We start from the raw sequence: 72,089 nt of genomic DNA, 5'->3' as shown, positions 1-72,089 counted from the left end.
AATCACTCAATATGGTGGTCCGCACACATGCTTGAATGAACTCCTCTCGCAAGACCATAGCCAAATCACGTCGTCCCTTATTGCTAAGGAGAGTATGAATATGATAAGGCGTGATGCGTCGACCTCAATCGCTACATTGAAAGAATTCATAGATCATCGTTTCGGCTATTCCATCTCATATAAGAAAATTTGGTTAGGAAAACAGAAGGAAATTGCCCAAGTATTCGGCGATTAGGAGAAGTCTTATCAGACGTTGCCTAGGTGGATGGAAGCAATGTGCACTTATAATCCTAGTACTGTCGTCAAGTGGAGGTGCAACCCTATACTAGGCAGCGATCAGACCGTAACATTTGTATCAGTCTTTTGGGCATTCGCAGCATCTATTCAAGGTTTTCCCCACTGTCCTCCTGTGATATGTATAGATGGGACACACTTGTACGGTAAGTACAAGGGAAAACTCCTTATTGCGACGTAACCGGATGCAAATAGGCAAATATTTCCCCTTGCATTCGCTATTGTGTAAGAGGAAAGTTTGGACACATGGAATTGGTTTCTGTGTTGTCTTCGTTCCATTACCGATAGGGATGACATTTGCCTTATATCAAATAGGCATCCAGGGATCATTGCTGCAGTGTCTCACAATCCCAATTGGCAGCCACCGCATGTGCACCACCGATTCTGCCTTCGACACGTTGTAAGCAACTTCAGCACGAAAGTGCACAATGTCAATCTGAAGCAAATGGCTGAGCGCGTGGGAAGGGAACATCAGGTCAGAAAGTTTAATATGTGGATGGAGAAGATCTTCGATGAGGGTGGGGAACCCGCGAAGACGTTCTTTGATCAAATCGCTCCTCATATGTGGACTCAATGCCACGACGGGGGCAGAAGGTATGGGACCATGACGACAAACCTCGTCGAATGTTTCAACGCCATCCTTAAGGGCGCTCGTTACCTCCCAATCACTGCCCTTGTGCAACTGATATTTTATCGCGTTGCACATTATTTCAACAGCCGACGGGAGGTTGCTCGTGATGCAATATCAAGAGGAAATGCATTAACTCCTCATATATTGCTTGCGATGGAAAGAAGGAAGTTGAAGGCGACCGGACATCGCATGACGACGTTCAACTGGTCTAGAGGTACTTTTAGCATCACGACTGCGCAGTTGGGACCTCATAAAGGAAAACAACGTGCAAACGCTGCGCATTCAGGATTTGCACGTCTGCTCGTGTGGGAAGTGGGAAGCCTTGCACTTTCCATGCTCCCACCTTCTCACTGCATGTGCGGAGACACGACTGAACGCCATGCAGTATGTTGAGCCTTGTTGGAGCACCGTCGAACATTATGCGACATATGCGGCGGATTTTCAGCCGATTATGCACGAGGCGTATTGGCCAGCATCGTTGTTGCCGACTATAGAGGCAAATCCAGCGTATGCTCGACATAAAGGTCGTCCAAGGAGCTCCCATTTACACAATGAGATAGACGCTAGGGAAGGTAGGAAAAGGAGCACGTGCAGTATATGTTATCAAGAAGGGCATAATCGCACAAGGTGTCCGAGAAGGACCCACTCGGGCGATGCAGCTGGTCACGTTGATGTCGTATGCAGTTTTAGACTATTTCAGACCGTTTTTTTTTGTATATACCTATTCTGGTGCAATGATGCATTTCCAGGATTAATCCAGGGCCGTCCGATCCGAGCGTCTTGACGATAGGCAATCATCACAGGGTCAGACGAGGGTGGGCTGAGGGGCATGCGGAGCCCCTGTGCTGCCGAGGGGGCACGCAGTTTGCGGAGCGTTGGTTAGAGGTAGACCCCCGCATTGTCCAGCTGATACGCGATGCGGGGTTTTATGGTATTTATCGGATTGCTCATATCCAGCTTGATTGGCATCTTGTCACATCATTGGTGGAGCGATGGAGACCCGAGGAGCACACGTTCCACCGACCTCATGGCGAGGCCACCGTCACATTACAGGACGTAGCTGTTTTGTTCGGGTTGCCGATTGATGGGCGAGCCGTCACTGGTCGCACTGCCGGACTATGGAGGGACCTACAAACCGTTAGGGTTGACTTGCCCTGCGTACTATGTGTGAGCGTTTGTTAGGCATCGTTCCGCCTGACAGCAAGTTGGTTGGTGCATGCATCCGTATGCGGTTCCTCGAGGGGGATGCATTTCGGGAGCTCCCGGCACATGCAGATTTTTAGACGATAGCATGCCACACACGAGCCCACTTGTTGCGTTTGATTTGTGGGGTGATCTTCTCGGATGTTTCCGATAGTTATGCGCATCTAATGTTCCTTCCACTCCTTGAGGACTTCGGAGCGTGTCACTCGTACAGTTGGGGGTCCGCCACTTTGGCATGGTTGTAAAGGGAGATGTGTCGCGCCGCGCACCACTTGAAGACACAGATTGCGGGCCCCGTTCACTTACTCTAGGTTTGGGCTTGGGAGATATTTCCTTCATTCGCGCCTACGAGGCGAGGTTTCCTGCAGATTGAGAGGGGTCAGGACGGTCGTCCGGTTGATCCTCTCCCACTCGCATACCGATTAGTACAAATTTTATCTATCCCTTCTTGTTCACTTAATAACTATTACGAATACTAATTCGTAATACGTAGTAGTCTTGCATTTGGGAACTTACGTTTCATCTTATACAAATGGAGGGACGACTTGAGGGCATCGATGGTTGCGCTTCACACATTGCCCTGGTACAGGTTCGAGTTGGACATGCACCGAGAGCATGAGGTATAAATCAGTTAAGGTATAACACATGATATTATTTCTTTCTTTCTTTCAATTGTGTATAGTCCGCTTAACTTTTTGTTTTGTCTAAATGCAGTTTTTATGGATGCCTTACACGGAAGAGATTTTAGCCGACATGCCGCCTGTCTATGCAGACGGGAGGGACCTGTGGGTAGCGTGAGTGCCACTTATATGCTTTCATATTATTGAGTGGTATCTCCCCGATCGAGTCATGCGACAGTTCGGGTTTCGACAGGTCATTCCCGCCCCATTTATGACTTCGGGGGTAGATATTGTTGGGGACGATCTTCACGGCATGGATGGGCGCGGTCGAGGGGTCACAGACTGGTCCACTACGCATGCGATATTCGTCACTGCGTGGGAGCATTGGCGAGACTACATCGTACGAGGAGTGGGGGAGCACAGTCCGATGCGTTTAGATGACCCATACTTCACTTGGTATAGGTCTATCACACGTCGCTTCGTCGACAGGACCGCAGATGTATATTTGAGCCTCGTAAAAAAATTAATGCCACAACTCATTTTATTATATATATGTTCCGATTTAAATGCGTTAATAATATATGTTCATATCCTGCAGGCTGACATAGTCATTGAGGCAGACTAGATCTCGTCGGATCCTGCGATCCACCGATTGATGAGTGCGGCACTGGACCTCGTCCACGAGGACGGTCGACGGATCCCAGAACGAGGAGATCGACCTGATGTACCAGCACGAGGAGGTCGACCAGCTCCAGTACGAGGAGGACGACATGCCTCCTTTAGTCGTCCAGGGACTCCCATGTCCTCCCCACCAGTCGTACAGGCCGAGTACTTGTTCAGCCCGTCAGCGCCTTATGCGCCTTCCACTGCAGCTGATATTGCCGGACCGTCGAGCAGACCGACTGATGCCCAATTCGACTCTACTGCTACCCCATCCATGTCATTTTTATTGGACGATCTTTTCGATGGGGTGGAGGTCAATGCACCCCCTATGCCACCTCGTTCTCGTCCCGAGATATCGTATCATTTCTCACCGCGTGCGCTCCGCATGGTTGATGATGATGATGCAACACCTCTTGGGGGAGAGGATCCACATCCAGCACGACGGGACAGGACACTTGATGATGCTGACGAGCAGGGAGAGGGTAGACGCAGATGACAGCCACCACGACCCCGGAGACGACCTCGCTGCGGCACGGAGTAGTTTAGCATTATTTTAATTGCATTTTATTTGTATGTATATCATTGATTGTTTTTATTTCATTTGTATATAATTGATTATTTTTTTTATTGTTTTGTATATATCATTTAATAATTCGTATCTCTAAAGAATTCAATACTGCCAAATCTAAAAAATGACACATAATTCGTATCTTCTAAATTTGCATGTTTAGTTAAGTTAATTCCTTAAATTGAATTGTCTTTTACTGCAAAATTCGTATTGCTAAAATTTGTTTGTCTGCATGCATTTACGTGCGTCGTCAGATCCAAACGTGTTTCAGCGCTCTAAATATTTACACGTTAACCTGCCCTCACCGCCATATACTACATGCACCGAAAATCTTAGGGAGCACTTAATATATGTTCTCTCCATTAAACTCCTAGCAAATTTGTCTTAAAGTATATTAATTAATTACGTATATTAATTTTAATAAAAAAATATTATTGATTAAGTGATATATTAATTTTGAGAGTATGTATATCCTTAATTAAAGTTTATTTCATGATTTCTCTAAACTTATACTTTAATTTACTATCCAAATTTAAAGTTCAAATTGCATGTAGTTACAACATGTAATAATCGTTAATTTTGCATTTGAATTTTAACAATGCTGTATGCAGTTTTCTCATGTTCTCTATACATGCGTTTGGAGTGCAGCCAACACCACCAGACTCCAGTAGAGCAGGATTTCCACTTATGGATGCAATGCATTTGGGAATCCGGCAGATCCCTTCCTATGCGGCACAAGACTCTTACAGCCCACAAAAAGCAGCCGATCCCCGTCTGGTGTATGACACCCTCGTACTGCCGACTACCTTCTCTACCTCTGCGGCATTGGACTAAAGAATGTCGATCCTTCCTTCAAATGCCCAAAAGGAACGACCCTTGCATCGTGTCCTTCCCTTGCAATTACCAAACTTAATGGCACAGTGACCGTGAATAGGACGGTGGCAGTGCCAAGAGCGTATACACCTCCATCAGGATTTACAGCGAAGGAGCATGACAGCGAGCTTCACCATCACTGCGAAAGCAAATTGTCTTAAAAAGGAAAGCCACAGTAATGAACGGCATGCATTTGGGTCGTACACTTGGAGTGATCTTCATTCCGTGAAAAGTTCACTGGCAGCGTGTTTGGCTCAAGTACGCCTTGTTTAGAAAGGATTATATTTCTTTTCTGCTTTTTCCTCTTAGGGGTAAAGACCTTACCGTGTGGCGGGCATTGGGAACTTTGGCTTCAAATGTAGTGATTTCTGCTTTGGTTTGTAACGTTAAACCAAGTATTAACTCTTCTTAGAATAAACATATTGAGACGCAAAAACTAGAGCAAAACCAAAAAGGTATTTCCAAACAAACGCATAGCTTAGTGGGGAATGAAAAAATTTATAAAGGTTACTGCCATGCAAAACCAAATATTTCTGACCACATTACTGTTTCATTGCTCACTTCTTTTTCAATAACCAAACCAGGAATGTAAATTCTTTTGCATTTCTCTCCATTCATGTTTTCCAAACCCTAAACAACACAGGTTGCTTTGGATGCAAGCAGGCTTTTGACATCTATTATAGACGACGAAAGTTCCATCGTGAACGGGATGTGGATTGTTGGGAAAAGCTAATGTCACTATCAAGCGTATTCCATCCCTGCTCAAATGGAAAGCTAATGTCACTATCAAGTCGTATTCGATCCTGCTCAAATGGGAAAGCATTTGATCTCATGTCTTCAGAGGGCCGACGGGACGACTGTTCTTCCCAGTGCAAATCCTTGAAGTTTCGCAAGGTTGGGTCAACACAAACAACACCTGTAAAAAAAATTTATATTTCATTTTCCTATTATTTTTTATTTTAAAATAAAATCCAACTATAGGTGATAATCATATTGGGGGATAAAAATGGTAACAAAAATACATAAAAAACTAATAGTATTTGTTTGTGCCTATGATTGAGCTTTGTCATCACTAATTTTTATTGAATATAATTATTCCTTCTAATTAATTTTTTTATTTTGAAAAGAAAAGATTACTTATTAAATAATATCAAATGTAATAAGAATTTGGCAGTGTGCACACACACACATATGTAATTTCACATCTTACGTGCATGAATTATTCCTTAATTACAATACAAGTTGGGAGTTGGACAATGCACGAAAAATTAGAAAATAATTTGATATATTTATAAATATTTGAGAATTTAGAAAAAAATGGTTCTAGTTGAGCGAAGTGAAATCATGTTGCTGAAACCAATTTAAATAGGTATTGCTTTTATGAGTAAACTTTCTAATGAAATTAATAAAAAAAAAAAAAAATTCAAATGTATTTTTTAGAGTGCTTGAGTTACCTTTTTTTTTAAAAAAAAAAATTTAGAGAAAATACAATTACGTATGGGGATGTATTAATTAACTACTTTCCCAATTAATTTTGCATTACTTGAGTTCATTTATTTTTAGTTGTATGCGACATTTTATTTATAATAGTCTAACTGTAATGGTCACGGATTGACGTAGTGAGCAGACAAGTCAATGTAAGAATTATGTGCCCCGCCCTGCTTGCTCATCAAGTCGATCAACCCGTGACAACAAACATTTTATTTTTTAATACTTCTATTGATGACAATACTTTTATGGAAAATATGAAACATACTTGGCTTATCTGATAGCAAGCAAATATGAGCATCTAGTTGAACACAAGATGGAGATCATATGACAGGTCTTCAACTCCTCGCATGTAATGCTACAACATTCAAAAGCTCCATGAAGCAAGGTTTCCTAAAGCAGCTCATCTACACTAGTACGTGTATTAAGCCACTTTTCTTTTTTCAATAATTTTTTGATTGAGAACCTACCGAGTTTATTTTTTATGTATAATGTTTCATAGAATTACAAAAAAGTTAATTGTTTATTATCCTCACTCTTCATACTTTTCACCAACATTACATTTACCAAACTAGCTCAAATGCAAACGCTTCCACGCCAACTTTGTTTTTTTTTTTTTTGTTTTTTCTTATGCTTTCACTTTTTTAAGGAGTCTCAACCAATGACTCAACTCAACAAAATGACAAAGGGCCAAGTACGCAAGTTAACAAGTGGAAATCTGGTATGTTGCATGATACATTTTGATTCACATACTTCATACATTCTACGTACAAAGTATGGTATTGCGGTGTCTGGGTGGTGGCAGATGGCCCTAAGAACGGTGGGTGCCTATCATACAGTGACGCGTGCTCTTTTAGCTGTGGGAGTTCAAATGGTGGTGCCTAATTAAAGAAGCTGTGTCTGTGGTCGATTGTGGTTGCTAATTAACACTTTTGTTTGTGTGCATGTAGTAAAATCATGTTGCAGATTGCCCATGCCTTGAAGTCATTAGAAAGGAAGCAAAGCTGATTCGACTAGACTACCAGATATTAATAACTAAAGGTATTTATGGTAAAAAACATACCCTTTATATTGAGCAAGCCCAAGATACACAAATTTTGTAGAGATCCATGAGAAGCCCAATGAGACTAGCAGTAACACTCAAAAAGAATAGTATTTAAATAAAAAGAGGGGTAAAGATCGGCACTTTGGAGATAGTTAACTTTTCGCGGAATTTACTAGGCCTCGGCGATGAATACAGGGGATTCGTCGACGAGGGTACAATAGGACCTCGTCGCTAAGGGCGAGCTCGTCGATGAGAAATACCGAGAGAAGAATTGTGCGACTATGAATTTTTCCAACAAAGGATAAGGGTTCGTCGACGAATTCCCTAAGGACTTCGTCGACGAGATGACTTGGCTCGTCGACGCAATTTCTCAGATATAATAACCCCTAAAATCATTTTAAATCACAGAAAATCAGCCGCAAACCCCTCTCCTCTCTTCTCTCTCCTGCTCTCTCCTCTACGACCTCTCCCTCTTCTCTCTTCGATTTGGCCTCGTCATTCACCCAGATCGACGATCTGAGGAACCACGACGCTCCTGGAGGAGTTCTCTTCAAGTCTGCCGGAACGGATGTGTTGAAACGATTTTCTATTTATCTACATCTAGGGTAGGTCTTTTACATTTGTTTTTGGCCTTCTGACAGTTTAGGAATGAATTTAGGCCAAGAAATATGGATGTTTTGTTTCTGGAATTTTGGTTTCATCGGTGTTTGAGTGGAGACCTTGGCGGGTGTTGGGACCCATTATAGTAGGGGATTTTAGGCAGAAATCAGTAAGGGAAATATGTTCTTAGGTTATTTGAGAATGTGTTTAGTATAAAAATTCTAAATGTTCCACCATATTGTTGTTTACAATATAGATTTATACAGTTTTATCAAATATGATTAATATGTTTTAAAAATTACTGTGTGGCTTCTAGAATATAGATACAGTACGAACATGTTTAACAGTATTTTTTCAGAGATGTATTTACAGAACATACAGAGAATTGGTGTTCAAGCAATTACAGAATACCATAATTATACAGTTTTACAGTACCATGACATACAAGATTTATATTAGTTTACAGAAATACATTTGATCTAAGATACGTTTTCCCCGGCGTTATGATTTATACAGTTATTACAGAATCTGGTAAAACAGATAGTTTGTATAAGAAGTGTATTATATAGTATCAGACCCTATTGGACCATACAGTTTTACCAGGCATGGTACGTAGTTTACATAGCAGTTTATAGAGGCACCAACTATTTATATAATACTCTGATATAAATGTCGATCACAAGGGCCCACGAGTGGACACGCTCCCCATCGATATGGGTTGAGGAAGCTGATCAACTATGGAGTAAGTGGAATTTATTCCTGGTTGGCAGCTAGGTAAATCCCGCCTACGGACCGCACAACCCTTCTGAGGGGTTAAATCATGACATACAGTTATCCACAGGGAGTTTTACAGTTTTATTAATTTATACAGTTTTACAAGAAACAAAAAATATATATACATATATTATCAGTATTTTTGATTAGAAACCTAAAGTACAGAATTTAATCAACAAGTAAAAGATGAATATTATATTATGGCTTTGGGGGGGGGGGGGGGCTTTACAGATTCAGTGATCATGACTACATTTACTAGATTTTCACAGTATTGGAACTCATTTGGTCACACCCTAGTAATAGCAGATTTCGGTCTTACTAGCTTTGGTCAATTCCAGTGTTGAATTATTTTTTCAGGTGAAGCCAATTGGCGAGCGGATCAGGCTCGCAGATAGAGTGCCACCATACTATCCTATGAGTGAGTGTTATTTTTGGTGTAATTTTGTATATCGCCTCACGAGTTGAGGGTATTTTGGGGAACATACTATATTTATCGTTTCGGGAAAACCTGTTAACATTCTTGTATTGTATATAATTATATATGGATATTTTTATTTGATTTCGCTTCTCGCTCTTTAGGTTGATGATTTGCGTCGTTCATCCAGGGTGGTATCAGAGCATGTTAAATTTCTAGATAAAATATAAAAAAAACTCAATAATAGGCAGGTCGTTACATTAGCTAACAATAAAGTTTAGTGTAAATGCATCACCGCCAAAGGAGAGGTCCTCAAACTCAAATGGCATCTTCCCCAACTCAATTGGATGAAGGAGAAGCAGGAGAAGAAAACCCTACAAAGAAGTAGTATGTGCCAAAGATAACCCTGCGTGTTTTCAAACAAGGTCAGGTTGTGGGCTTGGAGATTGTGGAAGAATACTAGCAATGTCCCTCAGGTTGTGAGCATATTAACGCCAAGGGAATGATGTGTTGCATGTAGCCATTAGGCACAGAACTGAAGGTGTTAGACATTTGGAGAAGGATGGAAACAGCGGATGAGGAGCTGATAACGAAGATTGACAATCAAGGGAACTCTAATTCTACATAGGGTTGGTATGAAACGAACAAACATATGAGAACGACCTGAAGCCTGCACTCCAATTGCAACAAAAGTTGCACATATTCGAGGTGACGCCACTCCTTTCTAATAACCAATACTCATTAAAAAACAATTAAAAAATCTGAAACCAAATCATAAAGAGAATTCATTTCAATGAAGGCAAAATAGACATAATTTACTTGAACATTAACACAAAGTTTTGGGAGCTTAGGATTCAAAACTTGAATTGAAATTTTTATGGACTTTAGAAAAATACAATACAAATTTCATTTGAACATCATAAAAATCAAGACAAATTCAATTTTAAGCTTCAAATCTATGCTCCCTACCAAAATCTAGTCTTTGACCTCTGTTGAGGTTCGTAAATGAATAAACTTTGCCCGAAGTTTGAAAATGGCACCATCTATTTTTACATTTTAACATAATGATAGTTGTCTTCTATCTATAGTGTTAACTATTTGTATTAAAAAGGAAAAGAAAAATGAGTGAATATATTCTCATTCTTTGGAACTAGTAGTAAAATTGAAAATAACAAATACATGATGCGTCTATGTGTATGCATCTTCTTCTTACATGAATATTTTTTAATATGACATTTTTGCACTAAAGAACTCATTTCTCATTGAAACCTAGTGAACAATTGCATCGAAATACTTTTTGTAAGTCCTATACGATTCTTCACATGCTAGCATGTAGAATTCAAATTTGTTATTAAAATCTAAAATATCAAACATTTTACCTACTTATACGCGAAGGGAAGTTAACCTCTTTTCTGGGTGATTTTTAACTACATGTATTTTGTGCAGCGTGTGAAGCAAATTTTACCTATGCATTTCATCAAACACAAGGCAAAATGCAGAAAAGCTGTTCAATACCAACAATGAGGAGCTCCTTAAGGAAGCTAGAGAATGGTTGAAGAGAACCTTTGAAAACAGTATCACTGTGGTGGTTCTCATTGCCACTGTGGCCTTTGCTGCTGCCTATACCAATCCTAGTGGCCCAAACTAGAGCACCGGCCTACCCGTTCTCCTTTACTAGCCATTCTTTATGGTCCTTTCCCTCACTGATGTCCTCTCCCTCACCTTCTCCATAAACTCAGTCATCACCTTTCTCTCCATCCTCACCTCTCCATTTCAACTGCCAGATTTCAAGCAATCCCTCCCCCATAAGCTAATGTTGGGATTCACGTTTCTAATCATTTTAGTGTCCGTGATGATGGTGGAGTTTGCTGCTACTATCACCCTCATGATCCATAAGGAAGAAAGATGGACTAAAATTGCACTATATTTAGTGGCATTACTTCCCGTGACCATCTTTGTGCTGTCCTATCTTCCACTCTACTTGTCCCTGACGAAAATTTTCATGTACATGGTCAAGAAGATTGTGGACGCTTGTCCTCGATTCGATCACATACCTATTCTAGATTTGATCTCCAACTTTTTCAAATGCCGAGAACCCCAATTTCCTGCAATATCCTCTGAAACTCATCATGCTAAAACGATTCCACAAAACTTTCATCATCTCAAACCAGTCCCGTTTGAGAAAAAACCCAAGTGAAATACCATATTAATACCATACTAGCACAATACTCTACCAAAAACACCATTTTTCTTCAGCATCAAAGGGGAACATGAGTATTTATGTTACTGTTTGTTGATGTAGTTATATTCTTGTATGGGTTTCGATATTTTATAACCAAGTCGAAATGTTCTAAACCATCTAAGCAAGTAGCCAAACTTCACTAAATTGGGTTTGATTCTTCTTGTAATGCTTTCACGTTTTGTTTTATCTTCTTTCTTGTTTGCTTGTCTCTATATGCTAGTCCATTCCCTTTTCTTTTTTGGGTGTGCTGCTTAGATTGCTTTTTCTTGTAACGAGAAATAAGGTAAGGAGGAATAGTCTAATGAACCTTGCAGTTTTATGCATGTAAAGAAAAATTTAAAACATTAGAAGGAAAGTGGGAACGAGATCATCAAGAATTAATATGCATAATAAATTAAGAAACACAGTATGCACTAATGGACCCAATCTTGAGTTCACACATCAATATGACATTTAATTTTGACAAGTACACATTTGTTATTTTCAGCAATAAAGGAAATTATGTAAAAACGAGGTCTATCTACTTCATGCAGTAGCTATATAAGGGGCTACCTTCCTTGACAAACACAAATATGCTGCTCCCATCCAAAGTTCTTCACAAGAAATTATTCATTCTTCGGGATCACAGTAGGAACCATAAGCGATGAATATTACAAATTCCATGGAATCACTAGAAACCATAAAATATGAAAAACCTCCCTATGAAATGTTCTCCAACTCTCAAACATGACCTTTGATTATTAGTTCTTTGTTCGTTCAACTTACAACATGTATGAAGCATGGGCCGATGCACACATGCCCAAGTGGCTATAGCCCCCACTCAAGTGAAGAAAAAAAACTAATGTTGAATATGCAAGTCGACTTAATTTTTATTTTATTTTATTTTATTTTCGATTACGCCCACTTCAGTTGCTGCTACATGGGAGCTAACTTCAAATAAATAAAATTTGAGTGGTTGCTTCAAAATTTAGCATTAGCTTTGACAGTAGTAGTAGTAGTAGTAGTGAGTGATCCAGAAAACTAAGCAGAATTTTTGGACTGTAAAAGTCTAAGAATCAATGGTTTATGATATCTTCTCGACTTTCAACAATGGCAGTGTTCCCCTTGACAAACCTGCAGCTGATGTATACTTGGAGTACCCCAAAAAATTTCAAAGTCACATATTACATGGCCATTAAATTACAAAGAACAAACTCTAGTTGCTTTTAAATGTACATGATACTTTGTTGACCTTATTGGTCACGCCCCGATTTTAATATTGACAAATGCTCCTGTATTTAATGAATATTTAGTTCATGTGCAAGTCCATATTAGCAAATCATTAATGGCACGTGAAAACTCAAAGCTTGAAGACAAATTCATACTCTTGATTGTAGTATTTTTGTAGTGAAATTTGTCTGTAATAGTAATTAGGGTATTCGGTTTGAAATAAGCACACATATCACATGTATGGTTTATTTTGTGAGTTTAAACCAATCATAATGCAAAATAACCTTAGAGTGACCTTAGGGTTTTGTCGACCGACACCAAACTTTTCTGGTGTCTTCAAATTGGACCTCAAGTGACCTTAAGACACACACATTTACACATATGTTTGTTAGACACTTCATTATGTTTTGTATGCTTTAAGATTGGACTGAAATGCACACATGGTACACTTTTGGTCGACCAGCACAGGCAGTTCATTTTGCCCTAGTCGATCGAACCAGGCCTGGGTCAACAGTTGACCAAGGCCCTGGTCGACCAAACCAGGTAGTTCAAAAACTCCTGGTCAACCGAAACCTCCTTGGGTCAAATATTTGACCATCTGATCGACCGAGCCAGTTTTGTTCTCTAACTACCTGGTCAACCGAGGGTCCTCGGGAGAAATCCCAGCAGTCTAGTCGACCGAACCAGCCAGTTCAAAATGGCCTGATCGATCGAACCTCAGAAAATTAAGAAATCACCCTCTCCTGGTCGATCAAGCCCTCAGTTCAAAAGTCCTTTGGTCAACCGAATCATATGAGTCCTAGTTGACCGAAACTAATCTTGTCGACCGGATCTCTCGGGTTGCACTTAATTTTTTACCGTAGTTAAAATTTTTAAACAGGGTTAAAATGCTTTAAATGTCATTAATCTTTTCTAACAATCCCTAATAGGTCCCCAACGGTCAAATATTTTGGTATGTCTATATATACCCTTTCATTTGGGAGAATTAAGCATCGATTAGCAAAAACAAAAATCAAATTTCTCTCTCAAGCTAAATACTTCCTATTGCTCATACTATTTCAAAATCCACTCAAACTTACCTACTTCATCTCAGTATTATTAGTAAGTGTATTTGAGTGTTATTATTTAGAGGTTTGCTCTCTTATTTTGTGAGTGTGTGATTCGATTTTTCATGAGAGCATAACCTAAGTATTCTTATAAGGCTTTTCTGATAAGCCTATCCTAAGAAGACTTGTGTTGAACTTCCGAGTGTTGCATTCTCATTGCAACATCCTAGGAAGTTTGTATTGGTTTTTGGCTTGCAAAAATAGTTTCAAACTTACTTAAATATCTTGTGGAACCTTTATTGAACTATTTGTGAAAAGATATTTGTATTTGTTACATTAATCTTTATGGCAATATTTATTCAAGTATATATATCATTTGCTGAATACAAAGATTATCTATTTTGCAATCCAAGCATATACATATTCATGTGATTGAGATATTCTACTGATTGATATTCTTGAGGCTTGCTTGGTATTCTGTGTGAATACATTTGATTGAAATATTTTGAAATACACAGAATGTTATTGATACTCTCACGTACGCATTACACTGATAGAAAACATATTTGAGAGTTTAAATATTTAGACCACATTGAGCTTACATCTTAAATCATCTGTGGCGTTTGTGATTGTGCGCATTTGAGGTACAAATTTGCTTTACGTGAAAGCACCCCAATATTGTACCTTTTGATTATATATCTGAGAGATTCCAGGTATGTCCTGAGGGGGCGGTAATCCAACCCGATAAGGATTGATTAAGGTTGAGGTCAGCCCTATGTTAATTTGACCTGGTTTGTATAGGTGCCGCTCCAACCGTTTAAGTGAGCAAGTTATTGTGATAATTCTTATGCTGGTTAGCTAAGGTGGGGACGTAGGCAGTTGACCGAACCTCGATAACATATCTGTGTGTCATCCTTCTCTTTACTGCTTTCTGATGCTTATGTAATTTATTAAAATGATTTATTTAATTTATGATATTACTTTGCACTAGATTGACCATAGAATTGTGAACATATTACTGTTAGAAGGAATATCTAGGTGATAGATTTTAAAAATACCAATTCACTCCCCCTTTTAAGATCATGGTAAAGTTAACGTACTTGTTCTGATCTATTTAACTAAAAACATTAGCCTCATTTTTAGCAATGTGTTTTGGCTAAAATTTGAAATACAAAATTTCTAGAGGCCTATTTAGCATTTAGAAAATATTAGGAAAAGTAAAGGAAAATATGAAGGAATCAATATTTTCATATTTAGTTATCAAGAAAAAAAAAAATATACCTAGTCTTTGCAATGGAAGGTAACATATCTCTTATATTATTATTATTATTACATGAATTAAATAAGTGACATCAAATGATGTCAATGGATGCGCATCTATGTCACTCGTCCATTGGGGATTGTATTTTTTTTTCTTTTTCCCAATATCTTTATGGTCTATTCGGATCAAGACTTTTACTTATAAAAAGAAAAAGAAAGGAAAATAAGGAGGAAACTCATTTTCCATTATATTTTCCTTCTATGTTAAACACTATTAAAAATAAATATTATTTTAATATAATTAAATAATAAGAAAAATCAAATATTAATGATGTATAAAATCAAAATGTTGTTCATAAATTTGGTATATTTTCTATTTCACTTCTTACCTTTCTTGACAACAAGAATATGAAAATATGAATTCATTGATATTTCCTTTTCTTTTTGTAGACACCCCATTTTATTCAGGCTTATATAATATAATTTGGATTCTTAGGTTTAATTTTAATGTCCATTTGGATATTTTCCTAGTATAATTTTGAATTTGTACATGGGTGTGTAAAAATTCATTAATACAGTGAAAATTGAAAAATACAAGAAAAATAACTGAATACATGAAATACAATTTTTTTTTGAATGCATGGAAAAAAAATAAAAGATAGAAAAAAATAAAGTTTAGTGAGCCAGCTTTTTCATGTTTGCACTTGCACACATAAAGGAGATTTCAACTAGATATGTAGATAATTGCAAAATCAAAATTAAAAGATAAAAAACATTTAAATCAATTTAAATTTGATCGATCAATCAAATTTTGATTGGTCAATCAAGATTAATGGGGTTCTTACCCTTTGAACCTATAATTAGTGAAATTTATAAGGCAATTTTTTATATTTTTTATTTTTTATTTTTATTTTTTACAAGCCAGCAACCATTGTTACCTCACACAAAGTTATACAGAGAAAAGTGTCCCCGAGCATATATCTTTATCAAAGAATGGAAAGTGTCTAAGAATTTTCTATCCATTGAAAATTCTCTCTCTCTCTCTCTCTCTCTCTCTCTCTCTCTACACACACATGCATATGGAAGCGTGACAAATCCGAAGGAAAGGAAAATCTCCTTCTTCTAGAGTGTGAGCATAGTAAACCACGACATCATAGATGTGGATGTATGGGAAAATGATGGAAAAGATTTGAAGCAACAAAAATTGGTGAATATGTCAAGAGGACAGCAAATGGATTTCAAGCTCTCATTGGTAAATTAGCCTTGTATATTGATGCAGTTGCTTAAATTATGTTGAGATTGATGAAGTGACTTTGATTGGTTAGTATAAAAGAAAAAAATGTTCCATAAATCTTAATTCTTAAGTTTATGGAATTAAACAAACGATTGTTCAAATGAAAGGATTAAATTTCTTTTCTTTTTATTCCTCCACCCCCCCCCCCCCCCAAATTTTCTACAACGATAAACATTTACAATAAACAATGGATGAACTAAAAAACTCAAACATAAAGAATTTTCAACAATTATTCTATATTTATGGATTAAATTAATTTTGAATCGGTGAAAATTATAGGTTTATATTTCCGATCCTTGCCTTTGTAAATTGTTCAATGTCAACTCTATCAACTCCAATTTTTGTTAGTAGATAAACATAGGAACAACTTTTATTATTAATTTTGTTTTTGTTTTTTATTAAAAATAATTTATTTGTGCATGAAAAAATGCCCAAAATTTTAAAATCCATTTTTAAGAAGATAGAAAAATTTATAAGTTTCTCAATTTACAATAAAATTGAAAAAAAAAAATCAAAACATTCCAAAATGCATATGTGATCCCATAGTCCATCTTATGTATTCTTTCATAAGTTTTGAGTAATTGTAGGCATATATATATGAGGAGACGGTTCGGGTTGGATTTCGTGGATTAGATGCTAAACCCATAAACAAACACATACAACCGGGTTATTCAAAATAGGAGACTGTCGACCAACACAAATCATTTAAAACCAATTCTTGGATCAATTCGATTTGAATTAGTCAGGTTGAGCAGGTTAGTCGGGTTGATGAACACCCCTAATTATGCATGGAGCTTAGGCAAAAATAAAGAAAATTTTAGGGGTTATTTCAAATTTTAAAGAAAGAAAAACAGATCTCCTTCAGCACTATGCAGACTCCCTCAGAGCCACACCCTAACTCCCTCATTGCGGCCAATGCAAGCTTGTCGCCTTAATGCTTAATTGCTAATCAAAATTTTGTTGTAGTTGGAGATAGGAGAGCTAGAAGCCGGAGATGCGTGATGAGTTGGAACGCGGTTTGCAATTAATCCCATTTATCCCATGATTGTAAACCTCCCATTTGTGATTGATTATGTTTAATTGTGATTAAATATTGATTTTAATTCTCAGCCCTATAAATAGAGAGCTGAGGAATGTAATATGTGCTGAGGGTACAAGAGAGTACAACTGCGAAGCTCAGAGAGTAGAGAGGAGAAAGAGAGGACGAAAAGAGAGAGGGAGAGAGAGTGAGAATTGTAATTTTTCGGCGAATAGTGAATTTGTGGTGTGTGATCCATGGATGTAGATCGATATTGATCGAACCACGTTAAATTTCTGGTGTCACATCTTTCTGGTTTCTCACAAGGTCCTAACAAGTGGTATTAAAGTCCTATTGGAGTAGGAAAGCCAGATTGGAAGTGATCTCGAAATCAGAGCTCTGTCCAGTGGATTGAAACTAAGTTTTTAGGCCACCGTTATATTCACCTCACTGAGATGAAGAGAATAGTGCAAGCTGGAGCTCCAACAGAGAGCATACGAAGGCTCACGCGCCTTGCCAGAGCAAGACGCTTTACCACGCGCCGACAACGTGCCGGTGACCAGCTTCTCACGCGTTGCATGCGTCTTCTCGCCCATACGGCCTCAACCCGATTCAGAATCCACCAGACCTGGCTCCTCACTCAGATCAGATCAACATGTGACCCAGCATATCCGACCCACACCAGGGTGCCATGCCACTGCCATGACAACGAAGCGCCACGTAAGCCGGGGGTGCCATGTCAGAAGGTGGACCCCACAAACACGCCATCGGGACAGACCCACTGCCACATCAGTAGGTGGGCCCATTGCTACATCAGTAAGTGGGCCCCACTTCCACGTTAGGTTGACACGTCAGTAGGTGCCACATTAGCAGAGTTGACCAAGTTTAACCTAAAACTTTGACTGAGCTTTTTGGAGCCGTTTTAGGTCCGTTTTTTCGAGCGACTTGAACCATTTCTAGGGTTTTCGATCGTTCCGGATCCAACCATTTTATCCATTTAAGCTAATTCCATCTCTAGATTAGTGAATCAAGATGTCGAATGAAAAGAGCTCAAAAATCGAAATGTTCAATGACAACAATTTTGGTTTCTAGAAGATGCAAATAGAAGATTATTTGTTTGGGAAGAAATTGCACTTACCGTTGAAGGGTAAGCCAGCATTCATGAATGAGGATGAGTGGGAGTTGCTTGATCGAAAAGCCCTCGCAGCCATCAGAATGACGTTGTCAAAATTTGTGGCGTTCAATATCAAGCATATAACATCCACCAAGTCTCTAATGGATGCGCTCTCTAATATGTACGAGCATCCTTCAGCCATAAACAAGGTACATCTCATGAAAAGACTGTTTATGATGAGCATGTCTACAGGTGAAAGTTTCAGCAAGTGCTTGAATAATTTCAACGAGTTGTTGGATCAACTCACCTCAGTTAAGATAACGTTTGATAATGAGATTCAGATCCTACTAATTCTTAGTCAGTTGCCTGAAATTTGGAATGGTGTTGTTACTGCCATTAGTAGCTTCGTAGGAAAATTGAAGCTGGTATACGATGAGGTCTTCAGCATGATTTTGACGGAGGAAATAAGAATGTAGTCGAACCATGGCTCCACTTCGAGTTCAGCCTTGATTATGGAGAGTCGAGGTAGAGGAAACAAGCATAGACGATTAAACAACCGCGACAGATCTAGGCCCATACGGTCTAAATCTAGAAATCCCTGAGGTGCTCAGGACATAGGTTCCCAAAGGACAAAAGTTATTGAGTGTTGGAATTGTGGAAAAACTGGTCATTACAAGAACCAGTGCAAGAGTCAGAAGAAATAATATGAGACGAGGGCAAAGACAGAAGCAAATATTGCTTTTGAAAATGATGAGATGTTGATATGCTCTTTGAAGAGCAAGCAGGAGTCTTGGGTCTTAAACTACGAAGCCTCATTTCATGCCACTTGCTACAGAGATTTCCTAAAGGAGTACACACCAGGTAATTACGGTGAAGTGTACCTTGGTAACGATCAACCTTGCGACATAACCGGCAAGGGAGTTGTGAAGATCAATATAAACGGGTCAGTATGGAAGCTAAAGGATGTTAGATATATTCCAGACCTGAGGAAGAATTTGATCTCAGTTGGTCAGCTGGCAGATGAGGGATATAGGACGAAATTCATTGTCGATGAATGGAAAGTTTCAAAAGGTGTACTAACGATTGCGCGAGGTAAGAAAATCGAAACACTTTTTCTATCCTCCAATGCCTCAATATCTATTTCAGTAGAAATTTACATATGTGAGGATTGTATAGTTGGGAAACAGAAGAGGGTCAGTTTCCAGATAAACACTCGTGCCCTAAAGAAGAAGAGACTAGAACTAGTCCACTCAGAATATGTCGGGACACAACAACAGAATGCCAAGAATCCTCAAGTGGAGGAACCAGTGGAGCAAATCGTCGCACCACCATCTCCTACTCTAACTCTAGAGCTTAGGAGATCTACTCAGCCTTATATACCAAACAGAAGGTATATAGATTACTTACTTCTTACAGATGGAGGAGAGCCCGAATGCTATGATGTAGCATGTCAGGTGGTAGATACGAGCAAGTGGGAGCTTGTGATGAAGGGCGAGATAAAGTCCTTTACCTCCAACAGAACGTGGGAACTAGCTAAGTTACCCATAGGTAAAAAGGTTCTTTACAACAAGTGGGTGTAAAGAATCAAAGAGGAGCATGACGGCTCCAAAAGGTACAAGCCTCGGTTGGTAGTCAAAGGCTTCGAACAGAAGGAAGGAATTGACTACACCGGCATCTTTGCATCAGTTGTGAAGCTGATATCCATCAGATTAGTCCGCAGGAATCGAGCAGACAGGAAGGTGGTGACTATAGAGAAACTGAAGTTGTGTTCAACTTTAGTTGGTCTTCATGCCTGAAGATATATTTTTTTTAGCACATCACTTATTCATGATACTGATTGAGGAGGCGTCTTTGTCTCCAAATGGGAGATTGTTGTAGCTAGAGATAGGAGAGCCAGAAGCTGGAGACGCGTGATGAGTTGGAACGCGGTTCGCAATTAATCACATTTATCCCATGATTCTAAACCTCCTATTTGTGATTGATTATATTTAATTGTGATTAAATATTGATTTTAATTCTTATCCCTATAAATAGAGAGCTGAGGAATGTAATATGTGCTGAGGGTACAAGAAAGTACAACTACGAAGCTCAGAGAGCAGAGAGGAGAAAGAGAGGAGGAAGAGAGAGAGGGAGAGAGAGTGAGAATTGTAATTTTATGGCGAATAGCGAATTTGTGGTGTGTGCTTTGTGGACGTAGGTCGATATTGACCGAAACATGTTAAATTTCTGGTGTCACATCTTTCTGATTGCTCACAGGTTCCTAATAAGTTTTTTGGCCACTTCTAGCCCTAGTCAATATTATTTATAAAAATTTTAACTCTATATTTGGATGGATCATAGATTTGGAGTTGTATTATATTCGAATAAAATGTAATATAAAATTGTATTAAAATTTGTCCAAACCCATCTAAATCCAAATCCAAAGTCCGAAATTCATGCTCCCAAATGCTACCTAAGTAATGTTATTTATCAAAATTTGGAATTCCTGAATAGTGAGTTGTTTCTGTTATGTTCATCCAAATTTGAGTTGAATATTATATGGCTACATTGTTAATCTATTGTTCTTCATCATATTAATTAGATTTTTTTTTTATGGGTAAATTCTTCTTTCGAAATTGTGTTTTTAGATTTTATAAAATTCCTATCTAGCATGGACCCTACGTTGTTATCTTTGGCCATACTAATTTAATGTTTTTGTGGGTAGGTTTTTTTAAAATTATATTTCTTTGATTTCTTTTAAAGGCTCTAATTTAAAGTGACCTACATTATTATTTCTTGTTATATCAATTTAATATTTTATGAGTAAATTCATATTGTTTGAAATTAGTTTCTTTGAGTTTTTCTAAATTAAAAGCCTTTTGAAATGTGTGTGTGATGTTTAGTTAGCGGACAATTGAAAAATGAATTAGCTTGTATTAGATTTTGAGTGAAATAAAATTTTGCGTAGTAAATTTTATATATTAGGAAATTGGGATTTTATTATTTTGTACCACGCTGATTCTTATAGTTCTATAGTTATAATTGTGTTATTAATAGTAAGAACCATGTTGAAAAAAAAAATCGAAAAAAAAGAGAAGAAAATATTAATTAAAAAAGAAATCTCTTTCCAAAAAAAAAAAAAACATTTTGGCTAGATCTCCTTTGTTGACTCTACGAGTCTAATCCTGTTTTGATAATGACAAATCACTTGATATTTGATCTGTGCATTGAGTTTGTGAACATGACTTACACTAAGCATGCTCGGAAAGATAACGAGTCATGGAAACTATAAAGTAAAGCTAATACATTTTAGAAAGCATCATGGAACTCAAAGAGTAAGAGAATCAAGATGCAAGTTATTAGCTTTACCGTGATCCCAAGAGGGGGGGTGAATTGGTATTTTTAAAATTTAACCCCTAGGTGTTCCTCCTAACAGCAGCATGTTCACAACCCTATGGTCAATCTAATGCGAATAATGTAAATGTATCAGAAATTAAATGAAACAATTTAATTAATCGCACAAGCACCAGAAAGCAGGAAATAAAGGATGACACGCAGATATGTTATCGAGGTTCGGCCAACTGCCTACGTCCCCGCCTTGGCTAACTAGTACAAGGATTATCACACTAACTTACTCACTTGAACGGGTGGAGCGGCACCTTTACAAACTAGGTCAAATTATCACAGGGCAGACCTCAACCTTTACATCAATCCTTATCGGGCTGGATTACCGCCCCCTCAGGCCACGCTTGGAATCTCTCAGATATACAATCAAACGGTACAATATATGGATGCTTTCACGTAAAGCAAATTTTCACCACAAATTCGCATAAACACAAACACCACAGATGATTTAAAATGTAAGTTCAATGTGGTCTAAGTAGTTTAACTCTCAAAGATGTTTTCTATCAATGTAGTGAGTACGTGAGAGTATTAATAATAATCTGTGTATCTCAAAATATTCAATCAAACATGTTTACACAAACCACCAAGCAAGCCTCAAGAATATCAATCGGAGAATATCTCAATCACACAAATGTGTACATGCTTGGATTGCAAAATAAATAATCTTTGTTTTCGGCAAATGATATATATACTTGTATAAATATTACCACAAAGATTAGTGTAACAAGCACAAATATCTTTTCACAAATAGTTCAATAAATTCCACAAGATATTTGAGTAAGCTTGAAATATGTTTTTGCAAACCAAAAATAAATATAAACTTCCAAAGATATTGCAATGATAATGCAACACTCGGAAGTTTACCACAAGTCTTCTTAGGGTAGGCTTATTAGCAAAGCCTCCTAAGAAAACTTAGGTTATGCTCTAGAGAGAAAAATCGATTCAACCACTTCAAACAATGAGAGCAAAACCTTTTAGAATATACACTCAAAGCACTTACAAATGATTTCAAACTTGAAGAAGTAAGCTAGAGTGTTTGTAAGAAAGGTATGAGCAAATGGGAATCAAAAGAAAGTATTTTTGCTTGAAAGAGATTTTCTTAATCCTTTTTGCTAATTGATGATTAATCCACCAAATGAAAGAGTATATATAGACATACTGAAAATTTTGACCGTTGGAGACCTATTAGGGACTATTGGAAAAGTTTAATGACACTTAAAACAATTTAACCCTATTTAAAATTATTAACCGTGGTAAAAAAATAGGAGCAACCCGAGAGATCCGGTCGACCAGAAGTGTTTCGGTCGACTAGGACTTAAATGGTTTGGTCGACCAGGGGACTTTTGAACTGAAAGGCTCGGTCGACCGGAGAGGGTGATTTCCCAATTTTTCGAGTTTCGATTGACCAGGGCATTTTGAACTGCCTGGTTCGGTCGACCAGACCGCTGGGAATTCTTCTGAGGACCCTCCGGTCGACCAGGTAGTTGGAGAACAAATGTTCTCGGTCGACCAGATGGTCAACTGTTGACCCAGGAGGGTTTCGATCGACCAGAGCCTTTTGAACTACCAGTTTCGATCGACCGAGTGGTCAATCATTGACCCAAGGGAGTTTCGGTCGACCAGGGCCTTTTGAACTACCTTTTCTAGTCGACCGGGTGGTCAAACTTTGACTCCAAGGAGTTTCGGTCGACCAGGCCAAAATGAACTAGCTTGGCTGGTCGACCGAAAGTGCATCGTGTGTGCATTTCGGTCCCGTATTGAAGCAAACAAGCCCTATTCAAGTACCTAGAAAATATATGTGAACATGTGTGTGTCTTAGGGTCACTTGGGTCCAAAATAGAGACACTGAAAAAGTCCAGTGTCGGTCGACCGAAAGGAAAACCCTAAGGTCTTTCTATGGTTATTTTTGGTTTGTATCTGGTTTGAGCTTACAAAATAAACCATTCATGTGATGTGTGTGCTTTATTACAAACCGAATACCCTAATTACTATTACAGACAGATTTCACTAAAAATTATTACAATTAAGAGCATGAGATTGTCTTCAAGCTTTGAGCTTTCACGTGCCATTAATGATATGCTAATATGAACTTGCACATGAACTAGATATTTATTAAATACAAGAGTATTTGTCATTATCAAAACCAGGGTGTGACCTATAAGGTCAACACAAGTGGCAAAGTTCAAGAATATCTTGAGAATGGGTATTTAGAACTCATGTACTTACATTTTTGTATGATTTGATTTGAGGTTCAACATAACTTAAAATGATTTTAGAATTCATGCATTTCATGTACATCATTAGAGAACTTACATGAGCTTAGAAAATTTTTTTAAAATTATGGAAAACTTGTTTTATAAATGACCCAAGCAAAAAATCAAGGCAAAATTTAAAACTGGAAATGAATAGGTGAGAAAAAGGGGACTTCGGTAGCCTGAACTCAACCTCAAGCGCCTGAAAAATTTCTTTGGTAGCCTGAAGATTAAGTTCGGTAGCCTAAAGAATTAAATGGGAAAGACAGAACTTGACAGAGGTACTTCGGTCACATGACCCTAGAACCTTAGGTGCCTGAAGTTGCCACTTCAGGAGCCTGACCCCTACTTCGATTGCCTAAACCTGCGGGAAACTTAAAATTCAGATTTTTATTAAAAAGACTTGCGAGCTATTTTATTGATCCAATGACTGAAATCAATCCTAAGGGTAATATACTATATATTCTGAATATCTAAACCCTAGAACAAGAGGTTAGACACACAAGAAAGAGAAGAACACACCTTGTTGCAAGAACGTTGAAAATCTACTTTTAATGCTATAGAATTGCCTACACTTCAATCTCTATTCTTCAAGCTTGGGCAAATCAACTCAGATTCTCAAAGGGAACTTGTTTACTCTACTGTACTTCAATCTAGTATTGAGATTTTGTTTTTCAAGTTATTAGTCTTACGAACTTTTCATCTCATCTCATTGCTTGTTCTTGACTAGCATTGGAAAAGTTTTGATCTTGAGTGTGCTTATTCGTATAAAAATTAATTTTTGAAGAGATCATTACTTGAGAAAGGTTATTTAACTTGGTTGATTGAATTTTGATTTAAGAGCATATAAATATACATATATTTTTCAAAGAGCTTATCATTGAAAAACCTAGTTTGATTAAAAAGGTGATCTTGAAAGTATCTATACATATACATAGCTATTTTAAACAAGATCATTATTTGATTTATGGTGTGTGATTGTTTGAAAGGTTTGATTTAGGTGTGTGTTTTCTAAAAGATTTATATTTTAGATATATTAAAGCTTGATTAAATATCCTTGGTACTTAGAACCATACAATTAATTGAAGGATATTTTCTGAAAATTAATATACTCAAATTGTGATTGAATACATCAATTAAAACTTTGTGATTTTGATTGAGTTTGTATTTAAGACAAAGTTTTTGTTAACTAGCTCACATCAAACATACTTGTGCATCTTTACAAAGTGAATCAAGAACCTTAGTTGACTCCAAGGCATTTCAAATATCTCTTTACTTGGGAGTTGTGGTTAAATAGGGATTTGTGTGTTGAAACATATCATACAAAAAACGATTGTATCGTTTTTCATACATTCATGAGTTTCAAGTTATATCATATGTTAATGTGCTAGGAAATTGAATTGTACTCACAAGCTTTTGTTAGAAGTATTGTTTTTGAGTGTTGTTTTCCAGATTTTATTATATACACGGTTCGGTGTGTGAACCGGTGTGTAAGGAGAGAGTTGTATCTCTTGTAAGCAGCAGAGTAGGAGGAAGTTGTGCCTCTTGTAAGCAACGGATTGTAAGAGAAGCTCCATCCCACTTTAAGGAGCAGGGTTTTAGTGAATCCTTAAGTGGTTGCTCAAGACGAGGACGTAGGCCAAGTCGGCTGAACCTCATAAAACTGTGTTTGTCTTCTCTCTTCCTTTTACTGTTTATTTTCAGCATTGTATTTAAATTTGGGTATATTGCATGTATAGGTTGAATAAACATACACATACATAATTGAGTAACAAGAAGTTGTTGGTAAATTTATAAGAAGGGTTTAAAAGGTAACTAAGTGTCTTAGAATTTTTTAAACACCCAATTCACCCCCCCCCCCTCTTGGGATTACACCTAATTCAACATTTGGTGTCAGAACGGGTTTACATAGACTTGATAGTTAATTTGTAAAACGTTCACATGACACACATTGGTGTAACTCCATTCGGTGAGGAACACTCATCCATTAAACCACCCATTTTCTGTGGTGTAAATTACACATATTAGAAACCTATTGGAAGGTTTGGAAAATTGTGACTAAGGGAAATCACATTCCCATGAAAGTAATTGATAAGATTAATGTACCTAAAACTGAAGATGAATATACTGAAGAGGATTGGAAGTCAGTTCAAATTAATGCCACTGCCATGAATATACTTTTCTGTGCATTAGATGTCAATGAATTTAATAGGGTAATGGCATGTAACTCAGCTAAAGAAATTTGGGAAAAATTAGAAGTTACATATGAAGGCACTAAGGAAGTCAAGGATAGTAGGATAGACATGCTCACTAGTGAATATGAAGCATTTAAAATGACAACTGATGAATCTATACAATCCATGTACACCAGATTCACACACATCATTAACTTTTTAAATGCTCTTAGAAAAACTTACCCTACTTATGAGTTGATTAGGAAAATACTCAAGGGATTGCCTCTAGTGTGGGAAGCAAAAGCTACGGCAATAGCAGAAGGGAGAAATATCAAGGACATGCCAGTGGACGAACTCATTGGATCACTCATCACCTATGAGCTGGCAATTAACGAGAGGAAAAATGAGCAAAGCAAAGCTAAGAAGGTCACTGCACTTAAGGTATCATCAAGCTATTCAAGTGAAGGAAGCAATTCCGAAACAGATGATGACATGGCCTTGCTAACAAAGAAGTTTGGGAAGTTCTTGAAGAAGAACAAAAAGTTCAATAGAAAATTCCAGAACTCTAAATCGAAAAGAGGAGATCAAAGCATGAAGAAAAAGAAGGAGGATCCACCAACATGCTACAATTGCCGAGAAGTTGGACACATCAAGCCTAAGTGCCCCAAGCTCATAAAAGCTTCAAAGAAAAAGAAGAAGGCGCTGAAGGTCGGCTGAGATACACACAACACTAGCAGTTCAGAATCTGAATCCAGTGACGACGAAGTTGCCAATTTGTGTCTAATGGCACATGATGAACTTGATGTACAATCATCTTTTTCATCATCTTCATACTATTCTAGTGAATATGAAAATGAAAATGATATGATTTCATATGATGAACTGAAACAAGAATACCTGTACACTATTAAAATGCTTGAGAAGAAAACAAAGAAAATTTCTAAGTTAAGAAGCAAAGTCAAAGAACTTTCAAATCTAGTTGAACACCAAAATGAATCCCATGCATCTCTTTATAAAACATAAAGATTTGAAAATTGAGGAGTTAGAAAAGGACTTGAAAGATAAATATGAAATTATCTGTAAATTTACTGAAGGACAAAAGAATTTTGAAAAGTTCTTAGGATCTCAAAGAAATTCTCTAAAAAAAGAAGGGCTCGATTTTACTAGTAAAGAAAATATAAAGAAAAGACATCTTTACATGGGGTATTTTACAAAAGAATCAAAGTCATTTGTTCCAACTAAGAATCATTATAGATATACTACATGCTTTAAATGTAGAAGGTTGGGTCACATACAATTCGACTGTCCTTTCAAAAATAAAGATGTAAAAATTACGAAAGTATGGAAGGTCAAAGGTCAATCTAGCACTAACCCTCCTGGATCCAAGACAATCTTGGTACCAAAGCTAGTTGTTTAATTGTGTCTTGCAGATTTGCTTAAAATCCGCATCCTCAAAAGATAGATAGTATATGGATAGCGGATGCTTACGCTACATGACCGGAGATAAAGAAAAATTCACATCCATCATACTTAAGGATGAAGGGTTTGTTACTTTTGGAGATAATGCTAAGAGAAGGATCACAGGTGTCGGTAAAGTTGGTAATGATTCCTCACTCATTATTGATGATGTTTTATTAGTTGAAGGTTTAAAGCACAATTTATTGAGCATAAGTCAACTATGTGATAAATGCTACAAAGTATCATTTGAACATGACAAGTGCATAGTTGAAAACAAAACTGATAATAAGATAATGTTAATTGCTAAGCGTCATGAAAACATATACACCACAAGTTTTGATAACTTAACTTCACAGAGTGTGATGTGCTTATCTGTTATGAATGAAATAAATTGGATTTGACAAAGGAGACTAGGACACGCAAACATGGATTTAATCTCAAAGCTAGCTAAGAAAGAATTAGTTAAGGGACTACCTAAGACTAAATTTGTGAAAGATAAAATCTGTGATACATGCCAACAAGGAAAACAAGCAAGAACAAGTTTTAAGAAGAAGAAAGAGATCTCCACTACTAGGACACTTCAAATGCTACACTTGAACTTATTTGGACCAAACCCAATTCAGAGTCCACTATTGCCCCATTATTACTTGGGTCGACCTACCACAGTAGATAGGTCATGAAGCTAGGTTAATACAAAAACATGAAGGTGATGACTAAGCTCATGGAGAAGGTGAGGGAGAGGACATCAGTGAGGGTGAAGACCATAAAGAATGGTTGGTAAAGGAGAACGAGTACGCTGCTGCTCTGGTTTGGGCCACTAGGATTGGTATGGGTAGCAACAAAGGCCACAATGGCAATAAGAACCGCCACGATGATGCAGTTTTCAAAGGTTCTCTTCAACCATTCTCTAGCTTCCTTATGGAGCTCCTCATTGTTGGTAATGAATAGCTCTTTTGCAATTTGCCATTTGCAGTTGTAGTGTTTGATGAAATGCATAGTTGAAATTTACTTCACACGCTGCACAAAATACATGTAGTTATAAATCACCCAGAAAAGAGGTTAACTTCCCTTCGCGTATAAGTGGCTCAAATGTTTGATTTTTTAGATTTTTATAACAAATTTGACTTCTACATGCTAGCATGCGAAGAATCGTATAGGACTTACAAAATGTATTTCAATGCAATTGTTCACTGGGTTTTAATGAGAAATGAGTCTTTAGTGCAGAGATGTCATATTAAAAAATATTCATGTAAGAAGAAGATGCATACACATAGACGCATCATGTATTTTTTATTTGCAATTTTTCTACCAATTCCAAAGAATGAGAATATTCACTCATTTTTCTTTTCCTTTTTAATACAATTAGTTAACAGTATAGATAGAAGACAATTATCATTAGTTAAAATGTAATAGATGGTGTCATTTTCAAACTTCGACCAAAGTTTATTCATTTATGAACCTCAACAGAGGTCAAAGACTCAGATAGTGGTAAGGAGCATAGATTTGAAGCTTAAAATTGAATTTGTGCTTATTTTTATGATGTTCAAATGAAATTTGAATTGTATTTTTCTAAAATCCATAAAAAATTTGAATTCAAGTTTTGAATACTAAGCTCCCAAAACTTTGTGTTAATGTTCAAGTTAATTATGTCCATTTTGCCTTCATTGAAATGAATTCTCTTTATGATTTGGTTTCAGCAATAATGAGTATTTGGTTATTAGAAATGCGTGTCTCACCTCGAACAGGTGCAACTCTTGTTGCAATTGGATTGCAAGGCTTGGGGTCTTCTCCTCCATATGTTTTTTCATTTTCATACCAACCCTATGTAGAATAGAGTTCCCTTGATTGTCAATCTTCCTTAGAAGCCTCCTCATCCTTGTTTCCATCCTCTCAAAATGGTCTAACACCTTCATTTTCCTGTGCCTAATGGCTACATGCAACACATTCCTTCCCTTGGCGTTAATATGCTCCACAACCTGAGGGTACATTGTTAGTATTTCTTCCACAATCTCCACGTAACCTGACCTTGTTGCCAAAACCAACGCAGAGTTATCATTCTGCACAATACTACTTCTTTGGTCCGGGTTTTCTTCTTCTTCTTCTCCTTCCTCCCATTGAGTTGGGGAATGATGCATTGAGTTTGAGGACCTCTCCTTTGGCCGGTGATGCATTTACACTAAACTTTATTTTAGCTACTGTAACGACCTGCTATTTATATGGTTTTTTTTATATTTTATTATGAAATTTAACATGCTCTGATACCACACTGGATTGAACCCAATCATCAACCTAAGCAGCGAGAAGCGAAAATCAAATAAACATATCCATATATAATTATATACAATACCAGAATGTTAACAGGTTTCCCGAAACATACATATAGTACTGTTCCCCAAATACCCTCAACTCGTGAGGGATATACAAAATTACACCCAAAAATATATCACTCACTCATAGGATAGTATGGTGGCCCCTCTATCTGCGAGCCTGATCCGCTCGCCCAATTGGCTCACCTGAAAAATAATTCAACACTGGGTTGACCCAAAATTCAGTAAGACGAAATATGCTATTACTAGTGTGTGACAAATGAGTTACAATACTGTGAAAATCTATTACTATGTAGTCATGTATCACTGAATCTGTAAAGCACAATGCCATTAATATAATCTTCATCTTTTACTTGTTGCTTAACATTTCTGTACTTTAGGTTTCTAATCAAAATACTGATAATATATGTATATATATTTTTTGTTTCTGTAAAACTGTATAAATATAATAATAACTGTAAACTTCCCTGTGGATAACTGTATGTCATGATTTAACCCCTCATGACAGGGTTGTGCGGTCCGTAGGCGGGATTTACCCTAGCTGGCCAACCAGGAATAAATCACTATACTCCATAGTCTGATCAGCCTTCCTCAACCCATATCTGATGGGGAGCGTGTCCACTCGTGGGCCCTATGTGATCGACATTTATATCACGTATTATCTACATAGGTGGTTGCACTCTATAAACTGTATGTAACTACGGTACCATGCCTTGTAAACTGTATGGTCCAATAGGGTCTGATACTATATAATACATTTCTCTATACAACTATCTGTTTTACCATGATTCTGTAATAACTGTATAAATCATAACGCCGTGGAAAACTGTATCTATATCAACTGTATTTCTGTAACTAACTATAAATCTTGTATGTCATGGTACTGTAAAACTGTATAATTATGGTATTTCTGTAATTGCTGTAAAATACATTCTCTGTATGTTCTGTAAAATACATCTCTGAAAAATACTGTAAAACATGTTTCTATACTGTATCTATATTCTCAAGCCACACAGTAATTTTAAAACATATTAATCATATTTGATAAACTGTATAAATCTCTATTGTAAACAACACTATGGTGGAACATTTATAATTTTATACTAAAAACATTCTCAAATAACCTAACATAACATATTTCCCTTACCTGTTTCCTGCTAAAAATCCCCTACTATAATGGGTCCAACACCCGCAAGGTTCTCCACTCAACACCCTGAAAACCATAAATTCCAGAACAAAACATCCATATTTCTTGGCCTACATCATTTCCTACAACTGTCAGAAGGCCAAAAACTAAATAAAAGACCTTACCCTAGATTTAGGATAAATTCTAACTTCGTTTCACCAACGATCCGTTCCGGCAGACTTGAAGAGAACTCCTCCAGGAGCGTCGTGGTGTCCTCAGATCGTCGATCTGGTGAATGACGAGGCCAAAATCGAAGAGAGAAGAGGGAGAGGTCGTAGAAGAGAGAGAGAGAGAGAGAGAGAGAGGAGAGGGTTTGCGGCTGATTTTCTGTGATTAAAATGATTTTAGGGTTATTTATACTGCGAAATTCGTCGACGAGCCACGTCATCTCGTCGACGAGTCCTTAAGGGAATTCGTCGACGAACCTTATCCTTTGTTGACAAAATTCATAGTAGCCCAAATTCTTCTCTCGGTATTTTCTCATCGACGAAGCTCGCCCTTATCGACGAGGTCCTATTGTACCCTCGTCGACGAATCCCCTGTATTCATCGACGAGGCCCTCGTAAATTCCTCGAAAATATAACTATCTCCAAAGTGCGATCTTTCCTCCCTCTTTATTATTTAAATACTATTATTTTTCGAGTCGTTACTGCTAGTCTCATTGGGCTTTCTCATGGATCTCTACAAAATTTGTGTATCTTGGGCTTGCTCCAACCTATTAAAGGGTATGTTTTTTTACCATAACATATCTTTAGTTATTAGTATCTTGGCTAGTCTCAAAGTCGAATCATGCCTTTGCTTCTCCTTTCTAATGACTTCAAGCATGGGCAATCTGCAACATGATTTTACTACATGCACACAAAACAAAAGTTAGTAATTAGCACACATCGACCACACACACTTCTTTAATTAGGCACCACCGATTTTGAACTCCAACAGCCTAAAAGAGCATGCGTCACATGTATGTCGACACACCCTTTCTTAGGCCATCTGCAACACATCAATACCATAATTTGTACGTAGAATGTATGAAGTATGGTGAATCAAAATGTATCATGCAACATACCAGATTTCCACTTGTTAACTTGCGTACTTGGCCCTTTGTCATTTTGTTGAGTTGAGTCATTGGTTGAGACTCCTTAAAAAAGTGAAAGCATAAGAAAAAACAAAAAAAAAAAAAACAAAGTTGGCGTGGAAGCGTTTGCATTTGAGCTAGTTTGGTAAATGTAATGTTGGTGAAAAGTATGAAGAGTGAGGATAATAAACAATTAACTTTTTTGTAATTCTATGAAACATTATACATAAAAAATAAACTCGGTAGGTTCTCAATCAAAAAAATTATTGAAAAAAGAAAAGTGGCTTAATACACGTACTAGTGTAGATGAGCTGCTTTAGGAAACCTTGCTTCATGGAGCTTTTGAATGTTGTAGCATTACATGCGAGGAGTTGAAGACCTGTCATATGATCTCCATCTTGTGTTCAACTAGATGCTCATATTTGCTTGCTATCAGATAAGCCAAGTATGTTTCATATTTTCCATAAAAGTATTGTCATCAATAGAAGTATTAAAAAATAAAATGTTTGTTGTCACGGGTTGATCGACTTGATGAGCAAGCAGGGCGGGGCACATAATTCTTACATTGACTTGTCTGCTCACTACGTCAATCCGTGACCATTACAGTTAGACTATTATAAATAAAATGTCGCATACAACTAAAAATAAATGAACTCAAGTAATGCAAAATTAATTGGGAAAGTAGTTAATTAATACATCCCCATACGTAATTGTATTTTCTCTAAATTTTTTTTTTTAAAAAAAAGGTAACTCAAGCACTCTAAAAAATACATTTGAATTTTTTTTTTTTTTATTAATTTCATTAGAAAGTTTACTCATAAAAGCAATACCTATTTAAATTGGTTTCAGCAACATGATTTCACTTCGCTCAACTAGAACCATTTTTTCTAAATTCTCAAATATTTATAAATATATCAAATTATTTTCTAATTTTTCGTGCATTGTCCAACTCCCCGTGAGACACATTTATCTTTAACTTGTATTGTAATTAAGGAATAATTCATGCACGTAAGATGTGAAATTACATATGTGTGTGTGTGCACACTGCCAAATTCTTATTACATTTGATATTATTTAATAAGTAATCTTTTCTTTTCAAAATAAAAAAATTAATTAGAAGGAATAATTATATTCAATAAAAATTAGTGATGACAAAGCTCAATCATAGGCACAAACAAATACTATTAGTTTTTTATGTATTTTTGTTACCATTTTTATCCCCCAATATGATTATCACCTATAGTTGGATTTTATTTTAAAATAAAAAATAATAGGAAAATGAAATATAAATTTTTTTTACAGGTGTTGTTTGTGTTGACCCAACCTTGCGAAACTTCAAGGATTTGCACTGGGAAGAACAGTCGTCCCGTCGGCCCTCTGAAGACATGAGATCAAATGCTTTCCCATTTGAGCAGGATCGAATACGACTTGATAGTGACATTAGCTTTCCATTTGAGCAGGGATGGAATACGCTTGATAGTGACATTAGCTTTTCCCAACAATCCACATCCCGTTCACGATGGAACTTTCGTCGTCTATAATAGATGTCGTGTGGACATCTGACTAAAGAGTGCATCCGCAAAAAACGTAACTATCGAGCACCAGTATTCCATCCCTACTCTTATTTCTCTTTAAATGCACACCCTAATTTGCTTATATTTTATCTCTCAGCTCTAACTTCTCCCCTGCCTGCTTCCTATTCTTCTTCCTCCCCTGCTTTTTTTCCTCTGCTCAACGTCTCTGATTTGCTGCTCTGTTCTGCGGCCATGGGAACCCAAGTCCCAGCTGATGACTACAAAAACAATTTAACTCCTCTCTCTCTCTCTCTCTCTCTCTCTCTCTCTCTCTCTCTCTCTCTCTCTCTCTCAAATTTAATTGATAGGAAGAAAGAAAATTTTAGAAATTTGCACCCCACTTTTGCATTTATATATATCTTTATGTGTGTGTGTGTGTGTTTTAATAAAAATTAAATATATTTTCTTTTTAACAAACAATCCAATAAAAATATATATAAATTAATGTAGGCTATTATAATAAATACATTATTTATTATATTGTCCAAATTTAGATATAATCCTCATAAAGTTTATATAATTTTAAATTTCAAGTCTTGAAATTTATATTTTTAAATATTTATATAAGGAAAGATACAATGTTGCAGATGTGGCTCATTTAAAAAATTTAATTTGAAGGCAATTTATTTTTACATGAATTTTAATATTTTCATTTATGCAATGAGATATCTAACACTCTTAATTAGTTATAAAATGTATTATATATTGATGAAATTCTAGTAAGTTACACTAATGTGTTAGCTGCCATGGCGCAGTGGCCGAGCAAGGACGACGACGCCGAACAGAGAAACGAGACAGAAAGCAAGCTATACAAAGCTCTGATGGTGGGAGAAGAAGACGAGGTGGTGATTGAGCTCTGCAACCGCATGCCGGAGGGCCCATTCCACAGCATCACTGTCCACAGCGATAGCGTCCTCCACGTCGCCACCTACTTCAAGCGTAGCATCCTCGTCATCCGTCTGCTCCAGGAGTTCGTTGACCTCGCCAACGCCACCCGGCTTACCCGCCAGAACGACGTCGGAAACACCGTGCTTCACGAAGTGGCCACCACCAAGGCCGTCGCCGCCGCAGCGATTATGCTCGCGAACTCTCCGGAGTTGCTGAGCGTGCCCAACCGCCTGGGGGAGACCGCGCTCTTTCGGGCTGCCCGGTATGGAAAGAAGGAGATGTTTGAGTTTTTAGAGGCGAGGGTGGCCGTGGCCGCCGAAGAGAATGAGGAATTTGACCTCAGACGCCATATTCAGAGGGCCGACGGGACCACTGTTCTTCACATGGCTATTCTTGCTGAACACTTGGGTGAGGAGTTTTTTCCCCATTTGTCCTTTTTAAAAAAATATATATGTAGCGAGATTTAACCACGTGTCATTTTGAAAATTTTTTTTCCAAAAAAATATTATTTAATATATATATTTTTTTAAAAAATGATAAAATCAGGAAATAAAAATCTCCTGCATAATAAATAGGAAAATAAATTCTTTTAATATATATATTTTTAAAATGATAAATCAAGAAATAAATTTCCTGCGTAATAAATCGAGAAATAATACAAAATATAATTCTTTCTCTTATTGTTTTTAAAATTTCTAACTCTTATTTTGTTAAAATTCCCTGATTTATCATTTTTAAAAAATATATATTAAAAGAATTTATTGCATAATAAATTGAAAATTTGAATTTTATTTAAATTACCAATTTTAATTGTACACTAAATTAATATATATATATATATGTATATATATTGACACAACAAAAAAAATTACTTTAATATTTACTTCAATACCAGATTTTTTTGTGATAAACTGCTTCTTCATTATACAAAAATGAATATAAAAAAATAAAAATGATACCATACTTTAAATTTTAATTATTGAGATTAATTAGGTGGTTTGGCGTCACTTGAGATATTCCAAAAGATCCATACATATTAAAATTATGCGTAATAAAAAATAAAAAAAATTAGGGGATATTTTAATTCAATTAAATTATCAGTTTTTGGAATTTTTTTTTTAAAAAAAATTAAAGAACCAAAGCAATGCATACAAGGTAAGAATTAAAAATAATTATATGAATATTTTAGAAAATTTTAAAATAGTGTAATATATATATATATATATATATATATAGTACATAATAGTTTTATAAATGATTTTGTATTTTAAAATTTGAATAAATCTTCATAACTTTTTATTATTATTTCTTAAATTAATAAATATAAAATGGGGAGAGACGCAAATGTTTTCTTAAAATAAATATTAAAGTATTTTTTTTGTTGTGTCAATATATATATATATATATATATATATATATATTAATTTCAGCTACAATTAAAATTGGTAATTTACATAAAGTTCAAATTTCAAATTTATTATGCAATAAATTTTTTTAATATATTTAAAAAAAAAGAAATCAGGAAATAAATTTATCATTTATTATTATTATAATAATAAATCGATTTATTACGTATAAGAATTTATTTCCCGATTTATCATTTTTTAAAAAATATATATTAAAAGAATTTATTTCCTAATTTATTACGCAGAATAATTTATTTCCCGATTTATCATTTTTGAAAAATATATATTAAATAATATTTTTTTATGGAAATGACACGTGACAAATCTCGCTATTTCAAGTAGCGAGATTTGCTTAAATCTCGTTACTCCAAGTAGCGAGATTACGTCAAAGTTATTCCGAAAAATATTTTCCTAGAAAAAATATTCTTTAATATATTTTTTAAAAAAAGGGATAAAACAGAAAAAAACTCCTTGGGTGAGTGCAACTTTTCCTGCAGTTTATGTTATTTTTTTATTTTGGAAAGGAAAGATTAATTATTAAATAATGCAAAATATAATAAGAATTTGGTAGCGTGCACGCACACACACGCATACATAATTTCACATCTTACGTGCATGAATTATTCCTTAATTACAATACAAGTTAAAGATAAATGGGTCTCACGGGGAGCAATGCATGAAAAATTAGAAAATAATTTGACATATTTATAAATATTTGAGAATTTAGAAAAATGGTTCTAGTTGAGTGAAATGAAATCATGTTATTGAAACCAATTTAAATAGGTATTGTTTTTATGAGTAAACTTTCTAATGAAATTAATAAAAAAAATTCAAATGTATTTTTTAGAATGCTTGAGTAACCTTTTATTTTTTTCAAAATTAGAGAAAATACAATTACGTATGGGGATGTATTAATTAACTACTTTCTCAATTAATTTTGCATAACTTGCGTTCCTTTATCTTACTTGTATGCGACATTTTATTTATAATTGTCTAACTGTAATGGTCGCGAATTGACGTAGTGAGCAGACAGGTCAATGTAGGAATTATGTGCCCCGCCCTACTTGCTCATCAAGTCGATCAACCCGTGACAACAAATATTTTATTTTTTAATACTTCTACTGATGGCAATACTTTTATGGAAACTATGAAACAGACTTGGCCTATTTGATAGCAAGCAAATATGAGTATCTAGTTGGGCAACAAGATGGAGATCATATGACAGGTCTTCAACTCCTCGCACGTAATGCTACAACATTCAAAAGCTCCATGAAGCAAGGTTTCATAAAGCAGCTCATCTACACTAGTACGTATATTAAGCCACTTTTCTTTTTTCAATAATTTTTTCCTTGAGAACCTCCAATTCACTAGTGAAAACCGATTTTATTTTTTATGTATAATGTTTTTTAGAATTACAAAAAAGTTAATTTTTTATTACCCTCACTCTTCATGCTTTTCACCAACATTACATTTACCAAACTAGCTCAAATGCAAACGCTTCTACCCAAACTTTGTTTTCTTTTGTTTTTTCTTATGCTTTCACTTTTTTAAGGAGTCTCAACCAATGATCCAACCCAACAAAATGACAAGGGGCCAAGTACGCAAGTTAACAAGTGGAAATCTGGTATGTTGCATGATATATTTTGATTCACCATACTTCATACATTCTACGTACAAATTATGGTATTGATGCGTCACAGATTGTGTCCAACAAATTACTCATGGCCTAAGAAAGGGTGTGTCAACATACATGTGACGCATTCTCTTTTAGGTTGTTGGAGTTCAAAATCGGTGGTGCCTAATTAAAGAGGTGTGTGTGGTTGATGTGTGCTAATTACTAACTTTAGTTTTCTGTGCATGTAGTAAAATCATGTTGCAGATTGCCCATGCTTGAAGTCATCAGAAAGGAGAAACAAAGGCATGATTCAGCTTTCAGACTAGCCAAGCTCCTAATAGCAAAAGACATGTCATGGAAAAAAACATACCCTTTAATAGGTTGGAGCAAGCCCAAGATACACAAATTTTGTAGAGATCCACGAGAAAGCCCAATGCCAGTAGCTAAAACAAAGTCCAGTGTAAATGCATCACAGGCAAAAGGAGAAGGGTCCTCAAACTCAATGCATCATTCCCCAACTCAATGGGTGGAAAAACAAGAAAAAGAAGAAGAAAACCCAGACCAAAGAAGTAGTATTGTGTGGAATGATAACTCTGCGTTGGTTTTGGCAACAAAGTCAGGTTGCGTGGAGATTGTGGAAGAAATACTAAAAATGTACCCTCAGGCTGTGGAGCATATTAACGCCAAGGGAAGGAATGTGTTGCATGTAGCCATTAGGCACAGGCAAATGAAGGTTTTAGACCATTTGGAGAGGATGGAAACACCGATGAGGAGGCTTATAAGGAAGATTGACAATCAAGGGAACTCTATTCTACATATGGTTGGTATGAAAACGAAAAAACATATGAAGGAGAAGACCCGAAGCCCTGCAATCCAATTGCAACAAGAGTTGCACCTGTTCGAGGTGAGGCACGCATTTCTAATAACCAAATACTCATTATTGCTGAAACCATATCATAAAGAGAATTCAATTCAATGAAGGCAAAACACACATAAATAACTTGAACATTAACACAAAGTTTTGAGAGCTTAGGATTCCAAAATTTAAATTCAAATTTTTATGGATTTTAGAAAAATACAATAGAAATTTCATTTGAACATCATAAAAATCAACACAAATTCAATTTTAAGCTTCAAATCCATGCTCCCTACCACAATCTAGTCTTTGACCACTGTTGAGGTTCGTAAATGAATAAACTTTGCCCGAAGTTTGAAAATGGCACCATCTATTGTTACATTTTAACATAATGATAGTTGTCTTCTATCTATACTATTAACTATTTGTATTAAAAAGGAAAAGAAAAATGAGTGAATATATTCTCATTCTTTGGAACTGGTAGTAAAATTGCAAATAGAAAATACATGATGCGACTATGTGTATGCATCTTCTTCTTACATGAATATTTTTTAATATGGCATCTTTGCACTAAAGAACTCATTTTTCATTGAAACCCAATGAACAATTGCATTGAAATACTTTTTGTAAGTTTTATACGATTCTTCGCATGCTAGCATGTAGAAGTCAAATTTGTTATTAAAATTTAAAATATTAAACATTTTAGCTACTTATATGCGAAGGGAAGTTAACCTCTTTTCTAGGTGATTTCTAACTACATGTATTTTGTGCAGCGTGTGAAGGAAATTTCAAATGTGCATTTCATCAAACACTACAACTGTAAATGGCAAACTGCAGGAGAGCTATTCATTACCAACAATGAGGAGCTCCATAAGGAAGCTAGAGAATGGTTGAAGAGAACCTCTAAAAACTGCATTATTGTGGTGGTTCTCATTGCCACTGTGGCCTTTGCGGCTGCCTATACCAATCCTGGTGGCACAAACCAGAGCACTGCCCTACCCGTTCTCCTTTACCAGCCATTCTTTATGGTCTTCACCCTCACTGATGTCCTCTCCCTCACATTCTCCATGAGCTCAATCATCACCTTTCTCTCCATCCTCACCTCTCCATTTCGACTGCAAGATTTCGAGCAATCCCTCCCCCATAAGCTAATGTTGGGATTCACGTTTCTAATCCTCTCATTGTCCATGATGATGGTGCCATTTGCAGCTACTATCACCCTCATGATCAATAAGGAAGAAAGATGGACTAAAATTGCACTGTATTTAGTGGCATTACTTCCCGTGACCATCTTTGTGCTGTCCTATCTTCCACCATCTTTGTGCTGTCCTATCTTCCACTCTACTTGTCCCTGACGAAAATTTTCATGTACATGGTCAAGAAGATTGTGGACGCTTGTCCTCGATTCGATCACATACCTATTCTAGATTTGATCTCCAACTTGTTCAAATGTCGAGAACCCCAATCTCTTGCAATATCCTCCAAAGCTCATCATGCTGAAATCGACTCCACAAAACTTTCATCATCTCAAACCAGTCTCGTTTGAGAAAAAAAACCCAAGTGAAATACCATATTAATACCACACTTGCACAATACTTTACCGAAAACACCATTTTTCTTCAGCATCAAAGGGGAACATGAGTATTTATGTTACTGTTTGTTGATGTAGTTGTTTTCTTGTATGGGCCTCGATATTTTATAACCAAGTCGAAATGTTCTAAACCATCTAAGCAAGTAGCCAACCTTCACTGAATTGGGTTTGATTCTTCTTGTAATGCTTTCCTGTTTTGTTTTATCTTCTTTCTTGTTTGCTTGTCTCTATCTGCTAGTCCATCCCCATTTCTTTGTTGGGTGTGCTGCTTAGATTGCGTTTTCTTGTAACGAGAACTAAGGTAAGGAGGAATAGTCTAATGAACCTTGCAGTTTTATGCATGTAAAGAAAAATTTAAAACATTAGAAGGAATGTGCGAACGAGATCATCAAAAATAAATATGCATAGTAAATTAAGAAATATAGTGTGAACTAACGGACCCAATCTTCAGTTCACACATCAATATGACATTTAATTTTGACAATACACATCTATTATTTTCAACAATAAAAAAAATTACGTAAACCAGGTCCATCTACTTCTTGCAGTATAGCTATATAAGGGGCTACTTTCCTTGACGAGAACAAATACGCTGCTCCCATCCAAAGTTCTTCACAAGAAATTATTCATTCTTGGGGATCACAATAGGAACCATCAGCGATGAATATAACAAATTCCATGGAATCACTAGAAACCATAAAATATGAAAAACCTTTGTATGAAATGTTCTCCAATTCTCAAACATGACCTTTGATTATTAGTTCTTTGTCCTTTCAACTTACAACATGTATGAACCATGGGCCGATGCACACATGCCCAAGTGGCTATAGCCCCCACTCAAGTGAAGAAAAAAACTAATGTTGAATATGCAAGTCAGCTAAATTTTTATTTTTTATATATTTTTTTTTTTTCTGATTACGCCCACTTCAATTGCTGCTACATGGGAGCTAACTTCAAATAAACAAAATTTGAGTGGTTGCTTCAAAATTTAGCATTAGCGTTGACAATAGTAGTAGTGAGTGATCCAGAAAACTAAGCAAAATTTATGGACTCTGAAAGTCTTAGAATCAATGGTCTGTGACATCTCCTCGACTTTCACCAATGACAATGTTCCCCTTGACAAACCTGCAGCTGATGTATACTTGCACTACCCCAAAAGACATCAATCTCATTTTTAGCAATATGTTTTGGCTAAAATTTGAAATACAAAATTTCTAGAGGCCCTTTTATCATTTAGAAAATATTAGGGAAAGTAAAGGAAAATATAGTGGAATCAAAATTTGATTATCACCTATAGTTGGATTTTATTTTAAAATAAAAAAATAATAGGAAAATGAAATATAAATTTTTTTTACAGGTGTTGTTTGTGTTGACCCAACCTTGCGAAACTTTAAGTATTTGCACTGAGAAATCACTACTTGCAGACGTATGGCTTCCTCTAGTTTAAAGGTAGCGCGGTAAAATTAACATAAACTGCAGGAAAAGTTGAACTCACACAAGTATTCGGCAAGAATAGCCATGTGAAGAACAGTGGTCCCGTCGGCCCTCTGAAGATGGCGTCTGAGGTCAAATTCCTCATTCTCTTCGGCGGCCTCGGCCACCCTCGCCGCTAAAAACTCAAACATCTCCTTCTTTCCATACCGGGCAGCCCGAAAGAGCGCGGTCTCCCCCAGGCGGTTGGGCACGCTCAGTAACTCCGGAGAGTTCGCGAGCATAATCGCTGCGGCGGCGACGGCCTTGGTGGTGGCCACTTCGTGAAGCACGGTGTTTCCGACGTCGTTCTGGCGGGTAAGCCGGGTGGCGTTGGCGAGGTCAACGAACTCCTGGAGCAGACGGATGACGAGGATGCTACGCTTGAAGTAGGTGGCGACGTGGAGGACGCTATCGCTGTGGACAGTGATGCTGTGGAATGGGCCCTCCGGCATGCGGTTGCACAGCTCAATCACCACCTTGTCTTCTTCTCCCACCATCAGAGCTTTGTACAGCTTGCTTTCTGTCGCGTTTCTCTGTTCGGCGTCGTCGTCCTTGCTCGGCCACTGCGCCATGGCAGCTAACACATTAGTGTAACTTACTAGAATTTCATCAATATATAATACATTTTATAACTAATTAAGAGTGTTAGATATCTCATTGCATAAATGAAAATATTAAAATTCATGTAAAAATAAATTGCCTTCAAATTAAATTTTTTAAATGAGCCACATCTGCAACATTGTATCTTTCCTTATATTAAAATTTAAAAATATAAATTTCAAGACTTGAAATTTAAAATTATATAAACTTTATGAGGATTATATCTAAATTTGGACAATATAATAAATAATGTATTTATTATAATAGCCTACATTAATTTATATATATTTTTATTGGGTTGTTTGTTAAAAAGAAAATATGTTTAATTTTTATTAAAACACACACACACACACACACATAAAGATATATATAAATGCAAAAGTGGGGTGCAAATTTCTTAAATTTTCTTTCTTCCTATCAATTAAATTTGAGAGAGAGAGAGAGAGAGAGTTACATTGTTTTTGTAGTCATCAGCTGGGACTTGGGTTCCCATGGCCGCAGAACAGAGCAGCAAATCAGAGACGTTGAGCAGAGGAAAAAAAGCAGGGGAGGAAGAAGCACAGGAAGCAGGGGAGAAGTTAGAGCTGAGAGATAAAATATAAGCAAATTAGGGTGTGTAATTAAAGAGAAATAAGAGTAGGGATGGAATACTTAGTGACATGAGCTTTCCCCCAACAATCCCCATCCCGTTCTGCGGGCAGTTAAACGAGCTAACTCATTGGCATGACGAGTTGAATATCATTTAAGTCGAGCTTTCCATTTGAGTAGGGATGGAATACGCTTGATAGTGACATTAGCTTTTCCCAACAATCCCCATCCCGTTCACGATGGAACTTTCGTCGTCTAAAATAGATTGAATCTTCTCTTCCGCAGCGTTTGGAGCATGAATTTGGATTTGAATTTCAATAAATTCGTGTTCTCTAACAGGAATTGTTACATGTAACATATTTATTTTTCAATACTTCCGATAGAATCACATCACACCTGTATTTCTTATAAGAAAAATAAGTGTACCACTTACGTAGTCACAGGATTTCAACTCCATAGAATTCCAAGAAAGAGTAACTCTTAGTCCACTAATAATCACAAACAAGCACCAATTAACACAATCGAACTCCCTGAATTAATTAAAAATCTTAAATCTCTTTGCAAACTTACGCCAGAATCCATTTGCCGTTAAGAAGAGTCAACGCCTCGGTCGGTGCCGGAGTCGGATTCTTCGCCTCAAGCTGCGTAATTAGCTCAACAATCTCCGCCCTCGTCTCGCTTGAGGCTCTCAGCCCACGATCGGTCCCGCAAAACGAATCCACCAAGGCTTTCTTCAAACTGCTAATCTCCTTCGGCTCCTTAGGTTTCTCCTCCTCCGCCACCGCCACCGCCGATCCCGCCCCCTCCTCGGCCGGCTCCCCCAAATCGGGCCCCCCTCGTCCTCGTCCGCCGCTCGGACCCGAAAAATTTACCTTACCCTAACGGAGGAAACCCTACCCCTCTTCGTCACTTTCTCCCCAATTCCGATCGAATTGATTGGAAAAATTGAGGGCTTGGAGCCGAACTGAAGCTGCGGTGAGGTTGCAGAGAAGACCATGCAGCTAGAGGGATTGAATTGAGAAACTCCAGCCATGGTTGATCGTCGATTTTTCCTTCCGGTAAAGACGAGACAACGCTAGTGCCGTGTAAACTCGGGGAATATCCGAGTGTACACTATTTAGATAGACGGGTTGAACAGGTTGTGAAAAGACAAGTTTGGCATCATGTATTGTTTTTTATTACTAATGTGCCCCGCGAAATTTGACTAATAATTATATATTACTTATAAATACAATGTGACAAAATAAATAAATGAATAAATAAGATTTTTAAAATATATTATTTTTAAAAATTACTAACTCTAAAAAAATATTATTTTATAAAAATTATAAGTAATTTTTAAAATATTTATTCATAGTTATGAGGATATTTTTAGAATATTTATGCTAATTATAGCCTTGTAGAAATATTTTTTAAAAATAGTTTTAGATTTTTAAGGTGATATTTTGAGATCTTAAAATTAGATAAGAAAGGAAAATTTTATTTTTTATTGAAAAATGACTAATTATCATTACTATTTATTTATTTATTAAAAATAAAAATAAGACTACACAAGGAATTAGTCTCCATTTAAAACGTTTTAAAAAATATATATTTATTTTTAGCTAAAATATAAAATAAATTTCGATTACTAGTATAAAACCAACGTATTACTTCACTCTTATAATTAAATTATTTATTATCATTATTATTACTTATTTATTGAAAATAAGAATAAAAATGCACAAAATATTAATCTCCATCTTGAAAAATAAATATATATTATAAAAATATTTAAATTACATATTTGTATCAATAAGTGCTATTGATTTGTTCTTAAATAAGTACTTATTTTTAAAATTATTTTATATGCTCATATCGAAATGGAATTAATATTTGTATCATAATATTTGAAATTATCTTTCCATTATGATTGCTTTGTTAATTATTGAACTATCATTGGTTTTAAGTTTTGTTTAATATTTTTTTCCGGCAACTTTGACAAAGATAATCTACCTGATCAATTCTAATTAGGCATACCTTTTTAATTTATTTTACATATATGTAAAGATGATTCACAATTTCCATACAAGATTTTATATAATTTAACTAAAATTTGGGTAAAAGATATTCACGTGCGTAAGATTTGGCAAAAAGGTGAAGACAATTTCTAAAGTTTCAAAAATGCTTACATTACTTTTTTAATTGTTCAAAATACCACAAACCTCGAGGTTAGGCAAAAAGATACAAATATTCTCTAAAAATACTCGTGTTCTTGTAAGATATAAGCGCAGGTTTGCGTCTTTTGGTAAACCTTAGGAGAGATCCTTGAAATTTCTGAAATTTCAAAGTAGGTCATATTTTTTTTACCAAACCTTAAGGGAGGTCAATGTCTTTTGTGATTAAAATTAAGTTTCGAAGACTTTGCTCCCATTTGTACAAAAGAAAGTAAAAATATCAAAAATAACTAGTCAAAATTTGATCTTAAAATAATTAAATTGTTAAATGGAAATTTATTAACCCAAATATCAATTGTTATATTATTATTTATCTATTTTATGTGTAGTCTGTAAAATGAATTGTGAATTTTTGGGTGTTCATATGTGCTTTTTTTTTTTTTTTGTTTAGGATATATGACACTCACCTCCCTTGAGGTTTGTTAAAAGACAAGAACATTCCCAGTCTTTAAAATTTCATTGACCACTCCTAAGATTTCAAAAATGTCACAAACTTTTCCTAAGATTTGTTAAAAAGAAAAATACAAATCTCCTCTTAAAAGACTTATATTTTTGTAAAATGTAAAAGAAAGTTTGTATCTTTTTGGCAAATATTAGTAAAAGTTTCTGGAATTCTTGAAATATGAGGAAAGACTCCTACAAATTTTGAAACCTCAAGAAAAGTTAGTGTATTTAATTTTATCAAATCTTAAAAGAGATTAATACTGTTTTTTGTCCTTTCTTTTTATTTTGAAATTTGTGATATGAGCATGTTTAAGTATCTCATTAATTTAATAATTTAGGCTTAGATCAAACATTTATTTGATCAACAATTAAGTTTGATCGCCCCCAAGGGCATGGCACGGTGGAAAGGCATCAGCAAGTAAGAATGAGTATCAGGGGTTCAATTCCAAGTAAACACAGTCACGGAGCCAACGGTACCTGTGGATGGTGAGAGTTTACTCTGTGAGCCAGTCTGTGAGGCAGCAGAGACCATGGATGGTAAGATTTCGTTCTGTGAACCAGTGGAGAGCATAAATGGTGAGAGTTCTCTGTAAACAAGCGGAGACCGTGGATGGTAATGGAAATGAAAGACAATATTATTGGTCATGTTATATATATGAGCTAAAGTTGGTATAAGTAGTGTCTTTAATTAGTTAGAGAAACCATTAAGAAAAACATAAATGCATGCAACATTCTAAAAAAAGATTAGCATCTAACTAATTATGTAAACAACAATTCGTGTGTAATCACGAAAGAAAGAAAATTCTTAGGATGAAAAAAAGTGAAGAAGAGGTATCAATTTATAGGAATAGGAGATGCGCATGAAACGTGTCGAACGGTTTTTTTATCCTTTGTGATTAGCAAATTACATCTTCATATTGGTCTTTTAAGGAATATGACTATAATTAGTTGCTGCTAATAAGGAACTAATTACGGATAATAAGGAACTACATGTGTTGTCAATCTAGCTATGCAGAAGATTTTATGTGTATATGGTGATTGACCAAGTAGATGAGCAAGCGCTTACACTCGAATTGTTGTTTACATAATTAGTTAGATGCTAATCTTTTTTCAGAATGTTGCATGCATTTATGTTTTTCTTAATGGTTTTTCTAACTAATTAAAGACGCTACTTATACCAACTTTAGCTCATATATATAACATGACCAACAACATTGTCTTTCATGCCCCTTACTATGTGAATCATACAATATTATGTTAATCAATAAAATAAAAATTCAAAAATTTTAAGTTAAATATAAAATTTACAAAACATATTTGTAAATATTTTCTTAAATACAAAATTACCACCATATGAAGAATGAAAATTTTGAAATTCAAAAAAATCAAATAGAATATAACTCTAAATGTGTTGATCCTAGCTAATAGCTTTTCCTTTTCTTTCTTTCTTTCTTTCTTTCTTTCTTCTTCTTCTTCTTCTTTTTTCAAGTTGTAACATAGGAGCATCATGATTCACAAGACTTCCCGCTTTACAAGGATAGAGGAAAGGTTGTTATAGTATACACAACCTTTTAGGTAGTTTATTTTAAATCTTTAAAAAAAAAAAAAAACAAAGATTTTATGAAAAGTTTAATCTTTAGACTTCAATATAGTCCATAGGAATCTATAAAAATAATCTATTAGTACCAAAGTAAATATTTTTTTCACCCATACTTAGGTTTGCATTGGACCAAATAGATGAAGGTGCAAAAGTTCAAGTGATTGTGTTGTGTGTTTTCTTCGAGACAGTGCATGAATCAAGGTGAGGCAATCCTATAACATTGTCATTGTAAACATCTAATTTGATCCTAATTGACATTAGTTGGAGTGTAAGATAGTTTAATTGGAGTTTCTCTCTCCTTTTCCTAAGCCTTTCTTCATAAAAATCAAACTTGAATACCCTTGACAAGTTATCCCAAATAAGGACTGTAGACACTCTATTTTGCTTAGTCGTTATATAGCAAAATTTTGGCCTTTTTTTTTTTTTACATTATTTTGATTTCAATTTTAGGCTTATTTAGGTGGTATTTTTTTTTTTTTTAAATGTAGCTGTCATCTAAGGTTTTTCCCTAAGTGCAGTCCCTCATTCTACTCACTCTCACCATCCCTTTTAAGTTGTATGCGATAGAGTTTTTTGTTACAATAATTCTTGTTCTCCTCAAAACAACCACAAATGCTTTAAAAAAAAATAATAACAACATCCGCATGGGATGTTATCAGAGTAAGAGCTCCAAAATTTGATTGGGCTAAGTGGGTTTGGAACAAATGGTTACCGAAGAAAATTTCTATTTGTATGTGGAAGGCTGCTTTTGAGTGCCTAAGTGTTGATGAAAAGGTGAGAAGGGTGGGGGTTTCTCTGGTTTCGGCATGTAATTGTTGTGAGATGAGGCAATCAGAAGATTTGGAGCATGTGTTAAATAAGGGGGACCTTGCTTCTGAGGTTTGGAGGAAGGTTTCGGTGGAGGTAGGTGTTCCTTTCCTTAGGCAACAAAGTTGGAAAGAAAGAGTCCAAATGTGGTTTAATAGGGCTTCTAGGTTCTCTCAATTGGGTTCATTGATGGCTTTGATTCCTTGTTTAGTAGTTTGGAGGCTGTGGAGAAGGAGATGTGTGGCTAGAATGGGAAGAAAATTAGAGAGTAGTACTGATGTGTGGCTCTCCATTAAGTATTGGGTGGGGGTTTTGAGTAGGAATATGACAGAAATGGTTCAGTTAAAGGATACTGATTTTCGGGTTTTGCAGAATCTGGAAGTGCAAATTGTGAATAAAAGAATTAAAACTATACAAAGTGTAAGATGGCTAAAACCGAGGCAAGGGAGATTGAAACTAAACTTGGATGGGAGCAGCCTGGGGAACCCAGGGCCGGCAAGTGGTGGTGGCATTCTTAGAGACCATACAGGTTCTTTTGTATTTGGTTTTTCAAAATATTTTGGTTCTTGTTCAAATAATGAAGCTGAATTGAGAGTTGTGTTGGAAGGAATAAAGATTTGCAAACAGTTGGGTCATACCTGTATCGATATTGAATGTGATTCGAATATTCTAGTTAATTGGATTAGAGTCAAGAAGTGCTCATTGTGGTATTTGTGGGATTTTTGGGAGCAGCTTATTGGTTTATTGGAGGGAGTGGATTTTTCGATAAATCATTCGTATAGAGAAGGGAACAAAGTAGCAGATGCCTTGGCTCGACAAGGTGCTATGGGGAGGAATAGTTTGTTTACAAATAGTAGTCAACTCCCTAAAGTTAGCAATGGTTTGTATAAATTGGAGAAGATGGGTATGACTTATATGAGGTATGTTTAGCTAATATTCTTTTGGTTTTTGCTCATGCTTTTTGCTATTTTTCTTTTGTTTGTTATGTTGTGTGAATTTTGTTTTGTAGGTCCTAATTTATTTTGTTTTGTTTGGACTTGTAACCTAGTTTTGGCTGGATGTTGGTGTTGTTCTTTGGGAGATTTTTAACGTTTGTCTTTTGTTATCTCTCATTGATTGTCTTATAACCACGATATTCCTCCGCCAAAAGTGAGGGGTTATCAATAAATAAATGGAGGTACCGCCCTTCTTTTAAAAAGAAAAAAGAAAAAGAAAAAAACAACAACTTCTTAGCCTAGCTTCTCCAATTTCCAACACCTGCACACACAAAAACAATTGTTAGTGAAGGCCCGAGCTGGGCTCATTTTAGAATTTAAGGTCCTCGGTGGGTCTGTGCTGGTTTTAAAGCCCAGTTGGGCTCAAGTGAAAATTTAGGCCCACTAGGCGCCTGTTTTTAACCCATGACCCAATTTAACCAAGGACTACATGTTCCCCCGTTCCCCTAGCACAAGCCCTGCTCCACTACCATGTCCCCCACCTCCTATGCCACTACCTTGTCCCTCTTGCTAGCCCAAACGGATCCTAACCCCTCAAGATCTTGTCTCCCCTCCCGCCGCCCGGCCCCGGGGGGGTGGGTGTAAAGACCAGAAAATATAATTAATAAAAAAATAAAAAGAAAAGAAGGATTTTGGTTTGGTGTAGATCAAACCGTCGACGATTTTCTCTGCAGTGAAAATATTAAAGGGGAACTCAAGAGTCATTTGTTTTAATTAAATAAAATTCCTCTCTCTCTCTCTCTAAAACCTAAGGTTCCCTCTCCCTTCTCTCTATGAATACGGCTTTCTTATAGCTCGAATCAACGATCAAAAGATACCACGGGGTTTGTGGTAAGATTCTTTGTAACTTAACCGGAGCAGATTTTTCAATTTGGAGTTCTAGGGTATCATCCCAAAACCGGGGCAAGTAGGATATTTTAGGGTATTATTGTTAATTTGGAGTATTTTGAGCCTAGGGAATTCTAAATGAAAATTGTTCTGGGAGTTGAGTTGATTAATTTGAGAAATGTGAAACTTCAAGCTTTTGGGTTTTGAACATCGTGGGGTGTTGGAGCTAGGGTGTTATTGGTGTTGCGACATCCTAGAGCGCGGGTGCCCCGACGTCGGTAAAATAAAAAATGTGGTTTAATATTTTTGAAAAAAAATAGGAATTGAGTCACCATTAACCTTTTAGTGTGGTTAGAGCATATGATTACTACCCAATTAAGGGTAGAATCGATCTGTATTACCAAAATCAGGATCGGGAGTTCGGTTACGCGAAGGGAAGGTATAAGCACCCTCTACGCGCTCATTCTTACGAATAGTACCTAATTAATTAAAAGTTATCCCAAATTTAATTTAATAGATCTTTAAAATTACTCCATTTTAGTGAATTTTTGAAATACACACAAAAATATATATAATATATATTCCCTCAAAATCGGGGTAGGTGAAGCTCGAAAGCTCATACTCCTTTTTTGAAATCATATAATGAAAATCGAAGATAATCATAATAATAAAATAATATAAATACTAAAAATACCACAATTGAAAATACGTATACTTCAAAATAGAATAATAATAATAATAATAATAATAATAATAATAATAATAGTAATAATAATGAGTAATAATGGTAATAATAATAGAGATCATAGTAATAATGATAATAGTAATAATAATAATAAATATAATAATGATAATAAATAATAATAGTTGTAACAATAGTAATAATAATATCAATAATAGTAAACACAATAATGATGATAATAATAATAATAGTAATAATAAATAATACAATAATAATAATAATAATAATAATAATAATAATAATAATAAAAAATAAAAGTGATAATAATAATATTAATAGTAATAATAATCATATTATTATCAATAGTAATAAATATAATATACATATTTTAATAATACTTACCTTAATATTAGCACACAGTTAAGGATATACACAATACACACATGGAAGCAATTACCTAGGTTAAGGAAACAATTCAAACTTATGACCAAAACATAGAAACCAATTAACTCTAAATTTAGTGGGTAATTATACAAGGATAAGAGAGTAGTGAAATTATAGAAATAAATTCAAATTATTACTAATACGTTAAACGATCAATATACCCATCAAATACTAAATTATGGTAATAAATCAAACTAGAAATCAATATACTATCCTAAACATTTGATATTGTTAAATATAGTGATAAAACATGATAATAACCTTACACATGATATGATGACAATAAAAACCCTACCTTGATAATACATCATTCAATAGATACAACAAATATTTAAATTTGAATATCAAATTATAAAACAAATAGTACAAAAAAGAGAAGAAGGACAAAACCCTAAATATGAACATACCATTTGTTAAATGCAACAACAATATGTATACAAAGGAAACCCTAATACGAAAATCACACATTTGAATCGAGACCACAACAATAAAAACCTTATAATATAAATATCAAACACATAATAAACACAACGAAATGAAAATCTTAGAAATACATTTTAAAAATTAAATCCAATATAAACTTTACAATATGAATGTTAACATTTTAATAAATACCACCATGATAAAATCTTATAATATGAATATTACATACATAAGAAATAGCAACCACGCCCTAAAGATGTATTAAACATCGAATTACATATGTCTAACAACATAAACCCCACAATGTAAATATTAATGTTTTGATAAATACAACCATATTAAAATTCTCAAAACAGTTAGAACAACTAACAACACAACCCTAGCAACACATATTAAATTAAATATAACCGCACTATAAGCATTAAATATGACAACAAGATAACTAATAATAATTAAAATTATATATGATGAATAGATAACAATATTAATTATATACAATAAATATGTATAACTATATTAACAATTATATCATAAGCACATACTAATAATAATAAAAGGAAAATTCTAATAATATACTATAAAAGAAAACTCCCTATAATAAGCACAAATTATACCTAACAATAAAACCTTTTAACATCAATATACAAAATAAAAATAAACACTATAATAAAATAATGACAATAATAATCTATAAAGTTACCCCAAAAAAAACGCTGCCTGCACTACTTCGCCGGCGAAGACCTCTGCTCCACTCCGACGCTGCTGCTGCTGCTACTCCAGGCCGAAACACCTGCTCCTGCTCCGTTTGATTCTGCTACTGCTGCTTACCCCTACGGGAGATTACGGACCAGCTAGCTGCTGGAGACGAAGACCAATGCTGCGTTTGGTCTCACTAGCTGACGAAGAAAACCAAGAAGAGGCCTCCCCCGCTCTGCTGTGATACGCTTCTTGCTGTGTGTGAGGGGGCTGGGTGTGCTGGCCGTGCTTGTGGCTGCAGGAGGGTGGAGAGGGATGAGGGAGGCTAGGTGAGTGGTTTGGAGAGGGGCTGGCTGTGGGCTACGAGAGAGGGAAGCCGGGGGGATCAGTAGGGGCTGGTGCGTGAGGAATTTCGGGAAGGAAAACTGCCGTGAAAGAGCAGCTGCGAGAGAGCGAGAGAGAGGAGTTGTGGCTTCTGCGGAGGCTCCTAGCAGCCGTTCTTGGGTGAGATGGAGAGTTGAAGAGAGGGGGAAGAGAGAGGTATGTGAGAGATCCGGAGAAAGCTGCGGCAGTTTTTTTTTTTTTTTTGGATTACGCACCGGGTATCCACGTGTTCGTTTTATGGACCACGTGACTAATCTTGCGCCCTTTGAAGTTGATCCCACAACTCCAAAGGAAGAGTAAATTCAGAAATTCAGGGGCGGAAACGAATCCGGAAATATTTGGACACCTGACCTCGTGAAAGGCATTCCCGCAATCCACACTACCACCTGAACCACATCTTGAGGATAAGGCTGCGGCAATTCTTGTGCACAGGGAGAGATGTGAAGCTAGCCTTTTATTTTTATTTTTTTGTCTATGTCTCCGCCCCCACCCTCTTTCTTGCATTAATAGAAAAAAAAAAAAAAAAAACCCCTAAAACCTCCTTTTCTTTTCCTTTTTTATTATTATTATATGTATATATTTTTTTTAAAATCACCAAAATAAGGCTTAAAAAGACTCAACCTCCATAAAAAGAATTCTGAGACTCAATTAAAGGCTTACACACGAATTATTGTTTACATAATTAGCATTTATGTTTTTTTTTAATGGTTTTGTTAACTAATTAAAGACATTACTTATACCAACTTTAGCTCATATATATAACGTGACCAACAACATTGTTTTTCATGCCCCTTACTATGTGAATCACACAATATTATGTTAATCAATAAAATAAAAATTCAAAATTTTTAAGTTAAATATAAAATTTACAAAACATTTTCATAAATATTTTCTTAAATACAAAATTACTACCTTATGAAGAATGAAAATTTTGAAATTCAAAAAATCAAATAGAATATAACTCTAAATGTGTTGAACCTAGCTAATAGCTTTTCCTTTTCTTTCTTCTCCTTCTTCTTCTTCTTCTTCTTCTTTCAAGTTGTAATATAGGAGCATTCCTGATTCACAAGACTTCACGCTTTACAAGGATAGAGGAAAGGTTGTTATAGTATACACAGCCTTGTAGGTTTCTCTCTCTCTCCCTCTCTCTCTCTCTCTCACTTTACACACACATGCATATGGAAGCAAATCTCATTCTTCTAGAGTATGGGCATAGTAAACCATGACATCATACATGTGGATGTATGGGGAAATGATGGAAAAGATTTGAAGCCACAAAAATTGGCGAATATGTCAAGAGGGAGGCAAACGGATTTATAGCCATTCTTCTTCTTTTTCTTCCAAAAATCAATACACTAATGTTGACCCATAACTTGTTGACCCATATCCCATAACTTACATAACTTGAGGAGCATGCCCAAAGAGAGGTCAACACAGGACAAAGAAAAAGAGGAGAATCACTAGGGGAACAATGCAATGGAACAGTTGAAAAAGAGCAACGGAATAGGAAAATTTGCATTTACTTTCTATCTATTACTATTTCACAAATATGCTATTCATTCTTAGCTCCAAATTAATGATTGTATTATTATATTGAGTTAAATGTAAGGCCCAAGGAAGGTTTCAAATATTACTGATATTGTTTTAGAAATTTATGGAAATCTAATTTACTCATTTTCCATTTTGGAGAAATTACTTTTTAATTAGGAGAAATTCCATTTAAGCTTCAAATTAATGGAAATTACTTATTAATGATATTGTTTTAGAAATTAATGGAAATCTAACTTACTCTTTTTCCATTTAGGAGAAATTACTTTTTAATTAGGAGAAATTTCCATTAATGGAAAAGGAGTAAATAAATAAATTGGGAATGAAGGAGCTGATGAGATACAAGTATACATCCAATTTATTCGAGCGTATCCAAATCCCATCAATTTCATAATATGAATTAGACATTTCTAGTTTACATGATCAAAGGCCTTCTCTAAGTCTAGCTGGCATAAATAGCCATTCTTCTTCTTTTCTTCCAAAAATCAATACACTAATGTTGACCCATAACTTGTTGACCCATATCCCATAGCTTGCATAACTTGAGGAACATGCCCAAAGAGAGATCAACACAGGACAAAGAAAAAGAGGAGAATCACTCGGGGCACAATGCAATGGAACAGTAGAAGAATAGCAACGGAATAGGAAAATTTGCATTTGCTTTCTATCTATTACTATTTCATAAATATGTTATTCATTCTTGGCTCCAAATTAATGATTGTATTATTATATTGAGTTAAACATAAGGCCGAAGGAAGGTTTCAAATATTACTGATATTGTTTTACAAATTAATGGAAATCTAATTTGCTCCTTTTCCATTTAGGAGAAATTATTTTTTAATTAGGAGAAATTCCATTTAGGCTTCAAATTAATGGAAAAAGAGTAAATTAAATTTGAAGCCTAAATGGAATTTCTCCTAATTAAAAAGTAATTTCACCTAAAAAGGAGTAAATTAGATTTCAATTAATTTCTAGAACAATATCATTAATAAGCAATTTCCATTAATTTGAAACCTAAATGGAATTTCTCCTAAATGGACAAGGAGTAAATTAGATTTCCCTTAATTTCTAAAACAATATCATTAATAAGCAATTTCCATTAATTTGAAGCCTAAATGGAATTTCTCCTAATGTTGAAATTAGGTTTACTTTTACTATGAGATTTGCTTCCATATGCATGTGTGTGCATGGAGAGAGAGAGAGAGAGAGAGAGAGAGAGAGAGAGAGAGAGAGAGAGAGAGAGAGAGAGAGAGAGAGAGAGAGAGAGTTTTCGAAGGAAAGAAAATTCTTAGGATGAAAAAAAAGTGGAGAAGAGGTATCAATTTATAGGAATAGGAGATGCACATGAAACGTGTCGAACGGTTTTTTTTTATCCTATGTGATTATCAAATTACATCTTTATATTGGTCTTTTAAGGAATATGACAATAATTAGTTGCTGCTAATAAGGAACTAATTACATATAATAAAGAACTACATCTATTGTCAATTTCACTTACAAGAAATTACTTATTAATGAAAAATATTAATTTCTTTTAATTAGGAGAAATTACTTATTAATGGAAATATTAGTGGAAATTAATAGAAATTTTATTAATGAAAATTACTTATTAATTTCTTTTAATTAGGAGAAATTACTTATTAATGGAAATTAATGAAAATCTTATTACTGGAAATTACTTATAAATTTCTTTTAATTAGGAGAAATTACTTAGTAATTTCCATTAATTTGAAGTCTAAATGGAATTTATCCTAATATTTGAAGCCTTCATTGGGCCTTAAGTTTAACTCAATATAATAATACAATCATTACTTTGGAGCCAAGAATGAATAGCATATTTATGAAATAGTTATAGATGGAAAGCAAATGCAAATTTCCTATTCGGTTGCTATTCTTCAACTATTCCATTGCATTGTGCCCCTTGTGATTCTCCTCTTTTTCTTTGTCCAGTGTTGATCTCTCTTTGGGCATGTTCCTCAAGTTATGCAAGCTATGGGATATGGGTCAACAAGTTATGGGTCAACATTAGTGTATTGATTTTTGGAAGTAAAAGAAGAAGAATGGTTATTTATGCAAGCTAGACTTAGAGAAGGCTTTTGATCATGTAAACTGGAACTGTCTAATTCATATTATGAAATTGATGGGATTTGGATACACTCGGGTAAATTGGATATATACTTGTATCTCATCAGCTCCTTCATTCCCAATTTATTTATTTACACCTTTTCCATTAATGGAAATTTCGCCTATTTAAAAGGTAATTTCTCCTACATGGAAAAGGAGTAAATTAGATTTCTATTAATTTATAAAACAATATCATTAATAAGTAATTTCCATTAATTTGAAGCCTAAATGGAATTTCTCCTATTTAAAAAGTAATTTCTCTTAAATGGAAAATGAGTAAATTAGATTTCCATTAATTTATAAAAAAATATCAGTAATATTTGAAGCCTTCCTTGGGCCTTACGTTTAACTCAATATGATAATACAATCATTAATTTGGAGCCAAGAATGAATAGCATATTTATGAAATAGTAATAGATAGAAAGCAATTGCAAATTTTCGTATTCCATTGCTATTCTTCAATTTTTCCATTGCATTGTGCCCCTAGTGATTCTCCTCTTTTTCTTTGTCCTGTGTTGATCTCTCTTTGGGCATGTTCTTTAAGTTATGCAAGCTATGGGTCAACATTAGTGTATTGATTTTTGGAAGAAAAAGAAGAAGAATGGCTATTTATGCAAGCTAGACCTAGAGAAGGCTTTTGATCATGTAAACTAGAACTGTCTAATTCATATTATTAAATTGATGGGATTTGGATACGCTCGGATAAATTGGTGAGAGGTGGGAACTCTTCTTTTTGATTCGAAAGTTGGCTGTCATCAAGCATGTTATCTATGAGCACTGAGGATATTTTGAATAAGAAACAGTGTATTAAGGATTGCTGACTAAATAATAATTGGAACTCTTATTTAGTACTTGAATTGGTTGGTGCCGATAAAACAAGGGAAATTTTGCACCACGTGCTGGCGGGTAAAAGTGGGCAGGATATTTTTGTCCGGAAGCTTGTCCCTAGCAGTAATTTCTTTACAAAAACGGCTTGGGAGGCAGTGAGGTGCAGAAGTGATAATTTTGTGTGGAATGATTGGTTTTGGCATTCTTTATTGCCTAGAAGAATCTCAATGTGTTTATGGAGATCCTGATTTAGATGTTTGGCTGTAGATGATAGAATTCAGGCCAATGGAATATCTATGGCTTCAGCTTGTGATTACTGCGTTTAGAGAAGTCAGGAAAACATTGATCATATTATTTCTTTAGGTAAGCTAGCTTTAGACGTTTGGCATCAGGCTAGTGTGGCGTTGGGGATTCCCTTCCAACGATCCCTTCCTTGGAAGAATAAAATGGCAAATTGCTTCTACTATGCTCAAAAATCATCTAATAAAGGTATTTTAATCGGACTGATTCCATGTTTGATTATGTGGTGCCTCTGGAATCTAAGATGTAAAGAGAGAATGGAAGAAGTTTATCAAAGTGCATATCAGATATGGAGAAATGTTCGATTATGGGTTAGTTTTATTGCTGAAAGCACCAATTCTTTTCAAAAATTGAAGAAATCGGACATTAAGATTCGGAATGAGTTTCAAATTAAGCATCAGAGAGTTTGCGACAGGCCCAGAAAAATTATTTCATGGGTTAAACCTCTTGTAAGGTGGATAAAACTTAATTATGATGGGAGTTTAAAAAAAAAAAAAAACCTCATATAAGCATAAACCAATACCAACGGAAAATCAGCTAAACATACCTCATATAAGTCGTACCCATCTTCTCCAGTTTATACAAACCATTGATAATTCTAGGAAGTTGACTGCTATTTGTAAACAAATTATTCCTCCCCATAGCACCTTGTCGGGCCAAAGCATCTGCCACTTTGTTCACTTCCCTATACCAATGATTTATCGAAAAGTCGGTAATCCGGGTACTTCAGGAGGAGGAAGAATTATTCGGGATTCTCATAGCATGGTAAAAGCGATTTTTTCAAGTTATTTTGGCAATGATACGAATAATAGTGTAAAATTAAAAGCAATCAGCGAAGGAATTCGTTTGTGCAAACGTTTGCATTATTTTAATGTAATTATTGAAAGTGACTCGCAAATTGTAGTTGATTGACTTCGGAAAGGTAGATGTACTTTATGGTATCTTTGGGAATTTTAGGAGGAGCTCGTGGTGGAGTTAGAAGGAGTGAACATCATGGTGATGCATCAATATAGGGAAGGCAATAGTACGGCTGATTTTCTTGTTAAAGAAGGAGAAATGGGAAACAATGTAATCTACGAAGAACAACACCTTCTACCATGTTATCTGAAAGGTATTCTTTGGATGGATATGTGGTGTTTCATTTCCGTTCGTCGTTAGTTCAACTCTAGAGTTTCGTTTAGAGTATTTTGTTTTGATTTTGGTTGTGTTTATATTTTTATTTTCTTTGTTAGTTATGTTTAGTTTTGTTGTCCTAATTTGGTTGGTTGCTGGTTGTGGTTTTTGTTGGGAGGGTCTTTCTATACTCTCCTTTTTGTTTTTATCTTGTAACCACTGTTTTCCTCTACCAAAAGTGAGGGTATATTAATAAATAAATGTAGGTGCCGCCCCTTTTTAGTAAAAAAAAAACTTGTATCTCATCAGCTCCTTCATTCCCAATTTATTTATTTGCTCCTTTTCCATTAATGGAAATTTCTCCTAATTAAAAAGTAATTTCTCCTAAATGGAAAAGTAGTAAAGTATATTTCCATTAATTTCTACAACAATATCACTAATAAGTAATTTCCATTTGTTAGAATTGGTGTATTCCCAAGAGAGGGGGTGAATTGGAAATTTTAAACTTTTTCTCCTAGGTGAATTTATCCAATGGCGATATATGCACGACCTAGGATCTGTCTATGCAATTTCCAAATGCGTAGATAAAAATGATGTGGAAATTAAATCAAACGCATCATTCACACCATAACATACATGTGCGGTAAATATAAAGCACAGAAATATAAACAAGGCACACGATATGTTATCGGGGTTTGGCCAACTGTGCCTACGTCCCCGTCTCAAGCTCGCAAGCTCGAGGATTCCACTAAAAGCTCACTTAAGGGTGGAGCGGCACCGTTTACAACCAAGTCAAATTAACACATGGCTGACCTCAACTTTAACCAGGTCAATTAGCGGGGCTGACCTCAACCTACACGCCTTAACAGGACGACGCACCTAACTTTCCTAACCGGGTATAAGCCAATCCAGGACTATTCCAAGGCTAGTCTCCCTCTTCAGGCCCGTGCCTAGATATACAAAAAATGTGTATATAATCGAATGGTACAGTGATTGTGCTTTCGTGTAAAGCATATATGTACCCAAAATGTAGCTCAATAACATACACCACAATATGATTCAATATGTAAGCTCAGTGTGGTCTAGATGGTTCAACTCTCAAAGGTATTTTTTATCAGTGTAATGCGCACGTGAGAGTGTCAAACTAACAATCTTTGTATCACAGAATATGTTCAATTTAATAGTTCACACAAAGATACTAGCCATACAATATGTATATTTCAATGAGCAGGTTTTCTCAATCATATGATGCTCCAGTAATATATATGTTCGGGTGCAAAGGATATTCAATCTTTGTATTCAGCAAAGGATATGTGAGTTGATGAATATTGCAACAAAGATTTTATCACACAAACAAATATCTCTTCAAATGTTTTACACGATAAAAGTGCAATAGATATTTGGAAGTGTTTGAAAAGTTTTTGCAACCAAAGACAAATACAATCTTCTCAAGATCTTGCAATGAAGGTGCAAGCTTAGAAGATCTAACAAAGTCTTCTTTGGATAGACTTATCAACAAAGTCCCCTAAGAATCCTTAAGTTTTGCTCTCAAATAAAATCATGTTAAACAAATAAAACAATGAGAGCAAACCTTTCCAAACACACACTCAATCCACTTACAAATGATGTAGGCACTAGTAGAATGTAAGCATAAGTGAATGAGGCTAAAAAATGAGTAGTATAGGATTTTAGGTTTTTAGAGAGATTCCCCTAATCAAAGTAGTTAATCCATCATATTTTTCTCAAATGATCTCACATATATATAGGCATAGGAGAAAATATGACCGTTGAGGACCTATTGGGTATTATTAGAAAAGTTTAATGATGTTTAAAGCATTTTAATCCAATTTAAAAATTATTAACTACGGAAAAAAAATCAGGGTAATCCGAGAGGTCCGGTCGACCAAATCAGTTTTAGTCGACCAGGACTCATATGGTTCGGTCGACCAGGGAAATATTGAACTAAGGGCTCGGTCGACCAAAGGAGGGTGATTTTTCAATTTTTCCAAGGTTCGGTCGACCAGGCTATTTTGAACTGGTTGGTTCGGTCGACTAAACCGCTGGGATTTCTCCCGAGGACCCTCCAATCAACCAGGTAGTTGGAGTACAAAAAGGGTCGGTCGACCAGATGGTCAAATTTTTGACCTAAGGAGGTTTCGGTCGACTAGGGCCTTTTGAACTACCTGATTCGGTCGACCAGATGGTCAAACTTTTGACCCAGGGAGGTTTCAGTCGACCAGGGCTTTTTGAAGTACTTGGTTCGATCGACCAGATGGTCAAACTTTTGACCCAGGAAGGTTTCGGTCGACCAGGCCAAAATGAACTGACTGTCCTGGTCGACCGAAAGTGCACTAAGTGTGCATTTCGGTCCCGTTTCAAAGCATACAAGCCCTAATGAAGTGCCTAACAAACATATGTGAAAATGTGTGTGTCCTAAGGTCACTTAGGGTCCAATTTTAAGATACCAAAAAAAGTCCAGTGTCAGTCGACCGAAACCCTAAGGTCTTTCTAAGGTCATTTCTCACTCACGGTTTGTTTGAGCTTATGTATTATCATGCATGTCATGTGTGTGAGTTTATTACAAACCAGAGTTCTAATTACTATTACAGACCAATTACACAAATGAATTATATATTACAACACAAAGTAATTGGGTCTTCAATCTTTACTTGCTCTTTGTGCGAGATCTGTCAATTTGAGTTCCTGCACATAATCTCAAACACCTATTAGATATAACAGGTATTTTTCATTATCAAAATCGGGCGTGACCTATAAGGTCAACGTTCTCCCCCTTTTTGATGATGACAAATACACCCAGCAAAAATATAGGTATAAGCCTAAGAAGGCTCCCCCTTTCAATATGCATTAAGGGAAATTAAATTTTAACCCAATTTTTACCTCTTCATCTCCCCCTTTTGGCAACATCAAAAAAAGGCCATAAGAGTTAAAAGGCTCTAGGCAATGGGTGAGTGTAATATTTATACATTATAAGTTTTGGAAAGTTTTTAGAAAAATTTCGACAAAGTACCGTTTTGAAAATAGGACTTTCCAAAACGAATCTTGTATAAATACCAACCTGTTTGAGTTTATAATCCTAATAGTTTATCAACGACTACTCAAACAGTTTAGTATGGTCCAACAATCAAATATAAATTTCAATATCATCATGAAGTGGACAAAGGAAGTGGTCATCACAAGTCATAATCAATACGCATTAAGTCCAATATGATCATACTATAGATATAGAAATTTGCACACAAGCAATAATGCTCAAAGTCTTAGACGAGAAGACATATCAACGGTAGTATTAGTTGCTAAGACTTGTAAAAAATTTTACTAGAGAGCTCCCCCTAAATGTATGCAAACTATGAAACATCTAAGAAGTCTCTTTACTATGCATTAGACCTATTAGCTATTTATACTGACATTAATTATGAGAGTTCATTAAGTTTCTAATACAGTATAAGTAATGAAATAAGTCAGACTTAAAAAGTTAAAACCAATTAATAGTATGAGCCCAATGAGCTTGGTGAGTTATAATTCTCTTCTCAAGGATGGGGCTTAAACTTCTCAATATAATCTCAGACATACATAAGTACGTTTATGCTCAAGAATGAATTTCATTTAAGCACATTCATCATATGTTCATTCTTCTTAGTATTACTTAGCATGCAAGAGATTTTAAGCATTAAGTTCTTATTGATTTATTCTAAGATTTGGACCTAAATTCTCATGTATATTTGCATGCACGCCTACTTGAATTAAGCTCAAGGATGATGTTCTCTTAAGTGCATTTCTTATATACTCATCCTATCAAATAAATTCAGCATGCGACAAATATTGATCATTCAACGCATATGCATGACATATTGCATTTTATTTTAAAAGCATGATAGTCAATTAAGACTATACTCAAAGTTATGCAATTTTGAAATACATGTATGTATATAATAATAATGATGCAAGAAAAAAATTTGTTTTGAAATTTAATCTTGCCAAAAGTTCATGTAGATAAATATATATACATATATAATTGTAATATACATCCCCTTCTTAATGTTTGCAAAATAGTGTTGGGGGTTGCTTGCTGGAAAAATAAGATTTTCATTTAAAGCAAGCAAGCAACAAAATTTCTGGTTTGTCAATAAAGCACATACTGAAGATAACCAGAAAACCAAAACCATAATGATCCTAAGAGTTCAACAATCACATGCAAGATCATATGGCAAGTACAAACAGTTGTATCAATATAAGCATGCTTCACATTATGATTTTCAATAAAATCTTTTCATTCAAGTGCATGTCACAATTAATTCATTCAAGATCTAAGCTAAACATATGGGTAAGCAAAACAGGTTAGTAATTTAATTCTAGATGCTCCCCCTATCAATTTGAGTACGTGCTTAGATTCTTCAGCTACTTATACTAACCAAAGATTAGTTTCATTATGCTCAATAATATAAGCCATCAATCCACATCTTTAAAATCAACTATACTGAGTATTTGTCAATTGTATTTTTCACTTGATTAGTATAGTTGTATAGACCATAGATGCATCAAATAATATATATTAAGGCATGCAATATAGTTCAAGACCCACAAACATTCCATATCAAAACATAAGCCTTTAAGCACTAGATATAATGTTTTGGGTATTCTCAAGAACCTCGATATTCAATAAATGAAAGTGATGCATATGGATCATTTATACGCTTCCTATATGGATGAATCTGAGCCTTTCTAAACAATTAATGATTATGCTAGGATGAAGATTAATTTTCTACTTGAGTTTTCACTCATCCTTTCAAAAATATTTTAAATTTAATTTCATCATAATCATCTTTAATACAAGGTTTTGGTTTGGGAAAAATCCTGTCGAAATTTCGGTAGCATGCCATCTGTAAATCGAACATTTTCCAAAATTTTCAAGTACCAAAACCTGATAGATTCAAGCAATCAATTCAAAATATTTCAGTTTAAGCATGCGAGAACCTATGTATGCTACCAGGATGCAATACACAACATACTGCATCAGCCATGCAGTTGGCGTTCCTTACAAACATGCAAGTAAATAAGTTTCTGCAACAGCCTTGCAGATGGCGTTCCATGCAATCTAGTATTATCAAACAACGTATTCAATAACAGTTCACGATACTAGATAATCACAAATCACTATCCATCAATATATAGTATAAACAATACACAATAGTGGATAGTTATGAGTTTAGTGTTGTAACTCATTAAGGCATATAAGCTATGATCATAAGAGCATTTAATATAAATAGTCATAAAAGAGAAATGCTCCCCCTGAGTTATGTGCTTATTCATTTTATGCCTTTTCTTAATTTTTCATTACTCAGCCAAGTGTTTTAGATTTTTCATGATATATGCTTGGCTTTGGATGAATAGGCTTAAAGGACCAAACAGTCACAATAGATATTTCTTTAAGTAAGTTAAGCCAGTATTGCCTCTATTGATATGAATTTCGATGTGTGTGAGAGGAACAAGTTAGAATGACTTTTAATTTAAAAGTACACATGCATAGGTCTACTTGAATTTTATGCCTTCATCTAGATTGAGACCTAGGCAATCAAGTTAGTCATTCAACTCATCTCTAAGTGTATAAAGCTCTAAAAGATATGACATAACAATTTGAGAGCAAGTGAAGTGAAAATGAGTAAATACTCTTGACAATCAAATTATCATTTAGTTTAGAAGAGTATTTAGTATGAGTGGACATTTTCAAAAATGTTTTTGTGCTTAGTAATCATGTCCATGTTTGGGCAAAGAGCATATAAGATATGTGAATGTTGTGAACAATGCTCTTCGGAGAATGGAAAGTATCCTATAAATATAATTACAATCTAAAGCAAGGATACAAGTAAATAGGTGAAACCTTACCGAATATGATCATGGTTTGGTAAGGATTTCCTATAGATGAGATAAACTAAAATTAGAGGATTTTTGTATTTTTGGTTCAAAGGGAATATTTTGATTTTATCAATGAAATGTGAATCCCTTAGTGGTTGCCTCTAATCTTGATTGAGAATGATAATTTTTAATAAGCACACAATAAATATGGAATTTTAATGAACAGTGCTTATACCTAGAGTGATGACCAAGTCTTGACTAATGAGATTAGGGTGAAAAGATATAATGCAAGATGAGGTCCCTAAAGCTCAATTCTATGCAATCGACAAAAGTATGCTTAAACTCGTGATTTTCTGGGTTAAGTATTTTGAATTAAATACCAGGCATACATGCCATGTCCATATGGAAGTGGATAAAGATTCTTAGTATAACAAGATAGGTATACTAAGATTTTCATTATAAGCAACAACCACTTCTCAAACCTACAGTCATCACGACCCCCTTAACCTAAGCCTAGGAACTAAGGAAACATTTAATTAAGTAATATTAATTTAAATCCATCCTTCCTCATCTCTAGTTGGGTTTGCTACCATGATAATCCACATCATTTCTTTACTCAAGCCTTTGGCACTTCTAAATAGAAACTTAAACCATACGTGCCACATAGTTTTGCACAATAAGCAAGTATTGAATTTTCGTGAAGGGATATGCTAATTTATTCTGTTTTTACTCAATGAGGCATGAAAATTTTGATGACAATGGGATTTATAAAATGAACCCTTTTTAAACGATTTATTTCTTTTAACTCCTAAGGGTTTGTTATGATTATTCCTTTCATTTTTAATATTAAGAGCAACTTTCGAATAATCATCTGTTTCTTCATCTAAGCATGCAATTTTTAATATTTTCTCAATCTTTTTCTTTTCAAGAATAACATGATAATTTTCTAACCCCTTTAGTTCTTTTTCTATTCTTTTGTTCTGATTCCTCAAAAATATTTCATGCTTAGATGCCCTAACTAAAAACTTGTGCATTTTCAATAAAGTCTTTTCTAGTTTTTCATACGATGACATGCATTTAATATTCAATTCAGCACATGATTCATCAAAAGATATGTCATAGTTATTATATAAATCATTGCATGCATGTTCAATAGTATTATCAAAGGGAATATTTGATGATTTATCATATGACACAATATAGCATTCAGCATAAGAATCATCATACACATCATCAACAGAATTATCATGGCATTCAACAGATGATTCAACACATGTAGCACCACAACATTCAACACGTGCATCCTCAAACGAGCTAGAGTGAGAATCATATACCTCAAGTTTTGTTGATGCACAATCCCTATCACTTACCACTCCTTGATCATCTGACCATGACATCTCTAGAGTGATGGTTTCCTTTTCTTGGGTCTTTCCATATCTCTTTTCCAACTCAACCCAGATTTCCTGTGCACTACAACATGCCATAATCTCATGAAGAATATCAGTATCTAAAGCACAATAAAGCATGTCCATGGCATGTGAATTTGCATGCATCAAATTAATGTCATTTTCGATAGGCATACAAATTTCATTTACAATCACCTGCCAGGCCCTCCAATTCATCGATTTTATAAAAACGCTCATTATAATTTTCCATGAGGTGTAATCGACACCACAAAACATAGGAGAACTGAAAGGTGACTGACCCTCACCGAATGGGGATACACCAAATTGAGTCATTGCGATCTTTTTGCAAAAACGTTTAGGTCTAGTGCAATGAGGCTTTGATACCAATGGTTAGAATTGGTGTATTCCCAAAAGGGGGGGTGAATTGGAAAAACTTTTTCTCCTAGGTGAATTTATCCAATGGCGATATATGCACGACCTAGGGTCTGTCTATGCAATTTCCAAATGCGTAGATAAAAATGATGTAGAAATTAAATCAAACACATCATTCACACCATAACATACATATGCGGTAAATATAAAGCACAGAAATATAAACAAGGCACACAATATGTTATTAAGGTTCAGACAACTATGCCTACGTCCCCACCTCAAGCTCGCAAGCTCGAGGATTCCACTAAAGGCTCACTTAAAGGTAGAGTGGCACCATTTACAACCAGGTCAAATTAACACAGGGCTAACCTCAACCTTAACCGGGTCAATTAGCCGGACTGACCTCAACCTACACGCTTTAATAGGACGACGCACCTAACTTTTCTAACCAGGTCTAAGCCAATCCGGGACTATTCCAAGGCTAGTCTCCCTCTTCAGGCCCGTGCTTAGATATACAACAAATGTGTATATAATCAAATGGTACAGTGATTGTGCTTTTGTGTAAAGCATATATGTACCCAAATGTAGCTCAATAACATACACCATAATATGATTCAATATGTAAGCTCAGTGTGGTCTAGATGGTTCAACTCTCAAAGGTATTTTCTATCAGTGTAATGCGCACGTGAGAGTGTCAAACTAATAATCTTTGTATCACAGAATATGTTCAATATAATACTTCACACGAAGATACTAGCCATACAATATGTATATTTCAATGAGTAGGTTTTCTCAATCATATGATGCTCCAATAATATATATGTTCGGTTGCAAAGGATATTCAATCTTTGTATTCAGCAAAGGATATGTGAGTTGATGAATATTGCAACAAAGATTTTATCACACAAACAAATATCTCTTCAAATGTTTTACACGATAAAAGTGCAATAGATATTTTGAAGTGTTTGAAAAGTTTTTGTAACTAAAAACAAATACAATCTTCTCAAGATCTTGCAATGAAGGTGCAAGCTTAGAAGATCTAACAAAGTCTTCTTAGGATAGACTTATCAACAAAGTCCCCCAAGAATCCTTAAGTTTTGCTCTCAAATTAAATCGTGTCAAACAAATTAAACAATGAGAGCAAACCTTTCCAAACACACACTCAATCCACTTACAAATGATGTAGGCACTAGTAGAATGTAAGCATGAGTGAATGAGGCTAAAAAATGAGTAGTATAGGATTTTAGGTTTTCAGAAAGATTCCCCTAATCAAAGTAGTTAATCCATCATATTTTTCTCAAATGATCTCATATATATAGGCATAGGAGAAAATATGACCGTTGAGGACCTATTGGGTATTATTAGAAAAGTTTAATAATGTTTAAAGCATTTTAACTCAATTTAAAAATTATTAACTACGGTAAAAAATCAGGGTAATCCGAGAGGTCCGGTCGACCAGATCAGTTTCAGTCGACCAGGACTCATATGGTTCGATCGACTAGGGAAATATTGAACTAAGGGCTCGGTCGACTAGGAGAGGGTGATTTTTCAATTTTTCCAAGGTTCGGTCGACCAGGCCATTTTGAACTGGCTGGTTCGGTCGACCAAACCGTTGGGATTTCTCTCGAGGACCCTCCGATCAACTAGGTAATTGGAGCACAAAAAGGGTCGGTCAACCAGATGGTCAAATTTTTGACCCAGGGAGGTTTCGGTCGACTAGGGCTTTTTGAACTACCTGATTCGGTCGACCATATGGTCAAACTTTTGACACAGGGAGGTTTCAGTCGACTAGGGCTTTTTGAACTACTTGGTTCGATCGACCAGATGGTCAAACTTTTGACCTAGGAAAGTTTCGGTCGACCAGGCCAAAATGAACTGACTGTGCTGGTCGACCAAAAGTGCACCAAGTGTGTATTTTGGTCCCGTTTCGAAGCATACAAAACCTAATGAAGTGCCTAACAAACCTATGTGAAAATGTGTGTGTCCTAGGGTCATTTGGGGTCCAATTTTAAGACACCGAAAAATTCTGGTGTCAGTTGATCGAAACCCTAAGGTGTTTCTAAGGTCATTTCTCACTCACGGTTTGTTTGAGCTTACGTATTATTATGCATGTGATGTGTATGAGTTTATTACAAACCAGAGCTCTAGTTACTATTACAGACCAATTACACAAATGAATTATATATTACAACACAAAATAATTGGGTCTTCAATCTTTACTTGCTCTTTGTGCATTGAGATCTGTCAATTTGAGTTCCTGCACATAATCTCAAACACCTATTAGATATAACATGTATTTGTCATTATCAAAATCAGGCGTGACCTATAAGGTCAACACCATTAATTTGAAACCTAAATGGAATTTCTCCTAATTAAAAAGTAATTTCTCCTAAATGGAAATGGAGTAAATTAGATTTCCATTAATTTCTAAAACAATATTAGTAATATTTGAACCCTTCCTTGGGTCTTACGTTGTTAGTTTTGGTGTATTCCCAAGAGGGGGGGTGAATTGGTATTTAAAAAGTTATCCCTTAGGTTAATTCACTAGCAATAGTATTACACAAGCCTAGGGACAATCAATGCAATTCCAAATGTGCAGATAATATAAGATGCATAAATTTAAATCATGCACATCATTCACACCATAACATACACGTGCGGTAAATGTAATGTGCGGAAATAAAAACAAACACACGATATGTTATCGAAGTTCGGCCAACTATGCCTAAGTCCCTATCTTGGCTAACAAGAACAAGGATTCTACTAATGCTCACTTAAAGGGTGGAGCGGCACCGATTACAACTAGGTCAATTACCACATGACTGACCTTAACCTAAACCAGGTCAACTAAGGGGTTGACCTCAACCAACACGCCTTACCAGGATGGCGCACCTAACTTTCCTAACCGGGTCTAAACCAATCTGGGACTATTCCAATGATAGTCTCCCTCTTCAAGCGCGTGCTTGGAAATACAACAAATGTGTATATAATTTTGCGTACAAGGAAATGCTTCTTACACTAAGCCGATTTTGTACCACTAAGAACAATGTAATTAATACACTACCAAGAGATAGGATTTGATAAGCTCGGTGTAGTCTGAGTGTCTACTCTCAAATATTTATGCAAATATAGCAATCAGTGCGTAAGAGTGTAAATGATAGGATCTTTGTGTCAAAATAATATTTCAATCACAATGCACAGACGAAGATCACAAGCACACTTCAAATATCTCAATAGATAATATTTCTCAATATAAGCCACAAGAGATATTCAAATTTAGTTTATAAAATAATTTGACCTTTGTGTTCAAGAAGATAAAATCAATCAAAGGATATTTCAACAAAGATCTTTTTGCGTATGCATAAATATCTCAAAAAAATATTTCTCAAAGTAAATCATACGAGATATTTGAAATCGATTTGCAACAATTTATTTCACAAACAAAAAGTAATACGAACTCTTGAGTATTGCAATGATGATGCAAAACTCACAAGCTCTATGAAGTTTTCCTATGGAAGACTTATTAGTGAAGTCTCCTAGAAAAACTTCAAACTTACTCTCGGATAAAAATATATATCAATCAACTAGAACAAATAAGAGTGTAAGCTTAACTAGATACTCACAATAGCACTCTTACTTAACAAGATTTGTAATGAGGATAAGTAAGAATGAAGAAAGTAAGCTTAGATGTGAGAAATAGAGCTTTTGAGAATTAAAGGATATTTTCTAATTGTTTTGCTAATCTGCTTCTAATTATTCCAAATGATGGAGTATATATAGACAACCCCTCAAATATAGCCGTTAAGGACACATATGGAATTATCAGAAAAGTTTTAACATTATTTTACTATTTTAATCCCATTTAAAAAAGTTAACCACGGTAAAAATATTGGGGCAACCCGGGAGGTCTAGTCGACCAGAACGAGTTCGGTCGACCGAAATTTTTGAGGTTCGGTCGACTGAGTAAGAAATGAACTATATGGTCGGTCGACCAGGAAGAGCGATTTTTCCAAATAGCGCGGTTCGGTTGACTGAGAAGTAGGGGTGAGCAAACGGTCGGTTCAGTTAAATTCGGGTAATTAACCGAATTAACCAAAAAATTCGGTTAAATAATACCATTAACCGAACCGACCGAATTAACGAAGGACAGCGAACCGACCCCGACCGAATTGCCCATTCGAGTAATTCGGTTAACTGATTTTAACCGAAATCATTTAAAATTAATTGCTAGAAATATAATACAATTATAAAATTTTTTTAAAACCAAATCCAACTTAATTAAATACCTTATTTATTAATTTTATTAATGAAAATAATATTTTACCATAGAATAAAAATCCAAATAGGTTAATTAAACTCCTTAATGCACTTGCATGAGCAAAATTTATATTCATAAATTATATTTAAAATCTAATTAATCAGTAATTCGGTTAATCGGTTAACCGAAATTTTTTTTATCCTTAACCGAACCGAAATCGATTAACCAAAATTTTGTAGAATTATAACCAAACCGACCGAACCGGGATTTTTACCCGAACCAAACCGACCAATTTCGGCCGGTTAATTCGGTTAATTTGGTTTTCACCGAATTATGCTCACCCCTACTGAGAAGAAATGAACTAGATGTTTCGGTCGACCAAACCGTTGGGGCATCTCCTAAGGACCCTCGGTCAACCAAGTAGTTGGTATTCATTTTTATCTCAGTCGACCAGATGGTCAATTTGTTAACCTTAGGGGGTTCCGGTCAACTGGGGGTATTTAAATTGTAATGATTCGGTCGATCGAGACATGGTCAACCATTGACTTGGACCTGGATTTGGTTGACCGGGCTATAAATGAACTATTTGGTTCACTCGACCGAGCTGAAGTCAAATTGTTGACCCAGGCCGGATTCGGTCGACTAGGGCAAAATGAACTACCTTGGTCGATCGACCGAAAGTGCACAATGTGTGCATTTCAATCCTTTTCCCTATGCAATCGCCTGAATCAAATAATCAATCATATGTATGCATGAGTGAGTGTCCTAGGGTCTCTTCTAAGACTTTTTCAAAACACCAAAAAAATCCGATGTTTTGAGCTTATCGATCCTACCATGCAGGTAAGACATTAATTATTTCATACCATATTCTTCTAATTACTATTATAGACCCAAATAATAATGAAATACAGTAAACATGATCTTCAGGATCTTCAGGTCTTCAGGTCTTCACTTCATATGTCATGTGCGTGCACCATATGATACGTTCAATTGGTCCTGCATACAAACTCATCAACCATTAAATATCAGAGTATTTGTCATAATCAAAAACAGGGATATAACCTATAAGGTCAACATACATTTAACTCAATATAATAATATAATCATTAATTTGGAGCTAAGAATGAATAGCATATTTATGAAATAGTAATAGATAGAAAGCAAATGCAAATTTTCCTATTCCGTTGCTGTTCTTCAACTGTTCCATTGCACTGTGCCTCTAGTGATTCTCCTCTTTTTCTTTGTCATGTGTTCATCTCTCTTTGGGCATGTCCCTCAAGTTATGCAAGCTATGGGATATGGGTCAACATTAGTGTATTGATTTTTGGAAGAAAAAGAAGAAGAATGGCTATTTATGCAAGCTAGACTTAGAGAAGGCTTTTGATCTAATTCATATTATGAAATTGATGGGATTTGGATATGGTTGGATAAATTGCATATATACTTAGTTTAATAAGTTAGACTAATGTGCTAGCTACCATGGTGCAGTGGTCAAGCAAGGACGACGATACCGAATAGAGACTCGAGACAGAAAGCGAGCTATACAAAGTTTTGATGATGGGAGAAGAGGACAAGGTGGTGATTGAGCTATGCGAGCGCATGTCGAAGGGGCCATTCCACTGCATCACCGTCCACAGCGACAGCATCCTCCACGCCGCCACCTACTCCAAGCATAGCAACCTCGTCATCCGTCTACTTTAGGAGTTCGCCGACGCCGCCGATGCCGCTGGCTGACCTGCTAGAACAACATCGGAAATACCATACTTCACGAAGTGGCCAGGTGGTGGTCGTCGCCGCCACAGAGATTATGCTCACGAACTCTCCGGAGTTGCCGAGCATGCCCCACCGCCTAGGGGAGACAACACTCTTTTGGGCTGCCCGGTATGGAAAGAACGAGGTGTTTGAGTTTTTAGCGACAAGGGTGGCCGAGGCTGCCGAAGAGAATG

At 35.6% G+C, this 72,089-nt stretch overlaps 2 protein-coding genes across 5 annotated transcripts; one reads left to right on the top strand and one right to left on the bottom strand.

Moving 5' to 3' along the window:
- The first annotated feature begins 38,081 nt into the window (after nucleotides 1-38,081).
- Nucleotides 38,082-40,167, top strand: LOC131154170 (ankyrin repeat-containing protein ITN1-like). Its single transcript, XM_058106751.1, has 2 exons — nucleotides 38,082-38,600; nucleotides 39,326-40,167. The coding sequence occupies exons 1-2, from the start codon at nucleotides 38,130-38,132 to the stop codon at nucleotides 39,905-39,907; spliced, it is 1,053 nt and encodes a 350-aa protein (XP_057962734.1). The 5' UTR covers nucleotides 38,082-38,129; the 3' UTR covers nucleotides 39,908-40,167.
- Nucleotides 40,168-41,413: 1,246 nt separating this feature from the next.
- LOC131154171 (uncharacterized) lies at nucleotides 41,414-43,916 on the bottom strand. Of its 4 annotated transcripts, none has more exons than XM_058106753.1 (5): nucleotides 43,375-43,897; nucleotides 43,238-43,292; nucleotides 42,868-43,136; nucleotides 42,671-42,696; nucleotides 41,414-42,179 (listed from the first exon to the last, which is right to left on the bottom strand). In XM_058106753.1, the coding sequence occupies exons 3-5, from the start codon at nucleotides 42,899-42,901 to the stop codon at nucleotides 41,607-41,609; spliced, it is 633 nt and encodes a 210-aa protein (XP_057962736.1). In that variant the 5' UTR covers nucleotides 42,902-43,136; nucleotides 43,238-43,292; nucleotides 43,375-43,897; the 3' UTR covers nucleotides 41,414-41,606. The 4 variants fall into 4 exon arrangements, with proteins under 4 accessions (XP_057962736.1, XP_057962738.1, XP_057962737.1 ...); XM_058106755.1 differs by having other exon boundaries at nucleotides 42,868-43,075; nucleotides 43,375-43,882; XM_058106754.1 differs by having other exon boundaries at nucleotides 42,868-43,292; nucleotides 43,375-43,916.
- Between the last annotated feature and the right edge of the window lie 28,173 nt (nucleotides 43,917-72,089).

This window comes from Malania oleifera, chromosome 4 (genome assembly GCF_029873635.1).
Source record: "Malania oleifera isolate guangnan ecotype guangnan chromosome 4, ASM2987363v1, whole genome shotgun sequence".
NCBI lineage: Eukaryota > Viridiplantae > Streptophyta > Magnoliopsida > Santalales > Ximeniaceae > Malania > Malania oleifera.
Note: the sequence above shows the minus strand (reverse complement) of the source record. Positions and strands in the feature narration are given on the sequence as shown.

Bases quoted from the DNA above. Each gene is read 5' to 3' on its own strand.
- LOC131154170 (XM_058106751.1), top strand. From the start codon at position 38,130: ATGCCAGTAGCTAAAACAAAGTCCAGTGTAAATGCATCACAGGCAAAA. The intron at 38,601-39,325 runs GTGAGGCACGCA...TATTTTGTGCAG, and splicing joins AAGAGTTGCACCTGTTCGAG to CGTGTGAAGGAAATTTCAAA.
- LOC131154171 (XM_058106754.1), bottom strand. From the start codon at position 42,901: ATGGGGATTGTTGGGGGAAAGCTCATGTCACTAA. The intron at 42,697-42,867 runs GTATTCCATCCC...TGGGAACCCAAG, and splicing joins GGGAAAGCTCATGTCACTAA to TCCCAGCTGATGACTACAAA. The intron at 42,180-42,670 runs GTAACTCTCTCT...GCCATGGCGCAG, and splicing joins CTGATGACTACAAAAACAAT to TGGCCGAGCAAGGACGACGA.